Source organism: Coptis chinensis, chromosome 4, assembly GCF_015680905.1.
Source record: "Coptis chinensis isolate HL-2020 chromosome 4, ASM1568090v1, whole genome shotgun sequence".
Lineage (NCBI taxonomy): Eukaryota > Viridiplantae > Streptophyta > Magnoliopsida > Ranunculales > Ranunculaceae > Coptis > Coptis chinensis.
The window spans coordinates 27466996-27539084 of NC_141459.1; the positions used below are offsets into that span (position 1 = coordinate 27466996).

General features: G+C 38.4%; 2 protein-coding genes and 3 pseudogenes across 37 annotated transcripts; 2 read left to right on the forward strand and 3 right to left on the reverse strand.

The window, feature by feature from the left end:
• Positions 1-21304: 21304 nt before the first annotated feature.
• LOC147502986 (heat shock 70 kDa protein 10, mitochondrial pseudogene) lies at positions 21305-21781 on the reverse strand (annotated as a pseudogene).
• A 1978-nt stretch (positions 21782-23759) lies between these two features.
• LOC147502987 (histone H3.2-like) lies at positions 23760-24574 on the reverse strand (annotated as a pseudogene).
• An 827-nt stretch (positions 24575-25401) lies between these two features.
• LOC147502988 (putative LRR receptor-like serine/threonine-protein kinase At3g47570 pseudogene) lies at positions 25402-27384 on the forward strand (annotated as a pseudogene). The gene is made up of 2 exons (XR_015220928.1): positions 25402-26776; positions 26954-27384. The product of XR_015220928.1 is annotated as a putative LRR receptor-like serine/threonine-protein kinase At3g47570 pseudogene (transcript).
• Positions 27385-28232: 848 nt separating this feature from the next.
• LOC147502989 (uncharacterized) lies at positions 28233-42871 on the reverse strand. 35 transcript variants are annotated; one of them, XM_086607793.1, is made up of 10 exons: positions 42333-42851; positions 41977-42098; positions 41341-41509; positions 33522-36170; positions 31579-31726; positions 31218-31290; positions 30079-30282; positions 29898-29982; positions 29071-29365; positions 28233-28792 (listed from the first exon to the last, which is right to left on the reverse strand). In XM_086607793.1, the coding sequence occupies exons 6-9, from the start codon at positions 31234-31236 to the stop codon at positions 29263-29265; spliced, it is 411 nt and encodes a 136-aa protein (XP_086463919.1). In that variant the 5' UTR covers positions 31237-31290; positions 31579-31726; positions 33522-36170; positions 41341-41509; positions 41977-42098; positions 42333-42851; the 3' UTR covers positions 28233-28792; positions 29071-29262. The 35 variants fall into 35 exon arrangements, with proteins under 35 accessions (XP_086463919.1, XP_086463921.1, XP_086463923.1 ...); XM_086607795.1 differs by having other exon boundaries at positions 33510-36170; XM_086607797.1 differs by having other exon boundaries at positions 28233-28519; positions 28683-28792; positions 31579-36170.
• LOC147502990 (uncharacterized) lies at positions 37002-37778 on the forward strand. The gene has a single exon (XM_086604674.1). It carries the CDS (start codon positions 37002-37004, stop codon positions 37776-37778), a length of 777 nt encoding a protein of 258 aa, XP_086460800.1.
• Positions 42872-72089: the final 29218 nt, after the last annotated feature.

Genomic DNA, 72089 nt, shown 5'->3' on the forward strand with positions numbered 1-72089 from the left:
GGTGAGAAACTACAGGCTTTCACAAATGATTTTGTTGATTCAGAACCGGAAGTTCCTACTGTGGAACGTGTATAAGGCATTGAGAATGCCGAGAACCATGAGTTTGAAGTTCATGATGAGAATCCTATTGCTCATGATGAGATAGAACCTATTTGTATAGAAGATGCAGATGAAGTGCATGAACCACCACCTGAGCAAGCAGAAGTGCATCCTCCTGAGGCACCAGCAGATAGGGCAAGGAGGTCTAACAGAGAGAAACAAGTTTCAACCAAGTATCCACCACATACGTATGTTTTACTATCTAGTGGTGGAGAACCTATATACTATCAAGAGGCACTTGAAGGTACAGACAAAGAGAAGTGGTTAAAGGTCATGCATGACGAGATGGATTCTTTGTATAAGAATCACACTTATGAGTTAGTTGAGAAACCGCAAGGAAAAAATTTTCAAGAATAAGTGGATCTACAAGGTCAAGTATGAGGAGAACAATCCACACCCAAGGCACAAAGCTCGCCTTGTAGTGAAGGGATTTGGTCAAAGGAAAGGTGTTGACTTTGATGACATTTTCTCTCCTGTAGTGAAGATGACTTCTATCCGGGTGGTATTGGGTATGACTGCAAGAATGAACATAGAGGTTGAGCATCTAGATGTTAAAACAGCTTTTCTTCATGGAGACCTTGAAAAAGATGTCTACATAGACCAGCCAGAGGGGTTTGAGGTCAAAGGCAAGGAGCACCTAGTATGCAAGCTGATAAAGAGCTTGTATGGGTTAAAGCAAGCACCGAGACAGTGGTACATAAAGTTTGATTCCTTTATGGTGAAGCAAGGATACAAGAAGTCTGCTTCCGATCATTGTGTGTTTGTTCAAAATTTCCAGACGGGGGTTTCATAGTGCTCTTGATGTATGTGGATGATATGTTGATAGTTAGCCCAAACATCAACAAGATATCCAAGCTGAAGAAAGACTTGAGTAAGTCCTTTGAGATGAAGGATTTGGGTCAAGAAAAACAGATACTTGGGATGCGGATCACTCATGACAGAAAGAGTGAAAAGTTGTGGCTTTCTCAAGAAAGCTACATTGAGAAAATGTTGAAGAGATTCAACATGGATAAAGTGAAGCCAGTCAGTTGTCCGCTTGGTGGCCAATTCCGCATGACCAAAGAGATGTGTCCAAAGGGTGAGCATGAGCAGAGTCAGATGGAAAAGATTCCTTATGCATCCGTAGTGGGCAGCTTGATGTACACAATGGTGTGTACAAGACCGGATATTGCTTTCGCCGTTGATGTTGTAAGTCGATTTCTGTCAAATCTAGGTAAGGAGCATTGGGAAAGTGTTAAGTGGATATTGAGATATCTCAAGGGCACATCCAAATCGTGTTTGTGCTTTGGTGTAAGTAAGCCCTTACTTGAAGGCTACACTGATACAGACATGGCAGGTGATGTTAACTCAATGAAGTCCACCTCCGGTTGTCTGGTTACTTTTGCAGGGGGAGCAGTTTCTTGGAAATCTAAGTTGCAAAAGTGTGTTGCCCTCTCCACTACAAAATCCGAGTATATTATAGCCACTGAGTATTGCAAAGAGATGCTATGGATGAAGATGTTCTTTCACGAACTAGGGCTAAAATAGAAACAGTTTGTAGTTCTATGTGACAGTCAAAGCGCCATCCATTTGAGCAAGAATCCGAGTTTTCATTCTAGATCCAAGCACATACATTTGCGTTATCATTGGATTAGAGAAGTACTCGAAGACAAGCATTTGTGCATCGAGAAGATCCATACCGACAAGAATGGGTCGGATATGATGACCAAAGTCTTACCGAAAGGTAAGTTTGATGTTTGTTGTCCTACTGCTGGAATGGTAGCAGACTCCTCCTGTTGATTTGGAAATTGCATGGAGGTATCCCCCCTCACTGTTTGGGAAGGGGAGATTGTTGGAGTTATCCTTCAGATGAGAAGAAAAGAGGTTCAGTATGCATGGAGAAGCTTGAGCGTGCATGCGCTCCTATAAGTCTTGCTCAAGGCGCGCACGCGCCCATGCCTTAGACGACCTCCAGTGTATTTAGTGCGTGCGCGCTCCACTTTGACCTTGCACAAGGCGCGCCCGCGCCCATGTCTAAATTTAGAAGAATTCTATTTTTGTGGAACCGCGAGTTTGCAATATAGGTTGGGGTTTTTAGCATAACCTAACACATGCTGAGACACGAAAATACACAGCACATAGAGAGAAAACCCAATCTTCAAAGCAATCAAGATTGAGAGAGAACTTTTACAGAGAAACAACCTTGTAAAGAGAGAGGAGTGATCTAGTAAGGTGAGAGACTGAAAGGAGTGATTGTAATCTTCTGTCACAACCCGATTTTTCTAAACAATTAAAAAATGAATATTTGAAATATAAATATCTCAAACATCACTATATTCAATTGTCTAAAAACCCAGGCTATGACGGGGGGGGGGCCAAAACCGAAAACCCACATCATTTAAAATCTTAACCACAAATTCAATCTCCAAAATTCTCTTTATTACTTTATAAAAAAAATCTATCTTCCGTCCCAATAAAACATCAAACCACTCTAAGAATAATAAAACATCAAACCACTCTAAGAATAACAGGTCTTCAACATCGTATTTTCATGTCATATGAAAAGAAAACTACGTTATTACATACTTCCAAAAGATCGACCCTAATCAAAATAAACTTCGGACTGCTTTAGATCAAATCCAAATCACACGCTTGGTTCCCATCGCCTTCCACCTATGTTCCCAAGAACATACCCACGTTAAACAAAACAAAGCAAACATGGGTCGAAAAAATTGAATTTTGGTATGAGTAGACTAACCACATATAAACATTATCATACTTTAATTAGCCAAACAATCACTTTATATTTTCCCATAACTTAATCATTCTCAGCTTGGAAGACAGGTAGTTCCGTCATTTCAACCGGCATAGTTTCTTCCCAAGCAAAACTTCTATTATCTTAACTCATTCAAATCACTCGTTTTAATATCTAAAACATTGCATTAAAACTTACCGATATCCACTGCTGTATAAAGGTAGGACCGCATCCCTACACAAAAATATTATTAAGTCCTACCCTCCTGCAAAAGAAAGTTGGCAATTTTATATAATATGTGTAGATATCCTATAGGTATTCCAATGCAAGCCCAAATACACTCGCATAATCAAATCAATTTCTCTTATCAAATAATCAATTTCTTTTCTTATACACTCACCATTTAGTGCCTATATACCTTAGGTCATTCCCGTCACATTCAAGGAATACCCAACCCTACATTCCCGTACACTCAAGGAATACAACTAACCCGCAAGGCAAATACCTTAGTTCCTTTCTAGGGAAGTCCAAAGAATCTGGTCATTCATGGCACATTCAATGAATACCCGGGTCATTCATGACACATTCAATGAATACCCATAGATAACGCTAACGGGCCATTTATGGCACATTCAATAAATGCCCATCTAACCTATGACATCAACAGTCATAAAACTCAATTCCAAAACTTGAGGCGTAGAGAGTTCTAAAAGAGATGGTAAATTTGTTTACGCATTATTGAACCTTATTGTATATATCATTTCAGAGAACGTAGGAGTATCTTGTTTCATGTATATTTTAGTTTACGCGTTATTAATTTCATGGATGTATAAGTGTCATAACGTTGCATATCACAAAAACTGAAATATCACATAGCAGTTAATACACATACACACGTATATATAGAAAGGTTTTAGCCTAAAGCCAAGCATGCTAATAGCCCTAGACCTATCCTAATAGCCCAAATCATAATCTGAGTTAAAAAGTCAAATTGGGTCAACTGGTCAAAGTCAACTCTGGTCAAAGTCAAAATCAACATATCATAGTCAAAGTCAACACGTCATTGTCAAAGTCAAACTGTCGTTTTCATGTTCAACAGGTTCAGGGTCATAGCCGTGGTTCATGGCTAAGGTAAATGTGCATGGCTCATGGGCTCATGACTAAGGTAATGATTCGGACCCAACTGGCCAAGCCCAAACCTCATAACCCGAAAGTCTAAACATTGAAAGACCCAAAAAAATATCTATTTTAAGTCCTATGGAATGGCCCCAAGCAATATTAGAAACTGGCCCAAAAACTTCAGACTGAACTGGCCCAAAACACAACTGAGTTCGGCCCGAAAACAAATGGGAGAAGGCCCAAACAAAACAAATATTAGAACTGGCCCAACAATTTAGAACATAATCGGGCCCAATCAAAACAAAACAAACCGGCCCAACCAAACAAAATAGCCAGCCCAAAACAAAACCAACCAAGGCCCAAGGCCCAACTAAGATGAACAGTGTCATCTTCTCCAACAGCCACCACCAAAATCGGCCACCACCAATTCCGATCGATCACCCATTTTGACCCCACGGTTTTCCTCCTCATCACCAACCAAACAACATTAACAAAAGCCAAAAACCGAAAATCATACAATCAAAACTCTTCCTAAATCTAGATCTGAAAATTTCAGGCTGCCATTAATGGTGCCTCAAGCTCCACTCGACAGCACCATATACATCCCCACACTCACACTACCCCCAAACCTAAATTAACCAACCCATCACCAACAAAATAGTTTAAACTATTTTAAAAACGCATCAAAACAAATCCCCAGAATCACAGTAATAACATTTTTTTTTACAGGGGAGGAGGTTTGGGCTCGCGCCTCCCTTTACAGCCTCCCCAAGCTTCGACAGAATCCAACCCAGCGTCAATACCTCACACCCAACACTCCACCATAGCCACCAAACATCATTCCATCATAACCACCTTAGTGAGGGTTTAAAACCAAAACCAGGAGAGTTCAAACAAAACCACCATCGATCGCGCGGGTCATCCCCGATCCGACTGCCATTCTCGCGTCCTTGACGTTTCAATCAACACCCAAACTCCCCACTACCACCGACAGTTCAACCACCCCTTTCAATGTCAACAGAATATAGACACAGTATCACAGTATTACAGTTTGACAGTTCTATATCAAATCCGAGTTTCTCTAGAGTTTTAACAACTCGACAACACGACGTAGAATAAAAACAAGACAAAGAGCAGTACAAAAAAACATTAGACAATATACGCCGATATACGTAAACTATAAATCCGGTGAAATAGCAAAATAATTACTCACTTTTAGCGCGCTCCGACTATCAGCCAGCTACCAGGAAAAATCTTCATTTTCTATTGTCAGTAAAACTTCTCCCTTTTCTGTAAAACTCTCGCGGTGTTTTTGACCAACCCTATTCTGTTTTCTGTTCTGTTCAAAACAAAACCCCCGAAATAGGGAAGAAGGTTTATCCCATAAACCCACGTCTCCTATTTCCACTAACACTTATCTTATTTTATTTTATCTATTATCTATTATTATTATCTTTATTATTATTATTATTAGGAAAATAAAAGAATTAAAACACGGGGTGTTATATCTTCCTTCCCACTTTATAAAAGGATTAACTCTTGTGGAAGTAGGCACCATTGGCCGAACCACGGTATATGTTTGTGTTGTGGTATGCTTTTATTGCTTTACATTATTATCTGTTGTTAATAGTAGTTTAGCGAGTTGGGCATGTCAGTTTAGTTGTAGAGAATATTTAGATTGTTATCTGGACTTGTTATTGTTCAAATACAAGTTATCTGTGTAGTGGGGAATTGATATAAACCCCAACAGTTAGTACAAACTAATTGAAGTATTTATGGCCATGCATAAACCTAACAAGGAACGAGTTGTGTACGACTTGCAAAGTTGCAAGGCTTGAACTGCCAAATGACAATATTAGTCAACTTGAAATGTCTTGAAAGTATGATCCAAACTTGAAAAATCTGTTCAATATACATATGTGATAGTTATTCCCCATTGTGTCGAGTTTATGCACTCGAGCTAAAAGTATGACGTGCTAAGGGTTTCTCCTTTATAAGAGAACTAAACCATAGCTCGTTGCTATTAAAAACAATTAGTTCTTGTCTTCCAAAAGAACTCAAAGCCATTAAGCTTTTGAGTTTTAACTGCGTTAGTATAAGAGCTGGTTATTCCCCCTGAAGTGACCTGAAATATTCAAAAAGTTTGATACAAAGAACACGAGCAAATTATTTGTTTTGCTAAGTGCTGTCAAAATTTGATCAGCGCTTGCTGGTGAGGTCGTTGGTTCATCAAAGCTACATTGAACATTTGCACGTGTGGGGATCGATCTGTGCACGACCTGCAAGGTGGTACATGGTTCATATGCAACAGTTTGTAAACCACATGTTGATGTTAGAAACAGTTAGTTCTTGCCATCTTTTAGAACTTTCAAGTAATATTAATTAAGTTTGTGAGTTGGAACTGTGTCGACCTGAAATTCCGAACTCACAAAAAGATTAATAATAACAGGTGGAAATGAAAATGTTCTCATATACTTAAATACATGGATCTATCTCAGAGGGCGAGCAATTCGAGCTGGTGATTTCTCCCCAAGAAATCCTGAAAATTCAAAAGCAAAATTTTCCTATAGTGTGTGCGTTCTGGTCACATGGTCTAGAGAACTCCAAAAGGTGATCTTTGAGATCGATTTTCTGGTTTTGCAACCTGGAGTCAATATCCTGCTGTAACTTATAGTGCAACGAGTCACCAACCTTATAAAAGTAGGGATTGATGACTTAATGAACTGAGTGATAAAAAGAATCTGTTTTGTGTCGTACTAAATTTGCATTTCATCTAAAGTGATCATAATAGAATTGTTTTGTAATAATCTATCATCATGTCACGTCGATATATATATGGAGTTGTCTTGAGATGTTAAGAGGACATACGACCTTCAGAGTATCTCTTATTATTAAGATATAGTGTTGCTCTTAAAACTTAAAAGCAAAAAAAATTAAGCTTATCAAGAGCTTGAAGTATAGAAAGTGTGTGAACGAACTGATTTGGGCAAGCTAGATACAACGAAGTATGCACAAAACTCATTGTACCGTATGAAAACTAAAGTATCGCAGCACAAAGATGGGCCAATACTATCTTTGCACAAATGTCAAAACCATGTTAGTTGCTGGCTTAAACGCTTGCTGCAATTGTATGGTAGAGACGTAGAGTCATGGCAAAAGGTGCAATAGGAAAGGGGTTTTTTGTACTAACCCCCCCATTGTATGGTACTGTTTATGAAAAAACCCCAAAAATTACAATCATCACAAAAGGCCACCCATTCCGTCCTGAATTTGGTAGTTCACCATTCCACCGTTCAATGTTTATATAATACCAACATTACCCTTTGATTAACATGCATAATACCAAAGTTGATGGTCACATGTCAAAATCTAGCACGCTCATCTCTTAAAATTCGACGGTCATTATCCAAATCTCACAACTCTTTCTTCTTCAATAGACATCACAAACATATTGAATGGTGAATCTATCTTCTTCATTTGCTTATTTAGTGGGAAATATTTAAGAACAAATAAAGAAGAAATGAAAAAAGCATTGCCACTACTCGATTTCATAGTTGTAATTGAGAAACACCCTTTAATCTTTTCATGGTAGTGGTGGGGAAGTGTGGCAAACAAAATATAGATACTGTTGGGTTTAATTTAGTACCCAAACTCTTGGAAAAAACATCAATCCAATACCCATCTTTGCTCCAAACAAAACACTTTCATTGCTAAAATCATTGATGTCCCAAAATCGACTCCCACTTCTAAAGGTGCACCAGCTACTATTTGGCTATCTGAATCCACCATGACTGCTTCCTCTCTTTGCCACACTTCGTTCATATCCATCTATTTACGTTAATTGTAGATTCTTTTTCTCAATCCGTACCATCTTTTTTTACTGCTCGATGTGATGATGCCCATGGATTGTAGAGTTTCACTTAATTGAAGAGTTGGGTTTCATTTGCCAGAAAATTTGAAGGAATTATTGATTCCAAATTAACCAGTGTAGATGTTTATGGATTCCATTATCTCAATTTAGAAAATTGGGATTCTTCTATAGCAATCAATCTATTTGTTGCTACTGTATTAACTGGTTCGCGAAGGGGATTCGAGAAACATGAGTTCGGTGAGGAACATATTGCTAGTTGAATTGTTGCTTTGTTTGGTAAGGAATCATAGAACATTACTGACAGAGGAGCTAAAGTAAGAAGGACGATCATTTTTTTTATAAATGGCAAATACGGTATTATGTAAGAGCATCTCTAGGTGGTGGTAGTATATTCTTCAAATTTGGTGGTAATTTTTTGTATATTCTCGCAAATTTCGACCACAAATTTTTTTGAAGAATCGCACCATTATTACGACATTACCACTGTCGACATTAAATTCAAAAAAAACACGCCGCCAGTAAGACTAATGTAATGTCGCTCCAAATTGAAAAAGTTAAAAAAAAATAACTTGCGTGACATTAGTAGTGGCGCGCGCCAATACCACTGGCGCCTGGTGCTAGTCAAAGTCAAAAAAAAACTTGGGGCGACATTTGCAATGTCGCTCCGCATCCGCATCCAAATTGCCAAATTTGCGAATAAGAATCGCGAACAAGCGGTGATCGACCACCTCGACCACCTAGAGTTGGAATTCGGAAATTCCGACGCATTTCTTCAAATTTGAAGAATCGTCCCACCTAGAAATGCTCTAAATTCTAACAGTTTTTTATCCGAAATGATACAGGTTGGGGCTCTTTGTGATGATTGCAACTTTGGGGGGTTTCATAAATGCTACCATACAAGAGATTATGGGTGGTTAAGTAAAAAACCCCATAGGAAATTGAGTTTGCTTATCTGATTTGGCAACAATATAGTTGCTAACTTATTTTGAGTAATCAACTCGCGGCTTTTCATCCACACTTCGTGATCTTGGAAATTCAAAGTTCTCAATTGTTTATTGAAGAAATTGAAATTTGAGTAGATAAAATTTCTAAGGATTTCGATCCACAGATGGCGCCAATGTAAATGTTAGATTTTGTAATTTAGTTTTATAAGGATGACAATGAGCGTATATTATAGAATTGACTAAACTTGATTATATCAAGTTGCCTACGTATCGAGTTCTCTAGTGAATTTGAATCAAGTCAGACGTAGTTCATGTTTTGAATTGTAGTATATAATGAAAAAGACGGAGATTAGAGAAAATGCCTAGAATTCTCCCCCTTGTTTGGTAACCACATTGTCCTTTATAGCTATTGAATAAATGACATTAATTGTTATTAAGTGCTCCATTGATAAGGTGACCTTTGGTGCTTCATGAGTAACCACAAATAACGTAACTTTTGGCTCTTTGGTTGCATAGTTGCTATGATCCAGTAGTTCGATCATAAGATAATTGTATAGTTTATAGCTATTGAATAAATGACATTAATTGTTATTAAGTGCTCCATTGATGAGGTGACCTTTGGTGCTTCATGAGTAACCACAAATAACGTAACTTTTGGCTCTTGGGTTGCATAGTTGCTATGATCCAGTAGTGCGGTCATAAGATAACTTATCAATGACAATAACAGGTGTCACAATATATTGGTACAGCGCTTTCCTAATTTAATTATAAATGTGACTCGCAAAATCAAATACTTGGGTTAAGCTAAAGTTGCCTAGCTGTCCATTAGAACATAGTTATATATCCGTTACACTTCCCTCGTTGTTGCAAATGATTGCCATTGGCAGCCACTCACATGGGATTAATGGTTTACTGTAGTAGTAGCAGTGGTAGACCTTGAATCTACATAGATCATAGAAGTATATAGAACCCATTTGTAAAGGAGCGTTTTAGTTTCCTTCACATACAAGGGAGAAAGGAGAATGGAATTGGAATTGGATGTGGGAAAGAGTTTAGACTGAGTTCGTTGTTGAGCGAATTGCCTACGTATCTTCTCTTGATTCTGGGGGGAGAGAAAAATCAGGTCTCACGTAGTTCATATAAGTGGTATTTATAGGCATAAAGGGTTGTTGATCCATGAGACACATGCACTGACATGTACATATGTAGGGTGGAGATTATAAATGTGTGTTAGGTTGATTTTGGTAGGAATTGTGTGATGATTGGGAGTAGGTGCAGTAGTTCATATATCACGGTGATTGGAAGTACAGGTAAGGCTCTAGTAATGATTACATCTAAATAAGGGATGGTGTCCTTATTCGAAGCATTCTGCTTTAGGTCGTTCATTCGCCTTGAGGTATTCTTGAGCAAGCTGAAGTGTACCACCTACATGAAGCGAGCTGCTCACAAATCGATCTTGGAGGTCGATGACGTGAGTTCATTACGATCTCTGCTTATGCTTAACGCGTGCTTAATGTTCCTCAATGAGAATATTACTCCCTTACACAGCCCCCTCTCAGTAGATTGTATTGTACATTGAAGCGATCTGCTGAGAGAAAATGGCAGTACGTGCTGAGCATGAGTGGAAGAGCGGGCTGGTGTGAATGGAACTGACTGCCACACCGTAAGGGTCGAGTCATGTTGTATAACGACTTGAAGTGAGGTGGAGGTTGGCACGTGGTCGGCACATGACAGAATCATAGCAGTTGGCAGGGAAACGTGTTGTCGCATTTTCTGAAATCTTGAAAAGATAGGTCCTTGAGACACGTGTGCGGGCTAGGGCGTAGGTTATAATCATAACTTCTTGGGAACTGAACGGGCAGTTGCACAAAATCAAATTTGGGGGTATTGAAAAGCTATTTTCTGTTTTCTTCTTCAGCAAAACCGCAGGCAAAGGTTTCTCAGGTGAGTGCTTTTGCTATCGCTGCTTTTCCATTTTCAGTTTTTTTCTGCTTGGGCAAGTGTTGTGTGTCTAATAAGTAGGTCGGTGTCAGGCTTTGTTTCTTAGGTTTGGGTATTTGATAAGAAGAAAACACAAAAATGTCTGACTTTGACGATACACGATCGGAAGAGGTTCAGGAATTATCTTTAAGTTGTGGTGAATATGAGGAGGATATCGAAAAGTCGGTGAGTCTTGAAAGTCATTCTGAGTATGGTGAGGTTGAAGTTAGGGAAGATGAGGGTGGTATACGATCTGGCTCGGGGTGGTGGCTAGCTAGCACGTCCAGTCGCGATTTGGGTCGCCCTCAGGGGTTGCCCCTAGGGCCGGTGGATTGGCTTGCAGCGAGTGTGTTCCCCGAACTGAGGGTAGCTTACGGGATAAATATACCCGACCTGGAGATATACGAACCAGGCTCGAGTGAAAATGTGCGGAGTGAGGAATACAACCCGCCGAACGGTGGGGTAATAATCTGTGAAGGTTAGTTGAGAGCGCATATGCAAATACCATTCTCGAAGTTGGTTTGTGACTTTTTAGCTCATTGTTGGAAATCCCCTTGTCAGTTCGTTGGTAACACTTGGCGGCTGTTCAAGGTGTTCGATCTACTGAATGCGAGTGGTGAATACCACATAGGGGTATCTGATATTACTGAGCACTTCGTTGTAAGGCGATCTGGTAATTTTAATTTTAGCTTGCAAACTATGACGACGCGTTCCAGTGTGATGGATGGTGTAAGCAACGAGGCCTGAACAAAGAGGCCGTTACCGCTAGTTGGCAACTATTGTGCTAGCGGATGTAGGTTGCAACCTAGGATTTGCAATATCTCCGGTGGGTGGGAGTGTCTTGCTCATGTCGTTTTAATGGGTGAGTTATTGTTATATTAGTTGACCTGTGTTTTTATTCTGCTTGCAGAGTTCGTTGTAAAAACACGAACTAATCAGCAGGATATAGAGAGGTTCGCACGGTTAACTCGGGCCCAAAAACAAGCAAAAATGCCGGAAGTAGCTCATTTCTTTGTAGAAAAAGGAGATCTAACGATCAGGGAGAAAAGAAGAGCTCAAAAGAAAAGGGCTCGGGGTCAAGCTAATGAAGGGGTGATAGAGAAACGAACAAGCGATTTGGTCACCAGGGAAGATAGGAACCGGGGTCGCGGTGGTTCTAGACGACCCTCTGGAGGTGTTGGTGCTTCAGGGGCTGGTGGATCAGGCTGGCGACCTGAAAGGGGGTCGATTGACGCGCCTATGGAGCTGGAGATGGTGGTTTTCAACCCTCGTGCACGGAGCAGCTCGGTGAAGAGGAAAGCAGACGTGTCGGAGCAGGACGCTGCAAAGGCTGCCAAAGCAAAGAAGCATGCGTTTGGGGAGAGTTCCAGTACGGGGGGCGGTTTTGGTGGTAGTCGAGCTGACGATAAAGCCACTCGCAGTACTCTGTCGAGATTGGAACAGGTTATGGACTTGGCAACTTTTGGAGCTAGACCGAGCTCGTCCCCTAAGCTGCGAGAGCCTACCCCGCTGGCGAAGGTGAAGGGTCCCAGTAAGGCTAGTGGGAAGTCGACTATGACTGTTGATGACTTGGAGTCATAGATAGTGTACTTGGATGAGCAGGGGGTGCAGCGGACTGTGAAGCGAACTGATGTCAGCTTCAGGTCGAGTAAGGTATCGGCCTGCTTGCTTGAACATATAGCTCTGGATGGCAACCGTAAGGAGCTGGATGCCAAGGGGCTGGCTGATAACCTGAAGTGGATGGAGATAGCGCAATATCTGGTAAGTGAAACTGTCCAGATTTGGCTTGCTTGTTCGTTTATGAAAACTTCTGCGAACTGATTGATGTTGTATATGTCCGATGGCAGCTTGTGAGTGGATTTCAGAAGCTGAAGGAGATTGCCCAGTTCACTGAGTCAGATAGGGAGACTGTGGTGAAGTTGAAAGACGAAAGCTGAAGGGGGTTCAGGATGCGTATGGCATAGATCACCGTGAACTTGAAGTGGTGAAAAAGGAGTACCAAGAGCTTAAGTTGGCGAAGGCGGTTGAAGAACAAGCGACAATCGGCGGACGAACCGAAAGGCTGAAAACTACTGAGGATCTTTGAAGAGAACATTAACATTGCTACTGTAGAAATTGGTAGGTTGAATAACTACGCCATACACTGCAAGGGCATTGCTCAGGATGCTACTAAAGCTTATGACATTCTGGATGCTGACTTTGTTGAACTGGAAACCGATTATAAATCTTTGAAAGAGGAGCATGAATGCGGGGCTCTCCGTACCTCAGTGGTACAGGTACAGGGAGATGTAAGTGATACTCTTACTTCTTCGGTCGTTGCTCAAGAGGTTGTTGAATCTCGAACTGATACTATTATGTCAGATGTATTTATGAACTTAGATGTGGATGGTGTGTCAGTTGTGATTGAGGGGAGGGATGCCAAAGTTGAGGACTCGCTGGCGGCTGCAAATTTGGCTGTTATACCTGGGGCTGGCGAGTCGTGAAACTATATTGCTGATGTTGATGTTTGTAATTTGTGATACAATAGAGCTGGTTTCCCAGAGTAACCTAGGCAGTTCTATTGATGATGGAATGCATATTTTTGCTTGATTGCTTGTAGGTAGTATTATGTTTATAATGCTTATGGTGTGAAGTGGCTAAGGAGCCTGAGACTTAGCTTAAGGAAGCGTTTTGCTCGTAAATATCATTCTTCTTTGTGGGTTGACCACAAATAAAGATAGTATAGCCAGGTTAGTAACATTTTGATATGTGAGTTGCCCACATGCAAGAACCATATAGATTGTGAGTCCTGGTAGCTTAGGTGAGGGTGCCAGCTTGCTATGGCGTAAGGCTCGCTGAGAGCGTTCTTGTTGATCTGACCCTAAAGTTAAGGGTTTTCAACTGGGTGAATTGGAGAGGTGCTAAAGCCTGTTAGCTCAAGAGAGCGTGATGCTCACGAAGATCATGTTAGCTTATGAAAGCGTATTGCTCCCTGAGAGCGTTCTCACTGAGTTGATCCTAGAAATATAGGTCCTCAACTAGCGAGACTCGGAGAGGCTATGGAGCATGTAAGCTCAAGAGAGCGTGCTGCTCACGGAGAGCGTGTTAGCTTATGAAAGCGTGTTGCTCCTTGAGAGCATTCTCACTGAGTTAATCCTAGAAATATAGGTCCTCAACTAGCGAGACTCGGAGAGGCTATAGAGCCTGTAAGCTCAAGAGAGCGTGTTAGCTTATGAAAGCATACTACTCACTGAGAGCGTTCTCACTGAGTTGATCCTAGAAATATAGGTCCTCAACTAGCGAGACTCGAAGAGGCTATGGAGCCTGTAAGCTCAAGAGAGCATGCTGCTCACGGAGAGCGTGTTAGCTTATGAAAGTGTGTTGCTCCCTGAGAGCGTTCTCACTGAGTAGATCCTAGAAATATAGCTCATCAACTAGCGAGACTCGGAGAGGCTATGGAGCCTGTAAGCTCAAGAGAGCGTGGTAGCTTATGAAAGCGTACTGCTCACAAAGAGCGTTCTCACTGAGTTGATCCTAGAAATATAGGTCCTCAACTAGCGAGACTCGGAAAGGCTATGGAGCATGTAAGCTCAAGAGAGCGTGCTACTCACGGAGAGTGTGGTAGCTTATGAAAGCGTATTGCTCCCTGAGAATATTGAAACTTCAGAAAGTGTCGACAGTGCATTTGTACTGGTGGTGCTTGCGGTGCGAATTGCGTGACTTGGTGATGGAGTAGATTGTAATAACAAACATAAGTAAACTAAACTTGAATTTACAGTAAATGAAAACATGGGATATACAACAATGTGGTTTTATTGATAAAACTTCTTTAACAAGTAAGTGTTCCAAGGGTGTCTCAATAATTTTACTTCTTGGGTCTTGATCCAGTACACTCCATTGCCGAGGACTCGTTCCACTATGTACGGTCCTTCCCATGTTGGTGCTAGTTTGGAGTCATCTTGAATCTTTTTCAGAACTAGATTATAGGGTTGAAAAGATCGAGGGTATATTCGCTTGTTGTAGGACTTCTTCAGAATTTGTTGATAAGATGCCACTCTGATGGCGGCTAGGTCGTGCCGTTCTTCTAGCAAATCGACCTCTCGTGCTAGGACGGAGTCATTGTGTCTAGACTCGACTAGTTCTGATCAAGTTATAATGACTGTCAGCTCGGTGGGGATAACGACTTTTGTGTCATAGCATAGGGAGAATGGTGACTTCGCTGTCTTTTGAGCGGCGAAAGGTGCGATGAGCCCACAATATGTTTTCTAATTGATTTGGCCATTGGCTTTTATTCTTTTCAATCTTTGAGACTGGCGGGAAACAAACGACAGTGGAGACGATCGAACTCTGGTGCACTATATAGTGCCAGGCTTTGAATATAGCGAGCCACGTGTTGATCAGGACACGTGCTGCCATTGTACATCGGAAAACGTGGCTGAACGAAATCTTGAGGAGAGGGTTTACTGAGTACCTCAGTAGTGAACGGGGATGCGCGGTACGTCTTGAGTATTTTCTGAACGATCTGGGTTACGTCTTTTCTTACTGCACTCTAGCCGATCCTTTGCGACAGTTAGTTAATATGTTGATTAACTTTGTTGATGCCATTCTCAGCGACATTCCCAACTGGTTGTTGTTGTGCGCCTACTTGTGCACGTAAAGCAGGATTTTCCTGCCTGAGCAAGGAAATGCTCTCATTCGTTAAACCTAGCTGGTTTACGAGCCTTTGAACTTGAGCTTCGAGGCTTGCCATGCTTCGTGGGCTTGAGATTTTTGGTTTTTGGTTTTTGATTTGTGTGAAAGTGGTTTCTCAAGTAATCGAGACCACAGACGGCGCCAATGTAAAGGAGCGTTTTAGCTTCCTTCACATACAAGGGAGGAAGGAGAATGGAATTGGAATTGGATGTGGGAAAGAGTTTAGACCAAGTTCGTTCTTGAGTGAACTGCCTACGTATCTTCTCTTGATTCTAGGGGGAGAAAAGAATCAGGTTATAACAACCCCAATTTTTAAACAACATAAATTACATTATTTGAATTGAAAATAACTATTATATTATGAAGTCAAGCTTGTTCTAGAATTTGTTTGGTTGTTGTTGATTTTTCAAAATTGTTTTCACTTGAATTGTTTGTTAGAATTTGTGTGGGTATTTTAGAATCATTTTTGGACTTGAAAACATTATTAAAATGTACCCATTCATATAGGTATGGACCTTGGGTGTTTTTAGACCCATTTGAGGCCCATAGGTTAACTTAAACAGACTTAAAACATTGGATAAACAATACCTGCGAATTTCTTCTGTAAAAATCTCATTATTCAAAAACAAAACCCTAGCCTCCATTAAAAAGAATATTTTTGATTGAAAGAAATAAAAAGACGGAGAAAAAGAAGAAAAGGGATTGGAGAAAAGGAAGCATATATGGGTATTATTTTGCAAATTCAATTTCGGGTGAGTAGTCTAAACCTTATTTTTATATAATTGATTTATTACTATGGTTTAGATTAGTTGCGTATTTAATTCTCTATAATGATATAGAACTTTGAGATCGAAATTATTTGTTTAATCAGAGACTTTCGGTATATTGAGTTACTGACACCAAAAGTTTAGCTTTGATATATAGGTGTTGTTGTGTTCAGGAGTACTTGTATTCGGTAGTGAGTAAACCATGTGTTTATTGATTGATTGGTAATATTATATAGGCCTGCAGCTGTTTTGAATGATGTAAAGTCATTGGATTCATATTATAGAGTTTTGATTTTCAGAATTTCAGAACTGTTCTTAGTAATATAAGCATATAAAATTCGTTTTTGATCTTTTTGATATGAATCCAATGCCTGTCTACTGTAGACACGCATATATACAACTTTTGTGTTTTGTAAAATTTCATATCTAGTCGTTTTGCATATTGAAATTTAAGTTGAAGTCTGACGCAGAAACTGGGACTAAAACTGAGCAGTCTGCAGTAATAAAGTCATATAAAATAAAATATTTATTTTTTTGTGTTGATTCTAAAACCATTAGAATCTAGACTTATAGAGGTACAACCTCATACTTTGACCCGAGTTCATACTCGTGTTTAAGATTATGAAAACTGACTTCAATATATGAAAACTGTTTGTGCACATATTCTGGATATGTTGCATTGTAGGAAGTGTATAGGACATTATACTTCGTAGATTTGTGCGAAACGAAAACCTAATGAAACCTTAGAGAGTCGTTTATCCGACCCAATGAGCCTCACTTAATTTGGATGAGTGACAGAAAAGATATGACCTCGACAATTCTATGCATCAGAAATTCTATTCGTTAGAAAACAGTTTTCTCCATAGGGTTTGATCACAAATTGCATAACGCTAGGGGGAGAGTTAGAGTTTTTGTAAAACATGAAAAGGTGAGTTTTATAAATCTTCTTTCTTACTCAATTGGCCTCATCATATTCTGAGGTCTGTGGTGGTAGATATGATGTATGGAAGTTTGGTTGACAGAAAATAGTGCGTCAGAAATCAATTTCTACGCACTGTGTTCAAGTCCAGTTTTAAAATAGTTAGGGTGAGAGTTAGAATTTTTATAAAACATAAAAGAGTAAGATCTAGAAGTCTACTTTCTATTCCAATTGGCCTCATCGCATTTGAAGTCCTGTGTAATTAATTATGACGTTTGGAAGTTTCACTGGCAGAAAACAATGCATCAGAAATCAGTTTCTTTGTACTGTGTTCGAGCCTAGTTTTGACACATTTAGAATGATATTGGGTATTTTTGTAAAACATAAGGAAGTAAGTTCTGTGTGTCAGTTTTTCAACATAAAAAGCCTCGATGCGTTTGGATACCTGTGGAAAGAGTTGTGTCATTCGGAAGATAGTCCGTCAGAAATCTAGTTTGCTGAATATTAGGATTTTTACCGTTTTTTATCTAAGTTTTCTTCTAGATAGGCTGAGATTGGGACTTCGAGTTCTACATGAAAAAGTATATCTACATACCTTAGTTTCTAAATAATTAAGTTACATGTCATTTGGATGAATGTAGAAAAAACTATAGCATTGACTATGTGGCTGATAAGAACTATGAAGACTTGATTCCAATCTTGAAATATTTGGATATGTAGGCAACTTTGAATAAAAGTGCAGCCAATACACTATACTATATTATATATTAGTTATTAGTTATTAGTTATTGTGATAACTATATGTGTACAATGTTAGTACTTAATGGTGTACATAATTGTGGTGGTTTAAAATATATTCACGAGACATTTAACTAATACGTTATTCCTAATTGAACCTTTTGATATCTATGATTTATATAATTGATAATGAGGTAAGTTGATTAGTTATTGTGTTTGGAATCTTTAGTAATGATTCTATTGTTTGAGACGATGTTTGTTTTGTAATGAAAATATTATAATAAATGAGAACTCTTGAGTGTTAAAATCCGGTGTAAAAGTGTCCGGTGAAAATTTAATGTGTCGCCCACATCTTTAGATCTCTCCACGCCTCTTTGATGAAAAGAAAAAAAATAAAATGTTTATAACTAATAATGTCATGTGGAAAGCCGCCTTAGAGAGGAACTAATGCATTCGTCTTGCGGGTTGGCTGTATTCCTTGAATGTATAAGAATGTAGGTGGGTATTCCTTGAATATGGCGGGAATGACTTAAGGTATTCATTGAATGTGCCATGAATGACCTGTTAGTATTATAATGAGTATTCCTTGAATATGGCGAGAATGACCCAAGGTATTCATTGAATGTGTCATGAATGACCTATTAGTGTTATGATCGGTATTCTTTGAATGTGGCGGGAATGACCTAAGGTATTCATTGAATGTGTCATGAATGACCTGTTAGTATTATGATGGGTATTCCTTGAATGTGGTGGGAATGACCCAAGGTGTTCATTGAATGTACCATGAATGACCTGATATTTTGTTATGCCCAAAGGAGGCTTTGTGATTATTGTGTAGAAAGCCCACAGATGGCGGTGACTCACAAGTTACGAGTTTACAAGATGAAATATGTTTCCTGGAGGCGATATCCCCGCTTGGGACATATGTCTTGTAGTGGTACTCAGTGTGAGTGAGGCACACGGATATGTGTGATTTAGTAAATGTGTGTTGTGCAAATCGTGGAGTAGGAACTAAAAGTTGGGCTGTGTCTTTTAATAAATGAGTCAACGAGATAATTAATAAACAAAGTAAATTATTGATTTTACGTGTGACTGAGTTATTGCATATGAATATTTATGTATTATGATGTACATGATTTCTTATGAGAAATGTATACGTGGTTGTGTGAGTTAATACTCACGAGGGATTAATGTACTCCCTAGTTGTGATATATTTCCTCATTCTCATAAGTAGACGAGTGGTTTTTAAGAAAAATATTGACTTTAAGTATGAGCGAGTTGTTGGACATGATTAGTGATATATTATGATATGATGCATGTAATTTCTTACAAAGGAATATGAATATGACTAACGTGATATGATGGATATGGTGGTGTGATATGAATATTAGTTAATATTGGTGATATATTGTGATATAGTAGTGTGATATGAATGTTAGTTAATATTGGGGGATATATTATGATATAATGGATATGGTGGTGTAACATGAATATTAATATTGGCGATATATTATGCAAGATTATATATACTCATGATGGTTGCAGTGAGAGTGAAATGGATGTATATTATAAATGATTACGTTTGTGAAATCTAACTTTGTTTTGCAGGAGGGTAGGACTTATTAACTTTTTATGCAGAGACGTTGTCCTACCCTTATACAGAAGTGGATATCGGTAAGATTTAATTAAATTACAAAGTTATTATAATGAGTTAATAGAATGGATGTCTTGCTTGGGAAGAAATTATGCCGGTTGAAATGACAGAACTACATGTCTTCCAAGTTGAGAATGGTTAAGTTATGGGTACATATAAAGTGTTTGTTTGGATAATTAAAGTATGGAATTGTTTTTATGTTGTTAGTCTACTCATACCAGCAAATTCAATTTGTTGACCCATGTTTGCTTTCTTTTGCAACGTGGGTGTGTTCTTGGAAACATAAATGGTAGAATGCAGTGGATGGAGACGCTTGATTTGGGTTCGCTCTTGGGGTCTTACTGGTATAAGTTTTATGAAGTATAAAGTCTTGATTTGGAACAGATGTAATAAAGTTGTTTAGTAATTCTTGAATTCGTACATTAAGAGTTGTTCTTTTGGTTTTCTATTGATTTCAGTTTTTTTTATATCGTGTTTGATAACAGGGTATTGGGTTTTGTTTCATCCCGGGTTTCCAGATGATTGATTTTAAATATTGTCTGAAAATTTGGGGTGTGACACAGGTCTCACGTAGTTCATGTAGGTGGTATTTATAGGCATAAAGGGGTGTTGATCCATGAGACACGTGCACTGACATGTACATATGTAGGGTGGAGATTATGAATGTGTGTTAGGTTGGTTTTGGTAGGAATTGTGTGATAATTAATTGGGAGTGGGTGCAGTAGTTCATATATCATGGTGATTGGAAGTACAGGTAAGGCTCTAGTAATGATTATATCTGAATAAGGGATGATATCCTTATTCGAAGCGTTCTGCTTTAGGTCGTTCATTCGCCTTGAGGTATTTTTGAGCGAGCTGAAGTGTACCACTTACATGAAACGAGCTGCTCACGAATCGATCTTGGAGGTCGATGACATGAGTTCGTTACGATCTCTGCTTATGTTTAACGCGTGCTTAATATTCCTCAATGAGAATATTACTCCCTTACACCATTGTCAAGGTTGGCTTTCCATCTAAGGGATACTTAAAAACCATTCATACCGTTTGAGTTACGGGATGCTTCATGTGTCTTACCGGGTACCGTGTAGGACAGTTAGGTAATGACTTATTATTGACTTTGTAGACTAAAGACTCGAGGTTTAGGAGCAAAAGTAGTTCAAAGCATAGTACAAAATATCCCGATATATCCCGATATTTGGGGATATCTATCCATATTCCAGAAAAAGATATATAAATATCACGATATGTTCAGAGATATATACGACTGCAAATATCAGTGATATTTCAACGATATTTGTGATATTTGCGATATTTGGAGATATTTTGTGTATATAATAATTTTATTTAATATTTACCATTATATTTCAAATAAATATAAATAATGTATCATGATATATGAAGAAATATCCACAATATCCACGATATTTTTTGATATTTTGGATATATCCACGATACATATCCAGAAATTGAATATCGATAAATAGCCATATCCTGATATTTTGTACTACTAGCCATTTGGCCCGGCCTATGGCCGGACTTGCTACATAGATGGCTAATTACTCAAAAACCTAAAGTCCACTTGAATAAATAATATATGTATATTGATAGCTAATGATTCATTGCATACTTTGTTTGAAGGATTTATGTTTTTCTAATATTTTTTGAAGGGGATTGCAAGCTCTCAAACCTTGTGGCTGATACATCAGCAGTAGCGAAAGACAAATCGATATCAATTTCAAATCTAGATGAGAGTCCTACCTTAGCTTTCTCAACTGCTTGATGAAGCATTTGGACAGCTAACTTGGCGATTATATTGTAGCATCAATCCCATGAATGCATTTGATCTCACTCACCAAATACTCCACTATGACATTGTCAAAGTCTTCCCCACCCAAGAAAGGATCGTGTTTTCCTACAATGTTGAGATCACCATCGGAAATTCGTAGTATGGAGACATCAAAGTTCCTATCACTAAGATCACAGATTGCTATTAGACCCTCTTTGTTAATCAACCCATAAGATATTGCAGCAATAGGCTCATTAATAAGTAGTAGTAGATGTAGCCTTGCCATTAACCCAACATTCATTATTTCCTTATATTGAACATCAGTAGTTTCTCTTGGAAAAGCAAAGATGGCATTAGATACTGACTTTCCGTAGTACTTCTTTGCAGTCTGTTTTATGCCTTTCAGAATCATGGCTGCAATATTTGTTGGAAAATACTGCTTTCCATAGGCAACACACAAATCTCTATTAGGAGCCCTGACTATCTTATAGGAAACCATTTTCATTTCTTTCGACTATCTTATAGGAAACCATTTTCATTTCTTTTCGATCCGGACCCGGTGGGTCATCGTATTTTCTGCCTAAAAGGCGCCAAAATCCTAGTAATCGTGTTTGTTGGATCGGTCCCCTGCCAAACTCTTTTGCTTATGGTCCAATAATAAAATTCCCCTCATAGTTAGCTTTCGTCTCGCTAGTTCCAAAATTGATACCGAAATCAAGAACAACAGTTTTTGTAGCATCTTTCTTCAAAATCCCCAAAGGTCTCTTAGGTTGTCTATGCTAACCTCTTTGTCTTATAAAATTACATTTGAATATTTATTTCAAATACATTTTCAAAGAACAAAATCAACGTTTTGTTTGATGTTGACCGATCGATAGCCAAAAGAGTCGATTTCTTGAGAGGTCAATCTTCAGGAACACATTTTATAGTCTGTTTGATATGCAAATAAATTGGATTTCTAGTCCCAATTGATGTATGGATGAGTTTTTAGTATGTTCTATGTCCTTCGAAAAGTTATGAGTGTGTTTGTAACTTTTTTACAATTGCGTGCAAGCACAATTTAGTTTTTTTGAAACCGAAAAAGGAAGATGTGAGTATGTAACATATTGGTTCATGCTGAGTATCTATATTATACTTGAATATTTTTATTATTGTAGTATGCATTTTCTCAATACCTCTATTTGATGACAATCAAATCTACATTTATGTTTTATGATGCATGCACATATTACAACTTGTGCATTGTACGCTGCTGGATAATATTATACATAGGCTTTCTCGTTTACCAAGGTTGTCAGCCCAAAAAAGAAAAAAGGTTTACTCTGCTTCACTAATGAAGTTTGTTCCATATCTAAGAATGAAGACAGTCAACATTTCTACTTTTAAATAGTTCGTATGGACTTTCTTGATTCATAGTATCTGTGTATGAAAACCAGGACTCTCAAACCGCTATTGCAATTGGATCAAAGTCGTACAACACTCTTATGGGCGAGCTTGTTGCGCTCGAAACAACTTGGTTATATGGATCTTTACTTCTTGGAATGGGGAAATCTCTAAGAAAATGGATCAAAATTGTGCTTTTTGGCAAGAAAGCATCGAGATCGAATTCATGGTCAAAGCGTAAAATCAAAAGTGAAGTAGATTAAACAAAAAGTAACTTATCGGGGTTAAATAATTCAATTGTTGTTTGTTGGTTTCTCCACTTGTGGCTTTCAAAACCGATCCAATTATTTTTCGGATGACAATTTTTTTTCCGAATTCAAAAAGTTCGAAAAATCGGAAAATTTTCAAAAATTTCAGAATTCACAAAATATAGAAGTAAAATTATATAATTGGATTCTCTCCAGGATAACCATTTTTTATCCAATTAATATATTCATTTAGCAATTATTTTAAAATGTATTAATTCAATAAACAAATTAGACTTTTTAATGCATTCATTCAGTAAGTTTTTTCTTCATGTTAATACATTAATTCAATAAATAGAAAAATGGAAGAAATTAAGACATGTATTAGAATGACAATATTGATTTTTTGAAATTGTAAGAGAGACAATATTCTACTTCTCTAGAATTTTTATTTAGTTTGTAAACTATCTGCAGTTTTAATTTAGTAACTATATAAAATAGATAATTATATATTAAAATTTTAGAAATTAATTAATTCCGATCTAATTATTTTTTGAAAAATTCGAATATCAAAATTTCAGATATTGAAACACAAATATCTTGGCTAAATTCGAAAAAATATCAAATCGAATTTTGGAAAAATTGGGTTTTCGGAAAAAAGAGACACGCCCTAACCTTCACACAATCGCCCAGCCTACATATTTGCAATGTTTAGGGGGAGAGCTATCTTTTTTTCTCTTTTATCATACGGTTTTCTTGATTTCTTCGCCGCAAAGATACCTCAATAACTTTTCATACAATTGTAGTGGTATAGAAGTATATTTCCTTTTGACATATTTAATTCTCTCACAAATGGTTTACCCCACTACATAGAATTGAAAATTTGGACAAATAAAAATGAATGAAATGATAACAACAAAATAATAAAAAATTGAAATTGAGTGAAGATATTCTTGTAATTTCATTTAAAACCCCATCAGATAACCACACCCATTGAAGTTACAAAACAAACATAATTAAGCACGTTCGCCTCGAATCCTTCTAGCAAGTTGAATGTCCTTAGGCATTATAGTGACCCTCTTGGCATGAATTGCACAAAGATTAGTATCCTCAAACAAACCAACCAAATAAGCTTCTTTGCTTCTTGAAGTCGTGAAAAGAATGAACTCTGAAACCTCAAATCTGTTTTGAAATCTTGTGCTATTTCACGAACCAATCTTTGGAGCGGAGTTTTCGGATTAAAAGCTCGCTTTTTGATATTTCCGGATTTCTAATCACGGCGACAGCTCGGCCCTGAACGATGGGGTTTCTTGACTCCTCCAGATTCTTTGGGTGTCTTGATTTTTAAAGGCTCGCTTTGGTTGCTAATTGTTTTCTAGGTGCTTTTCCTCCCCGTTGATTTTCTTGCTGTTTGTTTTGTTCTTGCCATTGCAAATAAAATTAAGAGAGGGAAAATTGGGTTTTGATTTTTTTTGGTTTTGAGATATGAAAATTTTGGTGGATTTTGGGTTGGTATTTATAGAGGGTGTTTGGAATTGAAGTGGGTGGAAGATGGAATCGACACCGTTGTTTTGTTGTGTGCTATCGATGGTTGTGAATGATTTTGAATATTTTTGACGCGGATCGGTGACGTGGTAGGTGGGAGGGATCGTGACCTTTGTTGACCTTTGTTGTGTTTTGAGTCTTATCAAAGGCCGTTATAGATTTTGCGGGATTCACTTGGATCGGTGACATGGCCAGCGATGATTAAGTATATGTCCACTTAAATATTTTAGAAAAAGAGAAAGATAAGATTTAAGAATGGAGATAAGATTTAAGAGAGAGGTTTTTATCTACTTATCTATTTTGGGTTTTTATGTATTTTGGACTACGAACAATTGAAATTGCCAAAAAAAAAGGCGTAGAATTCATTTTTTTAGGTAAAATCTGATGTGTCAGTCTGAGAGAAAAAAGGGGAGCTGACGTGGGTCACTGGGAGCATTCTCAACTACTCAGTATTAATGGTCTTTGATGGTTCAAAGGGTTCTCTTCTTATATATGCAGCTTCAGTACATAATTGCTCGAAATCATCATATCAATAATATACTTATTCATATTCTGTACGTACTCCTTAAAGTTTCACTCTATCTCTTCAATGAATCAATGTGGAGTGGATTCAGTTTATCTCTCCTCCCTGCCGTACTTCTATGTTCTATATTTTCACATGTACCTAGATTATCTACAGCCAGATTTTTAGGAAATGAAACAGATCGACTTACCTTGCTAGCATTCAAATCCCAAATAATTCAAGACCCTTCCAATGTTATGAGCTTATGGAATGATTCTCACCATTTCTGTGAGTGGGAAGGAGTTGCATGCAGTCATACACATAAACGAGTGACAATCTTGAATCTTTCGTCCAAAAGTCTAATGGGTTCAATATCTCCCCACATAGGAAACCTCTCTTTCTTGAGGACCATAGACCTTCGAAACAACAGCTTAGGAGTTAGGAGGTGCAATTCCTCAAGAGCTTGGTTATTTGCGTAGACTGGAAGGTCTCTCTTTGAGTAGCAATTCATTGGTTGGAAACATTCCAGTTAGTGTCTCCCGATGTTCCAACCTCATAAGCGTCAATTTAAGCCGCAACAATCTTATTGGAAGGATACCTATGGAACTTGAGTCTCTCTCGAAGCTTGTCGATTTGGTACTTGATGTCAACAGGCTAAGTGGAGGAATCCCACCTTCCTTGGGGAACCTTCATCTCTTAAAACTCTTGAAATATCTGAAAATATTTTAAGTGGAAGTATTCCGGTTACTCTAGCCTACTTGAAAAGCCTGAAATTTCTTGGACTCGGTGAAAATAACTTTTATGGTAAGCTTCCTCCCTCTTCTCTTACTTCTTTAAAAAGCCTTCAATTTTTGGATGTTTCACACAACAACATATCTGGGAGTATCCTAAAGAACTGTAGAAGTTGCCTTACTTAAACCTTTTGAATCTATCATACAATAACCTTGATGGTGAGGTTCTAATTCAAGGAATCTTTCAAAATTCAAGTGCATTTTCGGTTTTCAGAAATCCCAGGATTTGTGGCGGTATTCCAAGACTTGGATTAAATAGATGCCGCATCCAAGAGACAGAGAAACAAGGAACTCACCTTGCTATGATAGTGGCACTTGGTGTAATAATCCCATCATTCATGATAGTCGTCTTACTGCTTATAATCTTCTCGAGCAAAAAGCATAAAGCAAAACTTCCTCCTGAACTATTTCCTGGAGTTCTTCAGAGGGTTTCTTACCATGAACTTAATAAAGCAACAGAAGGATTTTCTTCGGCTAATTTGATTGGTATAGGAAATCATGGCTCGGTTTACAAAGGAATCTTTAATCAAGAGGAGGATCCTGTTGCAGTGAAGGTACTCGGCCTCATGGAGCATGGAGCTTCCAAGAGTTTTATGGTCGAATGTGAAGCTCTAGGAGGACTTCGACATCGAAATCTACTCAAGATCTTAACTGTCTGCTCAAGTGTGAATTTCGAAGGCGATGAGTTTAAAGCTATAGTTTTCATATATTTATGCCTAATGGAAGTCTAGAAGGTTGGTTGCATCCAAGTTCAGACGGACAACATCTACCAGAAAGTTTGAACCTCTCCCGAAGACTAAATGTAGTTATTGATGTTGCTTCTGCTTTGGATTATCTTCACAATCATTGTGAAAAACCTATTGTTCATTGTGATCTGAAGGCCAGTAATGTTCTTCTCGATGATGACATGACTGCCCATGTAGGTGACTTTGGACTAGCAAAGTTTCTTTCCAAGGGCACTAGCAGTTCCAGCAAAAGCCAGACTGATTCAATTGCTGTTAGAGGAACTATTGGTTACATTCCTCCAGGTGTGTTTTTGATTTGTTGCCATAACTATTTTACGTAAATCATTTCAGAGTAAGGCTAGAAAAGAAAAACATTACATTGACACACAAATAAAAGCTCGCAAATATATGCATAATGCAGCCAAAATTACCGCCACGACTCAATATTGTTATCTTAACACGCATATGAACTACGTGCAGAGTATGGCATGGGTGCAGAGGTTTCTATACAAGGGGATTTGTTCAGTTATGGCATACTTTTGCTAGAGATGTTCACAGGCAAGAGACCAACTAATCCTATGTTCAAGGATGGACTCAACATTCGTGACTTTTCTAGGATGGCTTTACCGCAACGGGTGTTGGACATCATAGATCAGTCCTTACTGTCCGAGGTCACTCATAATGAAGCTGCATATTCAATGAATAGAATCAAAGAATGCCTGACTTCCGTGATTAAAATCGGCATAGCATATTCAGAGGAACAAGTGATTAAGAGAATGGACATCAAAGATGCTCTGAAGGAATTGTATTCTATCAAAGAACGTTTATCCAGTGAAGTCCTATCTTTAATATATAGAAAAATGTGGAGGTTGAGTAACAGTATTTTGGTGTACGTCTCAGGGGCAATTTGATAATTTACAAAAAAAAATCTTTTTGAGATGTAAAATAATAATTTAACGTTTACAATTTTTTTTAAAACTCAGTAGAGCCCACGTGGGTACCATGTGCACAGTGGCTACTAATAATAACAAGTTCATGGCACGTGCTCCGCACGATTTGTGATTAAAGTTATTTTCCTGTTTTGTATAAGGTAGTAACTATTAAGTACTGACCAACGCATTAATACACTTAGTAACTATTAAGTACTGTTTTGTATCCCAAATTTTGGCTTCAGTTTACTTGTCAGTCCAATATTATTAAAGCAACGCCAACCGTAGATTACAAATTATAGGCGTTCATGCACAAAATTGTTAAATTGTTTACACTATTAATTAATAAGTCAAACACTATTAATAAGTCGTCCTGTAGTGAGAATTGGCTATTTCAAAATGGATTAAAGAATTGTTAAATTGTTTACATACTCGTGTTCATGAATCCTATAGGTTTTGTGTTCAAAACTTCAAATTATACCAAAAGCAAAAAAATTCCAAAGAAAAAACCACCGGAAAAATTTAGACCTAGTTATGGATAGTAAAAAAAACACACATCACCATATCAATCAATCAATAATGTTTGTGATAACGGATAACCTAGCATTGAGTATTAATTAACTCTTTAGCTTGTAAAGAAAAACCTAATATATGAATCACATATCGAAGTAAAATGTTTCTTATTAAATAAATGGAGTTGTAGGGTAACAACTATCTACTTCTCAAACTTTTCTTTAACCACTGGTAAATCACAAATGTTCTCTGAAATGGTTGTAAGAAACACGCCTCCCTACATGCAATTCATTTCTTACATTAAAAATTGCACCCAATTTGAAGTTTGTGACCATAGATTATCATTGAGAGAGGATGATTTCAAAAGTTAAGAGGAAAAAAAATATTATGTCATTCTGCCATAAATCTATTTTTTCAAAAAGTCCTATTCACACAATTGAGAAATGACTTTCAAGTACATCCATCATAAAGCACTTCCGCAAGAATCATATGCAGAGTCTAATGTTTTAATCTCTGGGGTTGAACTCTCATATCATCATATTGTTACTCACAATAGTACCATTTTGTTATTCCAACTCATATTGCACCCATAATAGTCTGAGCTCTGCAATCAAGTGAGACCTGAAAACCATCAATTAAAAGGAAAGAAGCATCGAGGCATTTGCCTAAGCATTTGCTCAGTGTCACTTTCACCCAGAAAAATATAATACAGCTAGTAGTCGCACAAATTCCAATGGAGTGTGGTGTATACTTGTATAGAAAATGACCTCTGAATTTGGACTTTTGGACTTGCATCCTCTGCAGTCACTGGAAGTGCAAAACGGCATGGCCAATCCATTCAATATTTACTTGAATTTCTTGTCTCATTGATACCACCCTACAATGTCCGACATTCAAAGAATATAAAAGAGATTTCAGAAATATTTTAAGTACATAATTTAGCTTCAAAGCTAATTAGGAAAAATCGTCAATGAGAAGAAAGTCTCGATGAGACTAATTTTGGGGGAGTAAATATGGAAGATGGTGGTAAATACGTTAAGTGCATCCTAAATTTGTTGATCAACTTATTATTTGGAAAGGGTCATGACATGTAGAAGGTAATGAATGATGTATATGACATCACACCTAATAAGAAACTCAATAAGCAGCACTTACCTTGTCCCTTTATCAAGCAGGATACCCATGTAAGTTTTAGAAGACAACATGCATCCCAAGAAGATCTTTGTTCAACTGTACCACCAAAGCTTCCATAGAAATCGCTGGACACCTTAACGAACTCCTCACTATAATAGCTTACATAAAGTGAACTCACATTCTTCTTGGCAAGCATATCCTATGGGAAACCAACTACAACCCACATTCTAGGTCCAAGTTTGTATATCTCCTTGTAAAATGTTTCTGCACGGCGAAAGAGAAGTTTTTAAATTTCCAGACGGTATACTCAAACGGCCTGGCAAAATGAAAAGGATGTTAAGGTTGGTGCAAATTCAATTGGCTATGTAAGGCAAACAAAATATCAACATTCTTTCTTTAGCGGCAGTCTCAAATACAATAGTGGGAGCTTTACAGAATTCATTCTTAATTAGTAAACCCTCCAAGTTTAGTGCAGTCTACTTGAAGAAAATGCAATGAACTCACATCCAGTCTAATATCAATTAATAATACACTTGAGAATGAGTTTCGACAAACCTATTAGTCTAGTCATAACTGAGAACCAATACCTTAAGATTTGTTTTTAAGAAGAAAGGCAGCCATAGTTCAATCGCTTACAATCTGACTATTGAGTTTATCTTATATCTCAACTCTATAGGAAACTAAAACTAAAACTAAATAAAGGTGTCCGGTAGTAAATATGGATAAAGAGAAGCTATGATGGAAAAAATACATCGTTGATAGAATGAAGTTTTGTAGAGAGCTAAAGCAACTCAGCTACCATAAAAATTCAGGAAAAAATTTATAGCACTACCAAGAACGCAATGTACCTCTTATTCATGATGACAATCTCTCGTAAGTTCACTCCAATTCTTTTAGTAATATTGCCAATTCTCTTCAGCATACAAATTACATCTGTTGTTGGAGTTTGAAAATTTGTGATAAATTAAATCAATCCATAACTGACAAAATTATTAGAGAGGTGTTCGGAGTATTAATAACTTAAATTACCTGTAAGGTGAGTTTTGCTCCTAACTTTAGTTGGAATGGTGTCAAACTCAAAGAAGTTGAATTTGTGTCTTGGGATGTCAAGCCCGTCTTCATCGGTTTTCTTGATCACAGTTTCTGGTGTAAGATAAATCTTGTAATCACGCTGCAGAGGCCGATATTCTGTTGCTAATGACACGTCAAACCTCTCCATGGTGCAAATATTTCCTTCCTTCAAAATGTTGTTATTCAATACACTTCCGAATTCTAAAAAATATTTATCTAGTAAAACTCCATATGGACATGAGTACCCTATCCGTGATGAAGATTTCGACGAATATATTAGCTGCTCGTAACCGGAAAAAATAAAGTAGTGATGCAATACAAACTTAAAAATACCAATAAGTATGAAGCTTGAATAGTGCTTAGCTTGAAATCCCAGAGCAGAAATTACATACCCAGGAGCTATTTTCTATCTTTAAAATTAGTGGAGTCCCACAATCTTGTAATTCCTCCCCTTACTTTCCATCGGTCCGTTCCGTAGGCTATCAAGGAAAACTTGGGTAGGAAACAAAAAATTATCACAATGCACCTATATGGCCAACATCTATTGGAGTGAGAAAAGAAGCAGTGCAAATGAGGAAAAGAAAAATAATCGGAAGCTAGCGCAGTAAAAATTACTGGGTGCTTCTTCATGGCGATTATTCCAAACCTACATAAGAAATTTCAAGTAGGATCCAGAGTGATACATTTAGTTTATCCATTTAAGTGAGAAAAGCGTAAGTCAGTTCATGATAAATTGTAAGTTTAGTAACACATCTATACAATAGACGTACTTCGAATATCAATAGTTCAAAACCCTCTAAGTTTATGGAGTTTGCTAACACAACAAAACTATCAAATCATAGAGCAATTAAAACTTTGTATTCAGTTATTGTGAATTCAGACAAATGAGCAATTAAAAATCTGAATTCAGACAAATGCTCATAGAACTTTGTACACTGTATACGGAAAGTTTGCTTACTAATTTAAAATTGTAGCAAGCAATTACAGACAACTTACTAATGAAAAAGTTCGTTAAAGTAAATTCACAGTTTCATCAAAGGTTACAAATTACAGTGGATAGTAACCAAAACCGAAATTAGGCTATGAAGATTGCTTACCAATAACTAACTTTGCCATTTAACTCCAAAGCTTTGTCGTTTCCAAGAATTGAAGTCTCCGTTGTCAATCTATCTGATCATTGTAAATCCCATTGAGAGAAACAATTTATTGCCGTGAATAGGAAAATAAAAAATCACAATTATGAATAACTACTATCTTCAATACTTTATACCTTCACCATATGTTCCATAACAAAATTACCCAGCTAAAACCAAACAAAATTGCGAGAGATATCCACAATCAAAAAATATAAACGCTAAAGGTACCCAAATTATTCCAATTTGCAGCTGAGATTGTTGTTTAATAAAATAAAACAAATTCAAAGTAGATAAGCAACTATATTAAAAGTAAAAGAAATACCTTGGCTTTGCGAAGGTTTTACTGAATTGTATGTCAATGGTGAGAGCGTAATAGTACCCATTGAAAGATGGAGAAGTGGAGTTTTGTGCAAGACGGAGCAATAAAGTTTCGAAGAAGGTGGAGTGCTTGAAACGTACAAAAGAAAACCCTGAAGCAAACAAAGTTTTAACAACAGGAAGCTGAAGAGGCATGATCAACCGAAAAAAATAACCCAGCCAATGATGTTAAGAAAAACGAAATGAACCATAGCTTAATCTCAAGAGACATCCTACTGGGGAATATTCATTTATAGACATCAGCAAAAGTGGGACGTTAATATCAATTTCAAAGGGTTTTCCACAATGGTTAGTCGGTAGATAGTAAAAAAATAAACAATAGGTTCAAATAAGAAGAAGATTGATTGGCGTTAATTTGGGAACCCAATTTCATAGAGTGCTAAAAAGCACTTTGGGTCTTTGAAAAATATATCATTCCAATTGACAAACAGCTCAAGGAGAGAAAGAGAAGGCATATTCTTATTAGTGGGATCCTTTAGTAAAAGAGGGTGAATGTCAAACTAAGCACGAGGGTTAAAATAGAGAAAATAACATGAATAACAAAAAGCAAACTAACAAATGCAACAAATCAATTAAACTGAGACTGTAGGCATGACAGGGCACAACATAAAAAACAGTTACCTACAATGACTTCAACTATTCAACCCCATGGACATCGAAATAGAACTGAAATTCAATGAGAAAATAACACAAAGGACATGCTAACAAATCCATAGCAATTGTTAGCAGTTTCGTAGGGTAGGAAAACTTTATGAAGTGCATTTGGATTCAGCTAACTATTTATAAGGCTACACTAACAAATAAATATTTCGCGAGTGTCTAAGAAGTTGGGTTGCGAGTTTTATTTTGTGAGGGCATCTCCAATAGGGGGTGTAAACCGTATAGAGTGGAAATTTTACACCTCAAATATCAAAAAACTCTCTCCAATGGGGGTGCTAAACCGTAGGTAATAGTGTATTAGCTAATAGAGAGGGTGGGGTATTCCCCCTCTCGCTATTAGTTAATAAAAAGCCCGGACGTCACTTAAAATAACGTCTGTTTAACTTAAAAACTCGGACGTCACTTCAACACACGTTTGAAGCTTTATTTTTTAACTCGGACGTCACTCCAAGTGACGTCCCAGTTTAAATTAAAGAGGGACGTCACTTGGAGTGACGTCCGAGTTTAAAATCTATTTTTTTTACACTCTTCCATTGGAGAGTATAGAGTGTGGATATTTATGAGTTATACAATACTATACAATTAGAGGTGTAAAATCCTAATGGCACCTACGTGGAGCCTAGGTGGAGGTGTAATTTTACACCCCCCATTGGAGATGCCCTGACAAAGCATTGTAACTAAACTTTATCAAAGCTGTTTCAAAATGCCATATATCAAACACGATTTTAAGCATACTTTGGTACAAAACATTGTAGCTAAACTTTATCAAAGTTGTTTAAAAACGCCTATAGACCATACACAATTATTAGCATCAAAGTAACCAAGTCTGAAAGTTGTCAGGAGGAACTAACACAAACAAAGAAACAAACCAAGATAGGGGAATATGAGTGCAACTGCGAGGCTGTTAAAATTAGAACACACAGCGTCTCTGCTAAGCATTAAGAATCATGCTAGCCAGGTCTTATTTCATAGAACCTAAATCATTAGAATGTCTATAAGAGACATTGAAATAATTTATCAAAAAAGAATTTCAATATAATATGGGAATATGGATACCATACACTGAGCATTTAAAAAATTGACCGTCTTTCGGTTTTGGTTTATCGATGTGGTAACAAGAAAAACCAAGTTAGAACGAATTTTTTGGTGGAACAAAAGAATAATCAACAACAACTAATTTAACAGCAACAACAATAGCAAAAAGAAGAAAATAACCAATCTGGTTACATGTAGCTGTCGGTAATTGATTTTTGCTTATCTGGATTGAGTTGTTTGGAGCTGTTGAGCAGACAAAATAGCTAACTACGAATGATTATTTTCCATACGGAATTTTGTTGGTTCGTTGGGTTTTGGTTTTTTGATCGGGAGAGGAGTGGATGTTTGTTGATCTGTTTTTGTAGATCGTTGGTTTTTTGGTTTTGAGAAGATTTGTGATTTGTCGATTTGGTTTGGATAAGGTAAAGAAAAGGCGGTGGAAGTTGGCGAGGTCAGCTCGGCTTTGAGCAGCGAGTAGAAAGGAGGTGTTGCAGTGGGATTGGAGGAAAAGCCCGGACGGACGCCGGATAGGCTTACGAGGATAAAAGTGCGTTGCACGGCTAGCTCGCCCACGCCTCTATATGATGGCGGCTCAAGCTACATCGGCCAACTCGGGTGCGCTCTATTAAAGGTGTTTAGATATATTTGTCAATTGTTATGCATAACAAAATGTGAAACGTCCAAAATACCCTTTCTGTTCTAAAGCAAACTCTTCTTGTTGTTGCCTCAAATCTCAATCAGCAATCCAACCCGAACACTAATCAGTAATAAGACTACAAATAAGAATATCATTTACAACATCAGAAATTGCTTACAACAACACGAACCACACCAAAATTTTGGAAGGAACCAAAGATGGTTTAAACTTATATCATTTCTGGTTACGTCACCAGCTTCAATGCAAAGGTTTACTGGGGTGAGCAGTTACATTCGCATGTTATACACGTAGGTTTAGGGAATTCTTTGTCAGTTGCAAATGACATAATGACTATGTATTCAAAGTGTGGACGCCGTGAGATCTAGTCCAATCGTATTTGACGGGATGCTAAGAGGGGATACTTTGTCAATCTTGAATTCTTTCTTTAAATTGCTAAATGAAGATTGTTCCCCATTCCGCAGGTTTTGTTTACATCAGTTAGTATACTCAAAGATTTGGGAAAGACCTACCACCTACTGCGTACTTTTCACAACGTTTAAGGTTCTTCCATAAGCCAATGTTTAATTATATAAACTGTGCTGCCGATCACTCGGCTTCTTTAGCTACGGACCATGAAATGGAATTTTTTGTTCCTCCTCTTACTTTAGTGCTTATGTCTATTGTTAAGGAGGACAAAAATGAAACTGTGTACTTAAGATTTTGATTGTTATGAATGCAGGTAGAGGTCATGCCATAACCTCAAATCTATTAAAAAAAAAAAATTATTATATAAACCGAAAAGCACACACAAACTGCAGCAGACCCCAGAACAACAATGATTCGAACCCACAAGGAGGCAATGATGGCTTTCAGCTAGCACAAATGCATACCATGCTTGGAACCACAATATTGATACCTAAGACTGCACCAACAGAGACTTGGCTGATGGTGTGAAGTTTCTGCGAGACTCTTAGCCATGTCTACCACACATAAGAAAAGAAACCATGAATTCATAAATGCATTCAAATAAGATGTATCATTATGTTAGACTTCTTTTCAAACTAATTAGAACAAAAGTTGTCATGTCAAGACGCATGATCTAAATCTATGATGCATTCTGTGATAAATATGGTATATCTGGTTCCAACATTAAGAAGTCACTAAGTCTACACTCAACCTAATCAGTACTAGCTGGTCCGAAGTTGATGAGTGATTAACTCTAGCAGGCCAGAAGAAAGGTTTGTCAAAACCCTACATGAAATATTGATGAATCCTGATATGCTTCAAGGGCATCATGGCATGTATGTTGACAAGGAATATAGTTCTACCTTTCACACAGTTACCACCTTTTCTAATTCCAAGGATCTAATGACATAAAGATAGGTCTAACTTTTAGAGTTGTACTTCAATGTTATATCAATTCAATGACGAGATAATTTGATTCAAGAAATTAGTAGAAAGTGTTTGTGGGCCTTTGCAGACGATGCGAAAGAGAAGTGAAGAAATAACAAACAAAGTAGAACATGCTTATCAGAAAATTATTAGCAAAGTTCATTTAGGTCTTAGTTACTGGCAATTTACTTCACGGCTACTTTTCACGAGTTTTTTAGTTGCTATATCAATTCGGGCACTGGTCAGTTCCAACACAACATTATCCACTAAAACTTGGGAAGTTATTATAACAGTTTGTGAAGTTTGAGCTGTACATCTATATGCATGTCTTTATACTTGGCATATAGATAGGCTGTTAAATTGCCAATTTCTCCGTAAGCTCCAACTTAGGTGAAGTCTCCGTAAGCTCGAACTTAGGTGAAGGGTCAATTATATTATTATTATTTTTTTGATAAATGCTCATATATTTCAACATAGGCGATGCAGTGTATCACTACAATGTCTGAACACATAAATACTCCCTATTCCTACACCACATCTAACTGTTCTCATTACCTGTCTCTAGTTTGATTAATTTTTTATAGCAAGATGGAAGACCTGTGTAGCTAAGACTTTCAGGTTTTCATATAGATAGTGGTAAGCTTAAACAGTCAAGGAAACTCAAACTGTAGTTTAAGTGAAACAAACACGTAGAGATGATTTTAGCAGAAATATTTTGCATGCCGCAAGAGTCAAAACCAGATATGAACCAGAAGCAAAGGCCAGCACCCCCACGACCACTGTAAATGTGTTGATCCCTAAAAGTTTAACCACTGCAATGGATCCACAAAATCAAAGAGAAAGCCGTCAGACATGAAATCGATTTCAAGAGTGGGAAAGTGATATATAAATAATCAAAGAAACATGCCTAAAATTATAAATAATGGAGAAAGTTCACCACCATAATAAGAGGATTGTGTTCCGTATAGATTAAATTAGGATCTCTGACAAAGCAATAATGATCACCCTTATACATAAATTTATTGATTTCAGCAGTAATTGAAAATATCCACATGAAGCCATCGATGAAATAGTGATGGCATATTACAGAGCAAACTAGCTGACAACCTCGAAACTTGGTCTGCACCAAACACTGGCTGGAGTCTAAACTGGCTCACATTTACGTTGATACACTCGAAAGACACTAACCAAGTTAGTATATTCTATGTATGCAATACGAATGTTTCATTTTCTTTTGGGTCATAACTTACAGATTAATATCTCTACTCAGAACGTGGAGTTATTATTTTGATGGTTTATCTATAACCAAATACGTAAGATGGTAACTTAATACTTGATAGAGTGTTAGAAATGGTCAATTACCAAATACAAAAACTGAAAGCTTTCTTGATATTCTCAACCGTACCTATGAGATTATTGTGGTAATTAAAAATATTAAAGTAGGAATTACAATAGTATTAGTATTGCTATTAATAGTTTCTAATGTCAGTTACATTTCTAGACTAGTATATAAGGAAGGCATGTACTTGAAGTGAAAGTCAGTTTTCTATGAAACAAGTTTGAGTGTTTAATTTCTAAATACCTCTTCGTTCCTTTCATTTGGTATCTAAAGCTAGGTTCCCCATCTCAATTTTTCAGTAGGCATGGCGTCTAGTGTAGTCCCACAAATACCCAAGTTATCAAAAGATAACTATGAGAGTTGGTCAGTCCAAATGAGAGCCTTGTTTGACTCTCAAGAGCTGTGGGAGCTTATAGTTAATGGGTTTGCAACACCCACTCTGGAGGAGGAAACAACCTATACACCTGAGCAAAAGAATGCTCTTAAAGAGCATAGGAAGAAAGACAGTAAGGCTTTGTTCCTACTCTATCAAGGGTTGGACGAGTTTACCTTCGAGAAGGTTGCCGAAGCAACATCGAGTAAGGAAGCATGGGACACTCTCGCTACCATTTACAAAGGAGTTGACCGGGTGAAGCGAGTCCGCTTTCAAACTCTCCGTGGCGAGTTTGAAGCGTTGCATATGAAGGAAGGTGAGACAGTAAATGGTTACTTCTCACGGTTGCTTGTGATAGTGAACGGCATAAAGAGAAATGGTGAGAAGAATATGGACGATATTCTTCGTGTCATCGAAAAGATACTCCGCTCTCTTAATTCAAAATTTGAGCATGTGGTCGCAGCCATTGAGGAGTCTAAGGACTTGGAGAAGATATCTGTCGACGAATTGATGGGTTCTCTTCAAGTACATGAGCAACGCATTCAGAAGAATGCAAGTTCCACTGTATTGGAACATGCACTAGAGTCAAAGATGACTCTACATGAACCAGGAGAACGTGGTACTAATCGAGGAGGCTACCACAACTCAAACCGAGGTCGTGGTAGAGGCAGGGGTTGTGGAACCCAACCACGACACTGGCAAAATTAGTCAGAAAATCAGAGTTTTAGAGGTCATGGTAGAGGCAGCCGAGGACGATCCACACTTGGAGAAACAAGTCCCAGAAATATCCAGTGCTACATTTGCAAAAAAATATGGGCACTATAGTTTTGATTGTTGGCATAAAGCTGAGGATGAAGCCAACCTTGCTGAAGCAACATATGATGACGTGAGTAATAAATATGATGATTTGACTAATGAACATACTCTTCTTCTCGCTCGTGAGGATTCAGGTGCGCAACATGAAGCTTGGTTCCTTGACACGGGTGCAAGTAACCCACATGTGTGGGAAAAATACATCTATTTGTGGAACTTGTAGAAGGTGTTCGTGGCAGTGTGACTTTGGGAGATTCTACAAAATTACCCATCGAAGGAATGGGGAAGATCAAGATCTATCAAAAGGATGGTACACCTGAGTATGTTTCTGATGTGTATTATATACCTACCATGAAAAGTAACATTCTAAGTGTCGGACAACTTCTAGAAAAGGGGTATGTTGTACACATGGAGGATAATCATCTTGCTTTGGCAGATGCGCGTGGCATGCTTATAGCTGGTGTCAAGATGGCAAGGAACCGCATGTTCCCATTGCACCACAACACAAAGTTCGAGCAATGCTATCTAAGTCTCACGGAGAATGAGTCATGGAAGTGGTATCTTCGCTTTGGCCATCTAAACTTCAATGGTCTGAAGTTGTTATCAGCAGCTGGTATGGTGCATGGTCTGCCAAAAATTGAGTCACCAAGCCATATTTGTGAATGTTGCATAGTCGGCAAGCAAACACGACTCCCTTTTCCTAGTGGGCAGTCAAGGCGTGCGGAGCAACCATTGCAACTTGTTCACACCGACATATGTGGTCCACTAGATCCCATATCTCTTGGAGGTAATCGTTATTTCATTATCTTCATTGATGACTTCAGCTAAAAAACTATGGGTTTATTTTCTTAAGGAAAAGTCTACTGCGTTCACTATTTTTAAGCACTTTAAAGCACTTGTCAAGGCAGAAAGTGGGAGTAAGATTGTCATACTTCGATCAGATAGAGGTGGTGAGTACACCTCAAATGCTTTTCAAGAATATTGCAGGGAACAAGGCATTCAACATCATCTCACTACTGCTTACACGCCACAGCAAAATGGCGTCGCAGAAAGAAAGAACCGAACCATTCTCAACATGACAAAAACCATGTTCAAGGAGAAAAGATTGCCAAAAGATTTTTGGGCAGAAGCAGTAGATTGTTCGGCTTATTTGCTTAATCGGTGCCCGACAAAAAGTGTGAGAAATAAGACACCTCAAGAGGCGTGGAGCGGCTACACACCTAAGGATATATATTTGGGTGTATTGCATATGCCCAAGTACCCGTTGCCAAAAGAAAAATGCTTGATGACCGTGGTGAAAAATGCATTTTCATTGGCTATAGTGAAGATCGAAGGCGAATAAACTCTACAACCCACTAACCAATAAACTGGTGATGAGTAGAGATGTTACCTTCAATGAAGGAGTTGGAGTTGGAGTGGTGAAGATAACTCCAAAGTGCATCCTACGGTGGAGGAACTTGGAGAATCCTCTCGGGTGGTTACTCAACCAGGAACACCCTCACCTCATCCACCTACCACACCACCTACATCACATAGTACCTCACAGTTCACTAGCCATAAAAGCAAAGTGAGATCATCCACGCCCATCAAAAATTCAAAATGCGAAATCTGGATGAGATATATGAGAAGACAAAAGATGTGGATAACAATCTATTTTGCCTATATACTGATCATGAGCCTATCAACTTCCAAGAAGCTATGAAAGAAGATTGTTGGTAGTATGCAATGGAAGAGGAAATGCATGCAATCAAGAAGAACAACACCTGGGAGTTGACAACACTCCCGCAAAACCACAAAGCGATAGATGTTAAATGGGTGTACAAGATCAAACGCACACCAGATGGAGATGTTGACCGGTACAAGGCGAGGCTTGTTGCTAAAGGATACAGCCAAAAGTATGGTATCGATTATGAGGAAGTTTTTGCACCAATTGCTCGACTTGATACAGTGAGATTATTGATGTCACTAGCTGCTCACCATGGTTGGAAAATATATCAATTTGATGTCAAATCAGCATTTCTCAATGGCATTCTTGAGGAAGTGTATGTGAAACAATCAGAAGGTTTCTTAGTTGAAGGAAAGGAGCACAAAGTGTACTATTTGAAGAAAGCATTGTATGGCTTAAAGCAGGCACTGAGGGCTTGGAATGCGCGTATCGACAATTATCTTCAACAGAATGGGTTTGCCAAATGCCCATACGAGCATTCTATATATGTTAAAAGGAAAGAAAGCCAATTTCTAATAATTTGTTTTATGTTGATGATCTGCTATACATGGGGAATAGTGTTGAACCATTTGTAGAATTCAAGAGGTTGATGTTTAAGGAGTTTGAGATGACGGACAACGGGTTGATGTCCTTCTTTCTTGGAATTGAAGTAAAACAACAACAAGATGGAATTTTCTTATTGCAAAGGAAGTACTTGAAGGAGTTCTTGGAGAAATTCAGAATGGATGATTGCAATCCGGTGAGCACCCCAATGGCCCCAGGCTTAAAGTTGTCAAGAGAAGGAGAAGGAGATTTTGTGGACTCGACTCTTTACAAGAGTCTTGTTGGTAGCTTACGGTTCTTGACAATCACAAGGCCTGACATCGTCTATGGAGTTGGACTACTGAGTAGATACATGGAGACACCAAAGGAGTCTCACTGGCTTGCTGCCAAGAGGATTCAAAGGTATCTCAAAGGCACGATGAATTTTGGTCTCTTTTATCCTTATGGTGAAAATGTGGAATTAGTTGGTTACTCTGATAGTGATTGGGTTGGTGATCAAGATGAGAGGAAAAGTACCACAGGCTATGTATTTTATCTAGGGTCAACAACATTTTCTTGGACTGCCAAGAAACAAGATATTGTGGCTTTGTTTTCGTGTGAAGCAAAATATGTGGCAGCTTCATCGACTGTGTGTGAAGCATTTTGGCTCCGAAATATTTTAAATGAATTGAGTCATCCACAAGAAAGATGAAGAACCAACAATGATATATGTCGATAACATATCAGCTATAAAAATCGCCAAGAATCCAATGCAACATGGGAGGAGCAAACATATTGAAACTCGGTTTCACTTTATTAGGGACCACGTGAAGCATAAAAAAGTGGAGATGAACTATTGCCATACCACGGAGCAAGTAGCTAACATTTTCACCAAACCGTTGTCAGTTGAATCTTTCAGGCGACTAAGAGATATGCTTGGCATACGAAGTTTTTGATTTGAGGGAGCACGTTAGGAATGGTCAATTACCAAATACAAAAACTGAAAGCTCTCTTGATATTCTCAACCGTACCTATGAGATTATTGTGGTAATTAAAAATATTAAAGTAGGAGGTTACAATAGTATTAGTATTGCTATTAATAGTTTCTAATGTCAGTTACATTTCTAGACTAGTATATAAGGAAGGCATGTACTTGAAGGGAAAGCCAGTTTTCTATGAAAAAAGTTTGAGTGTTTAGTTTCTAAATACCTCTCCCTTCCTTTCATAGAGATCTTAATAGAACATCTGGTTTCTATTGTCGGAAATTATAATTTCTGTGGACTGCCTCAAAAACCCACGTAAACTGCCTCACAGCATCAGCTGTTCCTTGAAACCAATGGTGTCCTGCTTCCCCTGGTGTTTGATTTGCAGAAAGAACCTATTTGGAAAAAAAATAGAAAATAAAAGATTATATTTCCACTTTACCTAGTAACAAGGAAACTCATCCTCCAAGAGAAAGTATTCATATATTTAATTTAGGACAACACGCCATCTTTTCATTTCTATTATTGTTTAGGTACTCTCTTGATACATATATATCTCAAACATATTGTATCCCCGGTTCATTGATAGTAGACTGTCTATTTTAAGGCATAAACTAAATTTGTAGGTGTAACTTGGTAAATTGTAGAACGAGCAAAATCAAGATACTCGCTAATAAAGTGTCCAGTGGCCTCTTGGTGAAGTCAAGGTCTTCGGTTGGATTCCCACCTTCATCCAGGAGAAGGGGATTTAAGGGGTTAGGGAATAACGTTCTAGCTATCCAAAACAGAAAAAAAGTCTATTTTAAGGCAATACTTTAGCAAAATTAATATACCACTACAGATCAATCTCCAAAATTCACACCATTTCCAAAGTTATAAGTGCGCGCAATGTGGCAGTTGAGGGAAGCAGAGTTGAACTGGGCCAGGATGAATATCTTGTTTATGCCACTGTTGATGCAGTTGCTCATCGGTACATCGATAAGCCTGTAGCAACCTCCAATCATCATAACATAAGAGTTTAACCACACAAATCAAACAACAGTCATCAGAAATTATTCTAAATTTTATTTCTTCAATCATCAGATTTAAAAGTAAAGAAACTTATAAAATAATACCACAAAGTATAATAATTCAAATAAACAATGAAAAAGAGATCCCACATCAATTATCAAAAAAATCAAAACACAGTACTATCATTTATTTTTAACATATACTTACCAAAGGTTCTTGATTCACCATTCGTCCTTCTGACATCACATTCAGCTTTCAAACATTTATAAACTCTACTCCTCACAGGAGATGTCCTAAAAGTAGAATGGTAAATGTGTACAAAGTACGAATATGGAAGCACGCCAAGACGTGGCTACTTATTTTCGGGTTGAAAATCTAGTTGGCTTGGGCTGCAGATACACTTCAGTCGTTCGGGCTTTGTATGGAAAAAGGCTATATTAAAAGTGGCAATAACAAGTAAAACATGTATAAGCCTTGTTAAGTTGCTAGCACTCTTGCCGTTAGCTCAAAATCCCAATCAGCATGAACAACAAAATAAGACCTTCCTAATTTAATTAGGAAATGACTCGCAGAATCGAATACTTGGGTTCAGCATGAAGTTGCCCACGTGTCCCTTAGAACGTAGTTATACATCCGTTACACTTCCATCTTTACTGCAAATGACTGCAACTCACATGGAATTAATGGTAGTGTGGTTTAAATGTTGTATTTCGTTTAACCTTATTGATGTAGGCAAATTAGGGGAAAAAGGATTGTTTGATTGGGTTTGACCGAGTTCATGTGGACGAATTGCCTACGTATCAAGTTCTCTCTAGTGGGGGTGACTTGAATCAGGTCAGACGTAGTTCCTCATCCTCTTTATATAGGCAAGGTGCCCGCACCTCTTGCACTCCCACGTCATGTTAGATCTAGGTCTTCAGGTCACTCGCCTGCCATGATGGCGAGTTATGGACATTTACTGTGATGCGCACCTGAAGCTTCGGTCTTGATGTCAGTCATAAAGTCATACGTTATTAGCCGTTATGGGATAGGAGAGTGAGTGCTGAGGAGATCGCTACTGAGCGAGATCGCCAACTCTACTCGAGTCACTTTGAAGCGAGCTCGCAGGACGAGTACATTAGGTCGGTTGGTGGTGATATTGCTTTGAGTGTGAGTTGCATAGGTCGCTTGCCTGAGTCAAGTCACTATAGAGTGAGCTCAGAGGACGAAGATATTAGGTCGGTTGGTAGTGCTGTATATGTTGGACACGTGTGTGATATTCATTGGATGTGAATATTATTCCCTCACACAGCCCCATCTCAGTAGGTCGCTTTTTTGCAGGATAGCGACTTTCTGAGAGAGAACGATAGCACATATTTTAGCACATGTGAGGATGCGAACAACTGTGGACATAAATAGCAACTGCCTCATTTTGCGGAATTTGAAAAGACGCTACATAAGGGTACGTGTCAGTCTATAGTTTTAGTGTAATCATGACGTGCCTTGGGAACTTAAGGGTTTTTTCTTGAACAAAACTGCATCTGGAGAACTGGAGAGCCACAGTTTTGTCATTTTTCGGAACTTGTGAATGGTTTAGAGTATCCAGGTTAGTCTTTCCGCCATTTTTGTTTTCTTTTTTTTCTTTGAAGGTTCTTGTTTGTAGTCTTGTTTAGGTCGTTGTGTTGTAAGAAAAGAGCGAGAGAGAAAGTGAAACATGTCTGACTTAGATGACACTCGTTCTAACGAAGTAATAGAGGAGTTGTTAGGGTTTGAAAGTGAGGACGATGTGGTAAAATCTAATTCTGTAATTGATGTAGCGAGTAGTTCTAGTCGTGAAGAGGTTTTTGTTTCAAGTGGGTTGCCCTCTAGAATCGTAGATAAGCGTGCTGTTAAAAGCTTTTTAGATTTAAGGGAAGCTTATGGTATAACAGTTAATGACCTGGAAATAAACAAACTGGGGGAGGATGCGGATGTTTTTATCAATGCATTCGTTCCACTGGGTTACGGGATCGTTATATGTGAGGGGCAGTTGCGAGCTGGTATGAGGATACCGTTCTCAAAACTTACATGTGAATTTTTGAATTTTTGTGGGAAAGCGCTCTGCTAGTTCCTTAGCAATACTTGGTGTTTACTTAAGGTTTTTGACATGCTGAATGAGAGCGGGGAGTACCGCATAGAGGTCGTTGATGTTATTGAGCACTTTGCTGTGAAGCGATCTCGTGCTAATAATTTTAGCTTGCAAACGCCAACGAGAAAGTCGAGCGTTTTAGATGGTGTAAGCAACGAGTCTTAGGAGAGAAGGTCGTTGTTGTTGATTGGAAATTATTGCGCTAGTGGGTTTGGATTGAATACTAGGGTTTGCAATTTTGCTGGTATGTATCTTTATGTTGCTATTTGTTGCTCATATGTTTTGGTAGTTGGTTTTGAATTTGATTCATCTCTTTGATGTTTTGCAGAGGCCGCTATCTCAAAGGGGAGGACACGTGGAGTGATTAAGAAGTTCGTCGTCTTAGTCGTTCTGAGAAGCAAGAGATACTTCCTAAAGTAGCTCACTACTTCGTTGAAAGGGGAGGACGTGAGATCAGGGCGAAGAAAAAGAGTCAGAAGAAAAGAGTGCGTGCTCGGGCTGATCGCGAATCTTCAACTAAATCTATAATAGATAGGGGAAACAGCGGTCTTGTCACTAGGGAAGAGAGGAACAAGAGTCGAGGTGGGGGGTCGTTGTGACGACCTGATGGGGGACGATATGAGGCTGTCCCCAGGGGGAGGGTGCCTGAGGGTTGCCCAGACGAAGTGGGAGGACATCTCGTTCGTTCCTCGTGATCGCAGCAAATTGCTAAAGAGGAAGGCCGATGGGTCTGACATGAGGGCTGTGAAGGTCGCTAAGGCGGCTGAGCATGTTCTTGGGACCAGTTTGATGCTGGTGGTGGTGACTGAATTGGTGGAAAAGGCAGCTCGGTTGTCTAGGTTAAGAGCATAGGTTGACTTCAATGTCCTTAGTTTTGGGGGCACTGAGACTGGGCAACGTGCATCTATTGGGGACACTGCTGGTGGTAAGGGGAAAGAGAAATTGGCTAGTAGGGAGGTTGGTAAGGGTCTTTCTGTTAAGGGTAAAGATGACCTAAAACGCAACCTGGTGTATGTAGATGAGGGTACTGGGAAGGAACGGCTTGTTAAGAGGTCGGAATGCATTTACAAGTCTGCACCTATAACGGCCTATTTGTTGGAGGGGATGATATATACTAGATGGAGACAGGAGGAACCTTGATTCTAAGGACCTGGCAGAGAATCTGAGGGCGCTTGACCTGGCTCACTGTTTGGTAAGTGCTACACTTGTCTTTGTTTGATTGATATAGCACTTTGGCCTACTCCTATGTTTCAGTGTGTAATTGTATGGTGATGCGATCTTATTGGTGTAGCTTATAGCTGGTTACCATAAGTTAAAGATGGCTGCTCAATTTGCTGAGATAGAGAAAGGTGAGGTCGAAGCATTGAAAAATGAGCTGGTTAGTGTTCGGGAGGTGCAGGAGTCTGAGAAGAAAGAGTTAGACGCTCTGAAAGCACAGGTCGTTTCATTGACTTTGGAAAGGACGATGGCGGCTAATGAGTTGAGCGAGCTGAAAGGAAAGATGGCCACGGTTAACGACTTCGCCCAGAAATGTAAGGGGGTCGCTTTACAGGCAAAGGAGGTGTACGACGATATGTGTCATGAATTGGAAGAGGTGGAGTAGAAGTATGAGCAACTAAAAGAAGAGCATGAATGTGGGGCTTCGGGTGGACGAGAGAACGACTCACCAGAAGATGCAATTAATGCTCTTGGTGTGGTACATGATGTTGTCTCTTCTTCCTCTGTTAATCTACCTCTCGCTAGTGGCGAACTGGAAATGAACAATACTGTCGGTCCTGCTGTGACCTCCATAGAACTAGTCTCCTCTCCCGTGTTGGACCCTCTGCAAGTTGATGCCTTTGATCATTTGTTTAAGAAAATTGTATGAGTAACCTTCCTTTGATTGGCCTTGAGCCTGAAACATTAGAGTTGGTTTCCCGAGGTGACCTGGGCAGTTCGCCTTTATTATTGTTGCATGGCTTTGGCCAGATACATTAAGATCTGATAACCTGGGGCGACCTAGGTAGTTCGCCTTTATTATCTACTTTATTAGCTATTTGAGATCTGTACGAACTAGTTTCCACGTAAGTGGCAATTTGGTAGTTTTTAAGGAACTAGTTTCCTGAGTATGTTCAGGCAGTTCGTATTTCGCACTTATGAAATGCATGTTTACGTTGAAGTATTAGCTTACTTTTGTCTGAATGCTTGTTTCATGTTGTTTTGAAATCTCAATAGGAATTTTGACCTGGAGATGTATGTCATGTCGTCTAGGAAGACTTAGGATGCATTGAAGTATTTGGGCTTGATTTAGCATACTGATATGAAGAGCGTTTTGACTCTAGAGAGTGTTTAGGGCCCGAGTGAGCGTGTTTACTCTTACAAAGCATTCTGCACTCAGTTAACCCTAGAAGTGTAGGTATCCAACCAGTGAGAAGTGTGTGAGCTATGTATCCCTGGGCTCGAGTAAGCGTTTAATTATGTAGAATGTTTAAGCTCCAGAAAGCATTTCAGTTCAGATAATTGTTTGGCTCTTAGAGAGCGTTCTGCACTTAGTTAACCCTAGAAGTGTAGGTATGCAACTAGTGAGAAGTGTGTTAGTTATGTAGCCCTAAGCTCGAGTGAGTGTTTTAACATAGAGAATGTTTGAGCTCTGGAGAGCGTTTTAGTTCAAGTTAGCATTTTGGCTGCTCTAGAGAGCGTTCTGAACTAAGTTGATCCTAGAATTGTAGGTCCTCAACTCGTGAGAAGTATTGGAGCTATGTAACCCTTGAGCTCAAGTGAGCGTTTTAGTTCAAGTTAGCATTTTGGCTGCTTTAGAGAGCGTTCTGCACTAAGTTGATCCTAGAATTGTAGGTCCTCAACTCGTGAGAAGTATTGGAGCTATGTAGCCCTTGAGCTCAAGTGAGCGTTTTAGCATAAAGAAAGTTTGAGCTCTGGAGAGCGTTTTAGTTCAAGTTAGTGTTTTGCTCTTAGAGAGCGAGTTATACGTCTATTTAATAACATTGAGAGACTGCAGTACCTTGATGCAAAAATAAAAACATTGTGTAGGGGAGTTTTCGAGTATCCCCTGATCTTCCTCTATGCCTTGTGATCTAGAAGCTTTGACTGTGTAGAGAAGGGATGAGATAATTGTGAGTTCAGGGTTGAACTGCCTGGCGGCTACCTACATATCTCCTTGTTTATTTAGGAGAATCAAACCCTATTTTGTGTAGTTCCTAAAAGCGAATTCCTATGGTTTATATAGGAAGAGCTTTGAGAGTCCTAGGGTTAGGGTGAACCTCACCGCTTGTGAGTTCCCTTCCATCTTTGGACTCTGCCTTCCTATTAGGAATCCTCTTCTTATGGAAGTCTAAATCTATACCATATCTTGTTAGAGGAAGGTTTCCTTGTTGATCATAATGTCACATCGTATATGGGAAGGTTATATCTAAAAGGTAACTCCTAAGATATGTCATTACGATTCCTTCCTTATCATCAGAGATCGTCATATTCAGTTTCCTTCTGTTCAGGAACTATTTATATCAGTTCCTAACGACTTGGAGAACTGTTATACTTAGAGGCACATGTCCACTAAACATTCGTGTTAAGCACGAGATTATTATTCACAGAACTGGTTTGATGGTCCTCGTCTCATTTTGGACATCTATAGTTTTAGGTTATTTCCCATACACGTGTCATCTATCCTATGATGGGAAATCCCCCTTACAGATGCCCCCTCTCGTGACATCTAACATGTGGGCACTTGAAGTGACACTGTTTTTGGCATGATAATCTTTTTGCTGAACAGTTGCTGGAACTAATTACGTACCCAACTAATTAAGGCTCTGAAAAGACGGCTCGAATAGACACGTCATTTCCCAAAAAAAGATAATGATGGCAGTTCCATCCCGAAAAGACGCACCGCTTGGGCTAATCGTAACCGTCCATCTTATCTATATATAAAGAATATGGTGAGAGAACTCTCATTATCTTTTCTTCTACTTTTTTTTGCATACCGAACCTTTTTATCTCCCGTTAGGGTTTAACCAAAACTTGAAACCTTTCCGATCATGAATCCTAACTGGTCACTTGTAAACTTTGGAGATCTTTCCTCCCTGGAATTGATCCGAGAGAAATTTCACATCCTTGATGATATCGGCCTGGAGTGGGGGAGGTTGTCAGATGAGTTGGCCTATAAAGAAGTAGCACTCATCACAATCGGCCAACTTAGGGCTGGACTTACTTTACCCCTCCACCCGCTGTTGAGAGAGTGTCTTATTCACTTCAATCTTGCATTTGGTCAAGCAACACCCCTATTCTACATAATTGTCATGTACTCTTCCCTACTGGCAAAGAGGCATGGATTTGTTCTAAATCGTTGGGTGTTCGGGTACTTTTATGAAGTCCGACGTATTCGAGACTAATCCTACTACTACCTCATGACCAGAGACAAAAACTCTTGAATCGTTTTTTTTAGGGGAAGTAGAGTGACGAAGGCTGGGCTGATCACCACTTTCGTGTGTTAGGTGATGTGTGGGACGTTCGTCCTTCTGATGCTGATGGTGAGCCAATGGGAATTCCTGTTCCCAGAAAACACACCCATGCTCCAACCAGTAAGTCTACTTACTCAAGAACTTTGTAATTTAATATAAGAGTCTTTCGCCTGAATTTCTTTGCTATTATTTCTTAGATGACTCTTCCCCCTGGAATCAACTATCTGCTACTAATGTTGCTATGGTAGACTTCATCAAGAAGATCCCCAAGTAATAGAGGATGCCTTGGGTGATAGTTCATGATCCCACCCATCTTTTTGAATATTTCAACATGTCTGCTGAAGAACTGCTGGCTCTGTCTCCTGGCTTTTCCCCTTTTGGGATAAATACTGTGAATTCTGGGTGCACCGTACTTCCCCCTCCTGTGGATCAGGATGCTAGACTTCTTCCTCCTCTAGTTTAGGACGAATCCTCTTTGATTACTAGAAGGAGAGGAAACTGCAAGGAGAAGAGTTCTGTGGCCGCCTCTAGTGATCTTTGCGACATCGGACTCGGCCAGAGCTGCACCGATGATGATTGTTGTGATCATCGGGCGGGAGGTCCTGAGCTGCCTCATGAACTGCTGACGGCTAGTAATTTTAAAAGAGAAGTGTGTGCATCCAACCGTCATAAACTGAAGAGAGCTGCTCCTGCTCCTGCTTCTGATGTTGCCCTATCTGACAAGAAAATGAAATTTCATCCCTCATAGTGAATGATGAAACACCATTCAAGGTTCCTGATAGTATTTCCCATCCTGGTAAGTCTTTTGAGAAAGTAATTGTACCCCTACCAATTCTAGATCCTCCCACAGGTTCTGAACAAACTAGGAGCAATGTCCCTCTACCTGTTGACCCCTCCCTCCCTGATAATCGCAAGGGGAAGGGTATTGCTAAAACAACTGCTGTAATTATCGCTCTCCTTCCTCCTCGATTCAGTGATAGGAGGAGGGTGAGTGACGACATTTCCTTTTCGTCACAATCTCCAGATTCCCTTGAAAGGGAGATGATCGTGGAGATGAGGCGTTGGGGACAAATTGATGAACTACCTATTACCAGCAAGCATTTTGTTAATGATGTTGATATCACGCTTGGAGTTCTGGAAGCTGCGCGACTTCCTATTGACAAAGCTGAAGCCAACATGGATGGGAGCCTGGACCTATCCTTTCACCGATCTGCTGTTCACCTTGCCAAGGTAAGCCTTTCCCTCTCTGTTCAATGTTCTATTTCTCTCATTGTGTTACTTACACACTCTATATCTTTTCCAGTTAGTGAATAACTTTTTAGCCATGAAAGAGCCCATTTTTGCGGCCCCAGCCGGTACATCCACTGATGAGATGGCTACTGGTGAGCTGATCTGGGCGAAAGAGGTTGCTGAGAAAAAAGCTGAGGAGCTGCAGATCTAGGTTGACCAGCTTTTGGCCAAAGAGAAGAAATCTGATATTGGTTTAAAAAACATGAGAGATATGATCTCCAACCTTCGGGGCTTTCTGGAAAAAGCCCAAAACGGAGTTGCTAATACTGCCACTTGGAAAGTGAAGTTCTTGGAACTGCGCGCCTTCTTCACCACCCTACAAGCAAAGCATGACCAGGTCCAAGGGGAACTTCACCGTAGGAACACCGAGATGAGGACCCTTGGCCAAGCCATTGCTTATGCAAATGACGTCATGTCAGGTTATGAGAGGGCTCTAAAAGAGAAACGTTTTCACTATGATAAGAAGGCTGGTGACCTCTTGGTGGAGACCTCTGAGTTCTATTCTCAAGTGGTGAAGGAGGTGAAGAAGAGGTCAGCTGAAAATGCCATTCACTTTGCTCTGAGAGTGCTTGATGTTTTTGAAGAGTCATTATTCAGGTCAGTGTTCTATTCAACCTTCAACTATTCCAGCTAATCCAATCACACAGTCTGTTTTTGAGAGTGAAACAAGAGTTCTTGATGATGTTGCAGCAACAAGCACTGATGGCGAACCAAAGTTTGATTATACCCCTGCTTCATAAGCCTTTCAGTTGATGATTCACATAAATAATTATTTTTGAGCAATTATTCTATGGGTCTGTAATATTGAGCTATGTAGCTTACATACTATTTTACTTACTGAGCTCTGTAGCTCTTCTAGTTTATGCATGCATACTACTTACTTACTAAACTCTGCAGCTCTTCTAGTTTATGCATACATTTATAGCATTTTATGTTATATGACATATATTACTATGCATACTCTACCCCTGATGCCCCAAAGTTCATTTGGAACAACAATATGTGACCCTAGTAGGCTAAACAGATTAAAATAAGGCATAACCAGAATCTGATCAGGATATCATGGAAGCCATTCAAGTTAACTGTAATTAGGAGTTCGATCGCAATAAAGACATGTCTTTGCGAAAGTAACTTGGTGCCATGAGCACGACACTGTGTTTAATAACGACAAGTCCTATTTATTTTAAAAAATGAATAGGTTATCGCCATAACAGCAGTGGGGGAGTCTTCCTTAGCACTATCTGATCTCTACACTTTGTGGCAATAAGATTGATTCTCGTTTCCGTTTGGTGTAGATTCAAGTCCTTACTCACGTCTTCATGTGTCTAATTCGAGAAAGGATTCGAACCAACCTAAATACTAGGACAGCGTACAACTTTATTGTGCTCTAAGTAAGGAACTAGTGAGTAAGATTCAATTTTAGATTACCAACTAGGTTTAGTTATGTCATGTAAATCCTAACGAACATTTAAACACGCGGAATACAAAAGACGCTAAAAACTAAGATGTTTCCTAAGATATTCAAAGAGAAAGAAGGGGTGGAGAATCATGATGCTCATGTAAGGTCATATTATCCTATCTTAGTATCGGATTATCACCATCTCTAAGCTATTTAGGGTTCATTACCAAACCCGAACCGGCTTGAGCGTCGATCCCTAGTGAAATGGACTCATCTCTAAGTCCATTTCCCTAGCTTAAGAAGTTGAACTGGGGTTTCATCTCTGAAATCCCATCTCAACTCCTGGACTTATAGAACCTAATCCTGTCAAATCTGGAAATAAGAAGCTAACTAAGACCCATTGGTAGCCAGCCTGCATAGAAAGAAAGGGAGACGCCGAAGTCTTCCTTTACTGCCGGGCCTCAAGTTTGGCCGGACACTACCATTTTGGGGCAGTGTGTTAGATGCATCCTTAAGTCTAGGCAATGAATCCTACTACTAAGAAATCTATACGAACCCTAACGTGAGCATCATTAAACCTCCATCTTGGAAGGTTTTAGCTCATGATCCTTGAGATTCAGATGAAAATTACAAAATAGATATGTAAAAGAGAGAGAGAGAGAGAAAAAGATAAACAAAATATAACAACCTGTTTTTTAACTAAGGAAGAAAGAAATTTTATTTCAAGACTAGAAAGTGATGTCCACCATTAACATATTACAAGCTTTTCTCTAAAACCCAAAACTAAAAACAAACTAAAAATTAAAGACTAAGTGTTAAAATAGAACAAGAGTCAAGGGAGTTAATGTAGTGCATCCCCCCTTGTTTGTTTTCTTCTCTATTTGAGAGAAATCACATTTTCTCCCAAGTGAAACAAAAAATCCCATTTACTTCCTTCTAACCCACTCAATCCAAAAACTTGACACCTTGCTTTATTTTGATTATTAGCACCTAATCTCATTAATTACATGCAAGGTGTCACTTTGGCACCAATTATTTGCATCTTTGTCTTGACTTGCATGATGACTCATCAACTCTCGCGGACCCGCATGGTGGGTTCATGTGCTGTGTCTAGTGGCGGTCTGGTCTTTTGGCATTTTTGCAACTTCTTGCCACTACGTAGAGTTTGCCGCACTAATCGTCTGAGCAGCTCACTTGTCGCATTTGGAGCCCTGGTTCAAGAGATATGAGCTTCGGCAGTTTGATGCTTCTGTCCACGTAATCCTGTTTCTAACTAGATTCTGTACTGTTTGAGTCTTTGGGCTTTAGTCCGGATTTGTTGGGCTTCACATGGGCTTGATCAGAAGGCTTATGTATACTCCCTATTACGTGCTTAAATGCTGGCTATATCATCATTTTTACATTAGTTGCTCCATCCTGCAAAAAGCACGAAGATGCAATTATTTCATGATTATTAAGCACAAAATTGACCGAAATGTTACGTCTCTACGGGGTTTTATAATACAGTTTTGGGTGCTTATCACACCACTCCTAAAAAACATTTTGCTTGTCCTCAAGCAAAGAAGAGATATTAAAACAGATAAGTCACCAAAACTTTGCATTCTAAACTAAGTCTCGTTTCGTAGAGTGCGGTTGCATTAATCGTATGCAACAACGCCTTAAACCACTAGGAATTCCCTAGTGGACGAGTTATAGCCTCGTGAGAGTTTTCCAGAGAAGATACTCACAAACTTCATTTATACTACAACGACTCAGTAACAAAAGCTTGTTTCCAAAATTAATCTCAGATATCTATATATCTCCTTAGTGGGGAATGAGGATTAATTCCTTTGAAACTCAAGTTAATATGCATACAATAATTAAAACATCTACATATGAACATGCATACAGTGATTTTTACATTGAAATGCACTAGCAGGGCTCGTTTCTGGATCCTTTGGAGAGCATACCTAAATGGGTTCTCACAGGTATGTGTCGAAACAGAAATTCACTCAAAATTTTACCACTCAAGTGTTGTTGACTGTAGTGTGCAGTGAGCACACGTTTCCTCACATACTCGATGACAGTCAGAGGAGCCGAGGTCGATTAATCACACCTACTACTTATTATCATACCATCCTACTCCTAATTGAACTAGAGGTCTTTATTAGGTATTATGGGGCTTAGGTGGTAGTGTAGAAGAAAATAGAAATGGATAATAAAAAATGATAAGTATGAGATAATAGGGTCTTCAAGATATTTACACTCGAGAAATCCGTGTTTTCTTTTCCTGCTTCTACTTGAGTTTTCCTACTTTGCTCTTAAACCTTGTACTTATTTCACACTCTAATTTTTTTTTTTTTTTTTTTAAGGCTTAAGAACATGATTCTATTTTCCTTTCCTGAAGCAAGTAACTAACTTTTATTTGGGACAAGTGTTTCTCTTTACTTTTCTACATTTCATCTTATTTCTCATACTCATCATTTAGGTAGGTTCTTTTATTTGGTTTAATAGATGGGTAAGGAATTTTTGTTGAAAGTGAAAGGTTTGATGAAAGGTTCAGTGGAGTGAGTAACGGTAAAATTTGTAATAGGTAAGAATTTTTAGCTATGTCGATCCAAAGAAGGCCTAAATTCTCGCCTAGGGTTTGGATGATGATCAAGTAAGTCGACACGTGATTTTCTCTATTAGGAAAAACTACTCCTCTGTGTCATTTCCCACAAATCACTCATATCGAGGCTTTTGGTTAGATTCTCACAGGATTGATATTTTAAGTAGACTAACCGTGGGTTCCAGAAACTTACTGCTATGTACAATTAATGATACTCAGTGCATGAATACTCATGAAAAGATGTAAAAACTATTGCATACATATTATCTTAAGTTTCTTACAAATGAATCCTAATTCGAATGCTAACGTGATATTTCTAGACAATTTTCATCATTGAAAAGGAAACAAAACTTTGTCACTAACTACTTTTACTAACAAGAAAATAAAAACTATATATAACCTACAGGTTGCCTAATTTTTGCCACAGGATTACATCAGTCCCAAATAGAGTGATACTTAGTATTCGAAATAAAAATAGATAAAGAAAGGAATTACCTAAGTCCGTGAGCAAAATTAGGGCTGGATTGCTAGAACAGAAAGTTGTGGTAACATAATATAATACACAGAAATAAACAACGAAAAACAATAGCACACTATATACAACTATATACAATTAGCTATATGTACAATTCCCTACTTAAGTTTACCATCCTGGATGTGGTAATGGTCTGTCGTCTTCTTTAGTGAAATGCATTTCCTTGGCATCACGCCAAAATATAATGTATTCCCAAATGGTGGCCCATTCTTGTTCACCGGATTCGTTCAAATGTTTCAACATTTTATCATCGTTTGGGTAACAACGAACATGCCTCAAGTATCATGCAGGACGTTTCCATTGCCTAAACCTTAATGAACGAATTATCTTGTTTGCTGGGCACATAGAATCTACCTTGACCCAGTCATGAAAAGTAGCTGAAAACTGTGGAAAATGTGTCTTCATAATTCGGCAAGTGGTTACAGGTAAAAGTATATACTGATCCTGAAAAGTGCGAGCTCGTTTCAGATTGGAGATAACACAGTTTAAGATATCAAAGAATGTATGGCCTTGAGCAAGTGCATTGAAGACTACACATGCAGCATCATTGGCGGTCGAAAAGTGCCAATCTCCCATGATGTTCAGAAGGACAAACAACATCGTATTTCCCACGTTCATGGTCATGCTGGCTAAAGGAATGGTGATGTTTACCCATTTGCCAAGTTTAGTTCCTTCATCTTTAATTTCGAGACCGTCACCATATGCTGCTCGAAAAACAGGCCATGAAAAGGAACGAGTAGAGTTGTGATAAATGTATGGCCATGTTGCTGCCAGCTCGTGATATAGAAGATCCAAAGTCAGGGCAAGTGTTGGCTCCGAAAAGACATGGTTTGTGCCACTAACTTGGATTGTGAACCTGTCTAAGAAAAAGCCATGAGCAGCATTGAATGTTGGTGTATCTTCCATATTAGCATAAAAGTAAGCCGCCAAACTCGGAGAATAAGTTTGGTCAGGGCGAATAACAAGGGAAGACCACCCGATGTTAGTAATGCAATCATGGAAGTGAAGGCCACAAGCTTCGAATCCATCATAGCCTGAAAAGATTGCTCAGGAATGAGTTTCGGAGGTGCCATGCTTGATGAAGATGCTACGTGTGACGAAGAAGCCATTTGTGATGGAGTAGAGCGATGGGTAATGCGAAGATTCCTGACAGACTATCAATCAGTGTACGTGAGGAAATGTCCAAAATGAAGTAGCCGCATTGCGAATACCAACGTGAGAGTCCAATCAGAAAGAAATCAAGTATGTCGCCCACGCTTAATGGATAAAGATGGTTCTGAAGAAAAAAAATACAATAAAGTTTGATTAGATGGATGACAGAGTATGGAAGAAGATAGACTCTTCCTATAATCAAATTTAAAATACATGCTAAAATTTGATTATTGGATACAACAACGTGAATTCTGATAATTCTAGTAGGTCTAGTTTATAAAAGAGGACAGAAAGATAACAACAGTATTAATTAAAGGAGCACATGACGAAACACTTAATAATAATAATTTTATTTTATTTATTTTATGGAAAGTTGAGTTTTGTAAAAACAGAATGCAACCCCCCGCCCCGCGCCCCCCCTCCCACCTTTTTTATTATTATTATTTTAGACCTCATGGATCAGGATGATGATGAGGATGGTGATAGGAATGTAGATCGTGGACAACACTGTTCAGTTCATCAAGTTGTTGGCTAAGATGGAGTTGAAGGGCCCCCTAGTTGCCAGATAGCGTAGTTTGATTCTCTATTAGAAGAGTGTTATTTTCCAATGACTGAGAGTGAGTTTCCAAGATTGCCTCCTGGTCAGCATCATGCATTGCTTGACGTTCTTGGAATTCTGTAAGGCTTTTGATGATGATTTCCTGACATGCGTGTAGTTCTTTCATGCCTTTATGAAGAAATTGAATGTCTTCCATGGGATTAAAAATGTTCTGCAAGGTATTTGCACTAAAGAAATGTTCAGAGTTTGAGCTTTGGTCGTCCTGTTCATCTGTCGAAGTATCTGGAATCCAAAACGCAATGGAGCAGTCTGTGTGAAGCATAGTAATGGTCGCTCTTTGAAAAGGTATCTCTGGAGGAATTATTGGATAGCCCCAACGCGTCATGATTTTTGTGACTAAAGTAGGCAGAGGTGCTAACCTTTTAGTTTTCCTGGTGATCGCATTCCAAAGGTGTTGGATTATGCAAAAATCATCTCTTTGATTCTGCAGAATCCATAGTAGGTGAATTTGAGGTTTTATCACTTCAGATTGGTGTGATGTACCTACCACATTGTGTCCCAACCAATGGCGCACAACTCGTTGATTCTGTTTCAAAGAGCGTTGCAGAACAATGTGATGTATATTTCCGACTTCGCCATGAGATACGGTGGCACGTAGTAAAGATTTGAAGGAATCAAATGTTAACTCTGGGAGGTGGAACTCCTGTGTATTCATTGGAATTTGAAATATGTCGGAGATAATTTCCCTAGTCAATTCAAATCGTTGTCCATAGGCATTGAAATAGAATTTTCTATTTTCAGGTCTGCTAAATTGGTAGAACATCAAAACCAATTCTCTGGAATAATCAGCTGCTGAATGATATAGAAGAGGCAACCATCCTCGACGTACAATTTCTGTGTCAAAATAAGGAGAAAATCGGCCATCATCAAAAAGTTTCAGGTAGTCTTTTTCGGGCACTATCTTTCTTGGTTGATCCATTTGAAAGTGTAAGTGATGGAGGGATAGTGGAGAATCCGTGAAGTGAAAATGGCTGAAACGAAAAGATTTATAGCCAATATAAGATCTTGTACGAATCAGGATGCCAAGCGCAGTTAGATCCAGAATTAATATGTGAAAACACAAGTGAACCTTGTGGTGTTGATACACGCAATTATGTACATCAACTATGGGTATCCATAGTATGTCTTTTCATGTTAGATGTCCAACAACAATTAATGAGGTATTAAAATGATAGAAAGTATGGAGGAAGGTTTCACAGAGCAGTTAGACCTACACATAATTTCAGAATTAATGATCATACCTCAATAAAGGAAGCTGGATATAATTATCGAGTTGTGTGCGCAACAATTTTTTAGGTGTACGGTATAATGTGCGCGATTTTCCATGAATGATAAAAACCCAAAACTGTAGTTTTAACCCCTTTAACAATATTGATTTAGACCAATTATGTGATTAATAAGTAAGAGTTAGTACTATTATCGTGCTTTTGTGTATTCCAGGCATTGGAGTCGAATATGTGTATAAATGCGTCCCTTTTGCGAGATAAAGGAGCAAGGGTGGGTTGGTTGCTAAGAAGTTCTATGATAAAAGGCCAAGATTCACGAAGAAAAAGCCTTTTTAAAGCCCGGACAAAGCTGAAAAGTCAAAATCATCGCGGGCAGAAACAGCGCATAAAAGTCAGCAGAATTTCCGAAGGCCATATCTTTGGACTCAAACCTCGAAATTGGGCCTACCTTATGTCAAAACTACCGGCTTGGAAAGAGCTTTCCAATGGTCCAAGCCTTGACCCAATCAGAGGAGCAGAAATGGGTGAAAAGTCTGTGGAAGTCAAATCTAACTGAAAAGGCCTCTGTGGACTGAAGAAATGGGGTTTTGGGCTCAATTTTCCGGCCCAAAATATGGCTCCTCAGCCCATGCACGAAAAAGTGGATCTGGTCTCCTCCATTTGTATGGAGAAGACTTAACTCTTAAGATTACCTAGATCTAGATTAGAAAATTAGGTTAGACTCCATTAATTAGTTAGAATAACATGTTTTAGATCTAGTTTTTACCTTCAATTAATTAGTGTTAGAAAAAAGTAGATTATTATTTAGAATTACAATTAGTTTTAGAATGCAAGTATTAGTTTTCATTTCAATTTAGTTATTGATTAAATTCTTGTTTAGTTTTAGTTGTTTTAAATTCATAAATTAGGTTGTCTTCATTTTGATTCTTAGACTATTGTTAAAATTAGATTTATAAAGTTTAAATTAGTTATTAAATTATGACTTGTTATTATTGTTCTTGTGTTGGGAATGATAGTTTAATGATATTAGGCTAAAACCTCTATTAGAGGAGGTTAAGGAAGCCATGTGAGGATGATTGCTTGTTAGAATAGTTGTTATTTAGAATAGAAATTTCACATCTCATTACTCTTACCATTGTTCCTTGTGTTTGATTAATTGAATTCATTTATGTCTTGCTAGATTAAGAGTGGAACGATTCTGTACTCTATATATTGCATGAATATATATGTGAGAGTAGGAAATAAAATTTTTGATACCGTAAGAATGAGGTTAGAGTAATCTAGTTGAGTTTTTTACGGGTTATCAATGAACACAATTAGTTTAGATCGAATTATTTTCGTGAGTTATTGATTTTCCTTCTTTGTTATGGATTTGATAATAATTTTATTTAGTGTTTATGATAAAGTGAAAATATGATTAATACACACAAATATTAAATAGGGGACTTCTCCATTTAATACGTAACCCGTACAAATGTTTTGAGAATTATTTAACACACCATAGTAATTTACAAAACGACAAAAGGTAAAGAGAGATGTAGGTTACATAAATCTAGACATTCTGAAGGATGTTATGCATGATTAACAGTATCACAATGATAAATACTGCTATCAGTGCGACTGTGAATGCCCCATCACGTTGCTCTTTATTTAATTTCTCGATCGAATCCATTACATTGAAGAAGATGAAAATATATGAATATTTAGTTATGGAGAGTAAGAGAATGGAATGAGTGAAGTTAGATGAGAAATGACGGATTTTATAGTCGAAAATCTGACCGTTTTTCTATATCTGACCGTTTGATTTCAGACCGTTTGGTTTCTGACTGTTGGGCCTGGGGAATCAAAGTGATGGGTTCAGTATTTAAATCAGTCTGTTAGGCCTAACGAGTAGGCCCAATGCATAAAGGAACAAACTAATGATTTATATTAGGAAGACAATAATCTAATAACATAATGAATTTCTCATTTAATCCATCTTGAGATACAAAATTATGAGAAATCATATGATATACCATTTTACATTACTAGAAAAATAAAAATGCACTGCATAAGGGAAATAAATGATAGAGACATTTTAGACTAAGAGAAACAAGATGCTACTGTGAGTCCTCAGAGTTAGCTGATGAAGAACCAGGGTTCCGACGACGACGAGGATTGCGAACTCCTGAGGGAGCTGACTGGTCATGTCTGTTGCCTAAGGACTAAATTATCATGTCCTGAAATTGCTGCTGATTAGCTAGCATCATGCGCTGTAAACTGCCCTGGGGATTACGCATCTCCTGCTGAAATTCACTCATGGAAGTATACATCTCTTCTTGGCGAAAAAACATGTTGCGCATACCAGTGTTCATTACTCTCAAGGCTTCCTTGGGGGTGTTGATTCGCCGCATGGTATCCTCATTAAAATAGTTGGGCGGTGAAGGAGGAGGAGGAGGCACATTATCACGCTCAATATCATCTCTCGCTATAGGTTCCCAGTGATCCATCGAAAGACCTTCTTTGAATTAATGGCCTAGCGGACTGGAACCCTAAATTAATCATAAGCTGAGTAACAAGTACAGCAAGAGGAGCTGACCTGTTTGAAGCAGTCGTAAGAACATGGCCCAGAAAATGGACCATACAGAATGTATCCTTCTTCTCCTAAAGTATCCACAGCAGATGCAAGAATGTCTTGTTGACGGATGTATTCGATGTACCGATGACGTTGTAGGCCAACCATTGCGTGACTGCCAGTTGGTTCCGTCGGAGGGAATGTTGGTAAACGCATCTCGAGCTATCATTGTATTCTCCCTTGAGAAGTGTGTCAAACATCAACTCCATTGTATTCGGATACTCTGAAAACAGCAGGATCGGACTATCGGAGTTGATTGGAATATTCGCAGTAGTCGATATCAACTCCAACGTGAGTTCATGTTCCATCCCATCCGCCGTGATCCAAAATTCATTCCCTCGAAAACCTCCATTGTTATAGAACTTCAACACCAATTCTTCGGAGTAATGAGCTAGAATTCGATGCAAAAGGTATTCCCACTCCCTACTAGCAATTTCCTCATCGAAAAAGGGATGAAACATGCCGAACTTATAGAGATTTGTAAAATTTCTCTCAACTGTGATTCTCCGATTTCCAGCCATAAAGTGATCGAGATGAGTTTCTGAGGGTCTATATTGGTTGCGCGAAGTGAGGGGATGGTTTTGTTCGAATAGGATCGGAGTTGGTGAGGTTCGTACCGCGTGCGCGAGTCAAATTTAGACTAGCAGTACCGCATTCGCGAGGATTTCTATGGGGGAGCAAGATCCGGATTTTGGGGGGGAAGAAAAGTGAGAAGCTGACGCGTGGGTCACCTCGTGTGATGGGTTTTGTGACTGGACACTTGATCTGGGTCGGTTCTAATTTTTTTGGCCCAAGCCCAATTGAATTCTGGAAATTCCCCTTATGTCTCGAAATGTTCCAAAATTTCAAATGCGGAATTTCGATTCGTTTTAACTCCAAATTGAACGAATGAGATGTCAAAACAATCGGCATTAAAAATGTCATCCAATGGAATATAGCTAAGGCACATTCAAACCTTTTTTATATTTATTTTTATTTTTGGGGGGTTGAATTTTGTAAAAACAGAACGCAACCTTTTTATTATTATTATTTTTTTTAATTTTTTATTTTATGTACAAATTTACAAGGGGTGATGAACGTGTCAACAACACCGGACTTCAAGAAGAAAACCATTACAGTAAAACTCAGGCAACTGTCATGTCGGCTCAAGGCAAACCCAATCCAAATCGGTGTGGCTTAACCTTTATGTTTTGGGGGCCTAGGGTTCAGGACGGTACCATCCCTGACCAATGTGCAATGGTCTAATAATAATATTATCCTTAGTACATATGGTATAGCCTCAAACCGCCTCGAACTGTCATCAAATAGAAAACTATTTGGGGTTGGCCTGGTGAAATCCATTGTCCGTGCGAATGAGGGACTATCCGATGTTGCACCTCACAACTCTCTTTGTGCACAATGCTTAGTGCAAAGGTGAAAATAAACAACACGAGTATATACATGTTAAGTCTTTTAACATCAGATCCTCAAGACGAATGTGAGTCTTTTAACGTCAGATCCTCAAGATGAATGTGAGTCTTTTAACATCAGATCATCAAGACAAATCCCAACCTGTGGGAGCAACGGGACAACGACAAAGTTTATCCTACTGAGCTGGTGTCAGACAATAATATACCTTATACCGGCTCATATCGGATAGTAGTTCAAGACCTGGACAGAAAGGTGTTTGACAATTCATACACCACCCCATCCTTCGTGTACGTCACTTTCAAGCAAAAGTACTACGACCATTACCTATTCAAGATGGGTAAGATTTACACCATATGATGAGCTGGAGTTCGCGAGGAAGAGAATAGAAAAGGGAAGAGAAGGAAGGCTGGGAAATTTTTGGTACCTATTGTTTACCAGAAGGCACGTTTGCTCGATTAACAGAAGATATTTATACTCAGTTCTGAAATAAAGTTTTTGTGGACTAAGGTTCTGGCGCTTGCAACCACACACTCTAGGAGATTTGAGAAAAGAAAATAGAAGAGGGCCCGGCTACCCTAATGGTGTACTTTCCCTGTTTTAAACACCTAGAAAGAAATACACCAGCGAATCTTTAGTCTTTGTAGACTAGATCTTTGAGAAGAGTCTTTTCGACATCTGGAGAACGCAACTCATGATAATGTTTAAGGCATTGGCCATTTACTTGAAATTCGCTGTCATCATTTAAATTTTTCAAAGAGATAGCCCCATAAGGGGTGACAGCAGAGACAGTGAAAGGACCAGACCATCGAGTTTTTAATTTTCCTGAAAAAATGTGTAATCTCGAGTTGTACAGAAAAACTTTTTGACCAATTTTGAATTCTTTTCTTAATATGTGCTTGTCATGTAGTCTTTTCATGTTGGCTTTATAGGAATTCGAGAGATCATAGGCATCACTCCGAATCTCCTCAAGCTCATTTAACTGCAATTTTCGCTTCTCGCCTGCCGCATCGGTATTATAATTTAGGCTTTTGATGGCCCATAGAGCACGATGCTTAAGTTCAACCAGAAGATGACAAGGTTTACCAAAAATGAGGCAGTAAAGGGACATGCCTATAGGTGTCTTAAAAGCCGTTCTATATGCCCACAAGGCATCAGATAATTGAAGAGACCAGTCTTTTCTAGATGGATTAACTATCTTTTCTAAAATTGATTTAATCTCTCTATTAGAGACATCTACTTGGCCACTAGTCTGAGGATGATATGGAGTTGCCATTTTGTGAGTGACTCCATATTTCTTTACTAATGATTCAAAAATTTATTACAGAAATGTTTTCCCCTATCACTAATTATAGCTTTGGGAACACCAAGTCAAGAGAAAATATTTTCATTTTCGAACAAAACGACCATTTTATGATCATTAGCACGACATGCCAATGCCTCAATCAATTCTGACACGTAGTCAACAGCTACCAGTATGTATGGGAAGTCATGACTATTTGGAAAGGGACCCATAAAGTCGATGCCCCATACATCAAAAATTTCTACAATTAAATTTTGATTTAAGGGCATCATATTGCGTTGAGTAATGCGTCCTAGCTGCTGGCAGCGGTTGCATGCTTTGCAATGCTCATGTGTGTCTTTAAATAGCGTTGGCCAATAAAATCCACATTGTAAGACCTTGGTCGCAGTTTTCTTACCACTAAAATGACCACCACAAGATTGTTCATGGCAAAAGGATAACACGTCATTATGTTCCCAGTCAGGAATGCAACGACGTATCAGTTGGTCGGAACAATACTTGAAGAGGTAGGGATCATCCCAGAAATAAAATTTCATAGTGGATAAGAACTTTTTCTGGTCCGTTCGAGTCCAAGATGAAGAGACCTCCTCGGTAACTAGGTAGTTTACTAAATCAATATACCAAGGAGATGAAAAAACGAAGTACAAGTGTTCATCTGGAAATGAATCGCGGATTGGTTCAGCATCCTTATTGACATCATTGACGAGTCGTGATAAATGGTCTGCTACCACGTTCTCGCAACTCTTTTTATCTCTAATTTCTAGAGTAAACTTTTACAAAAGGAGGATCCATCGGATCAACCTCTGTTTGGCATCTTTCTTTGCTAATAGATAACGCAGTGCTGCATGGTCAGTATAGACTATTGTGGAAGAACCAACTAGGTAAGGACGAAATTTATCTAGGGCATATACAACTGTGAGAAATTCTTTTTCAGTGGTGGTATAGTTACGTTGAGCGTCATTAAGAGTTTTACTAGCATAGTAAATGACAATTGGCTTGTTCTCTCGGCGTTGCCCTAGGACAGCTCCAATTACATAGTCACTTGTGTCACACATTAATTCAAAATGTTTAGACCAATCAGGTGGTTGAATTATCGGAGCTGTAGTCAGGGTGGACTTTAAGGTCTCAAAAGCTTGTTTGCAATCGAAAGTGAAGTCAAATACGGCATATTTAAGTAACAGATTTGTTAAAGGTCGGGCAACCTTTGAGAAATCTTGAATAAATCTCCTATAGAACCCTGCGTGTCCTAAAAATGCACGTATCTCTCGAATTGAAGTTGGTATAGTCAAGGAAGCAACTTTTTCAATCTTTGCTTTATCGACTTCGATTCCATCCTCCGAAACAATATGACCTAGAACTATTCCTTTTGTAACCATAAAATGGCATTTTTCCCAATTAAGAACGAGATTTTTCTCTTCACAACGTACTAAAACATTTTCAAGATTTGGTAAACAGTTATCAAAAGAATTTCCATATAATGAGAAATTGTCCATGAAGACTTCCATAAAACGTTCAACCATATCACTAAAAATGTGAAGCATACAGCGTTGGAATGTACCTGGTGCATTGTAAAGGCCAAAAGGCATTCGTTTATATGCAAATATACCAAAAGGGCAGGTGAACGTTGTTTTTTCTTGGTCAGCAAGATCTATGACGATTTGAAAATATCCTGAATAGCCATCAAGAAAATAGTAAAATGTATGACCCGCTAACCGTTCAAGCATCTGGTCAATGAAGGGAAGTGGAAAATGATCCTTACGAGTGACTACATTAAGTTTTCGATAGTTAATGCATATACGCCACTTCACTGGAATGCGAGCAGAGATGCAGTCATCTTTATCATTTCGCATAACTGTAATGCCAGACTTCTTGGGAACCACGTGTACGGGACTTACCCAAACACTATCGAAGATGGGGTAAATAATACTATCATCAAGTAATCTTAAAATTTCTTCCCATACCATATCCTTCATGGTGGGATTTAGACGATGTTGCGGTTCAGTTGATGTCTTGGCATTTTCTTCAAGATGTATGTGATGGGTGCACACATTAGGGTCAATGCCTTTAATGTCATCGAGAGACCATCCAATAACAGAACGGTGTTCTTGAATAACCTTAATTAAACGTGATTCCTGATCGGTAGTCAATTGTGATGATATGATAATTGGGTGACTACCATCTGGATCTAGATGTACGTACTTTAAATATGAAGGAATAGGCTTTAAGTCAAGGGTGGGAGGAGTGGGTATTAAAGATTCTTGAGGAAAGTCATCTTCTAGAGAGAAAACAGATTGATGTTCATCTAAGTTGCTTGATAGGACGGTAGTAGAGTCAATTGGTGGTATTAACTCTAAAAACTCGTGTACCTCCTATGAATAATCATCAACATCAAATTTAGAACCACCAAAAGAATGGAATTGGTGTACTTCATCTTTAGGAAAAGAGTTTGTGAAATATTCTTGTACAATAGTGTCAATCATATTATTCTCACCATCAATGTCTTTCTTTGGAATTTGTTTCATCAACTTGAACACATTAACCTCGACCGAAAGATTTCCGAAGGACATGGTCATGGACCCATCCCTACAATTTATGAGAGCATTAGCAGTTGCGAGGAACGGACGCCCTAATATGATAGGAATGGAGTCACAGGCAACTTCTGTATCTAAAATGACAAAATCGACGGGATAAAAGAAATCTTGAACTTTTACAAGGACGTTTTCCACAATGCCTTTTGGATACTTAATGGATCGATCGGCTAATTGTAGAGTCATCGTGGTAGGTTTAAGCTCATGTAGACCTAGTTGTTTGAATAAGTAATAAGGAAGTAAGTTCACACTAGCTCTTAGGTCTAGTAGTGCCGTAGCCATATATTTATCACCTAATGTGCATGAAACTGTTGGTCTACCAAGGTCCATATATTTTACTATACCATTGTATTCAGTGATGGATGGAAACTGTTCAGTAAGGAAGGCCTGTTGAGGCACATTTGTTCTTCCTTTTGTGGTGCACATGTCTTTCAAAAAATTTGTATGTTTTGGTAATTGCTTTAGGGCATCAAGAAAGGGTAAGTTTATTATCAAATTCTTAAAAGTTTCTCTAATTTCATCAAAGTTTTCATCAGGTTTATTCTTTGCCAACCGGGCAAGAAATGGTGTTTTAGGGCGGAATTTGGCATAAGGGTCCACTTTCTCGTTTCCCAATATTCTAGATGGTGACATTGTTGAACTTGGTGTTTCCATCGTAGGTTCATTCTCTAAAACAGATTCATTGGAACCTCCAGTATCTTTTGTTTGATCATTCGGCATACGGATTTTATTGTCAACGGTTTTTCCAAATCGAAGAGTAGTGATTGCATTCACCTCACCTTGGGTTGGAGCATTTGTACCAGGTGTATTGGTGAGTTCAAAGGCAGTGTTTGCTGGCTTAGGGTTTGGAACTGCTTGGCCAGGAAACACGCCTTTCTGACTTTTTTCTTGCGCTAATTGTTGAAGTGATTGTTGGATAGACGTTAGGATTTGTGATTGTTGGTTCATGTAAGCGAAGAAAGTCTCGCTTGTCCTATTAGTGGCGAGAGGCATAGGTTATACAACAGGGACTAGTTCACAATTATTGCTGAGAAGTTGTTGATTATAGCCAGAATTTGGATTGGTTGGAACAAGCAGACTGCGATTGTTTTGATAGTTAGCATTAGAATTATTTTGAAATTGATTTTGACTTTGTTGGTATTGCTGATTATTTCCTTGGCGGTATGGAATAATATTGTTGATTGGGCATACAGGGGCATTGGCAAAACCTGAAGGAGCCATTTGTTGGTTATTTGGGCGCCAAGCGAAATTCAGATGTTGTCTCCAAGGTGCATTAGGAATGTTGAATACACATGCCTTCTCCTGTGTTTGGGTAGGGGGAGTATGTAACAAGGGACAATAAGCATCGGGATGGTTTGGACTAAGACATAGAACACATGGGGAAGTGTTAACGTTTATCGCCTGTTGTGGAAGTTGATCGTTTCCTTGAACTCCAAGAGCATTTACTTTTTTAGTGAGGGATTCTATCAGTTTTTTCAACTCAAGATCGGGTTTTACCTCAAAAAGAGACGTAGCTTTTGCAACAACATCCTTAGATGACCTAGAAGAATCAGTGTTACCCCAATGTGTACCTTTTTTCGCTTGTTTTTCAAGAAAAGTATATACTTCAGTAGCTCCTTTATCCATGAAGCAACCACCGTTCATTATATCAAGCGTTTCTTTTTGATAATCCGAAAGCCCATTAAAGAATGAATGAACAAGGACAGCTTTGTCTAGTTGGTGATGAGGACATTCTAAAAGAAGATCAGTAAAATGACTCCATGCTTCCGTAAAGGATTCATGAGGATTTTGACGAAAGAATTGAATCTTCTGAAGAATTTCAGTAGTTTTCTTCTGAGTATAAAATTGAAGCATGAAAGCTTGAACAAGTTTATTCCATGTGTCTATGGATTGTGGTTGTTGTCCTGCTAGCCAAATTGACGCTTTATCCGCTAAAGTGAATGGAAACAGCCACAGCAAGAGTTGTTCCTTAGAGACGGCTGGATTGTGAAATATTGTGGCCACTTGTTGAAGCCTACGAATGTGATTGTATGGTTTTTCATGATCCAAACCATGATACACAGGTAACAAACTAAAAACGTTTGGCGGAATTTGAAAATCACCGACAATGTCCTCGAGTTTGATGCAGGAAGAAGGTCATTCCTGTAATGCTGTATAGAAGTCCGAAAGGGGCTTTTCAACTGGTGGATTTTCATAAGCCATAATGAATGACGGGAATGGTGACAAGGAATCTGGTTGATTTGGATTAATAGATGAAGAGCTTTGTGGAGGTGAGAACTTACGCATATGCTTATCGTATTTTCTCCTACGATAAGTATGTTCAAATTCTTTAGTAGAACCAGACCGTAATCTCATGCATGCATAAAATTAGGTCTATTTTACAGAATGAACTTATTATTACTTGATCTTTATGATTATCTTTAAACATTAAAGTTTAACAACGTAGGCCTAAGCTGCTACTAACGTAGCAGTAAAGCTAAGAATACATGTGCATAAACCAACAGTCAGGTCACAAAAAAGATATGAGGGAGGATTTCTGTGCAAACACGGTTCTAATTAAATAACATCAATCTTTCATGTTTCCTAGACATCGTTGGAATATGATTAAGATTTATGGAATTAAAATTTATGCAAGGTCTTAATTAATTGTATTTTATTTATTATTTATTATTTATTTTTATTATTATTTTTTTTAAATACTTATGCAAGGGGCAAGGGTTAAAGTAAAATCATGCCATCATGGAAATATAACTCTTACGTATATAATTGAAGTCTAATCATGCAATTATAACTGACTCATACATTATTAGCTTAGATACCGTAGCATGTGAGGATACTCTACTCATATGTATAGTAATACTTATAGGCAGGGTTGTATCATTAATAAATACGTCGATACGTACAGGCATATACAAATTAGTAATACGTATATGTATGCTAATTTTTAAATATATATTACGTAGACGTATATCTACAGTAACAGGTAAATTAGAATTACTCATACGTATTTAGATATAGTAGCATGTGAAAATATTATACGTACGAATATATATACTACTAAGCAAATACGTAAACTAGACATGCAACGTATTATACATAAATTAAAATATGACTACTGTATTGCAAAATAATTCGATTTCATCAATACTCATTGAGATTGCGAATGTCATATAGAGAGCAGCTTTACCCTGCAAGGTTTAGAAACAACTTACCCAACTCGGATTTTAACCCTCGTTGGAATACTCTCCTCTTTCATGACAAAATTGACTTATTAAACAAGACATTTTATTTATACGTAGATAAATAATAAACATGCAACAACAATCACCTATCCTATTAGATAGAGATAACCATGCAAAACATTACAATTTGTATGTATATATACATTAATATGCAATTCGTAACCACTTAACCGCATATATATATTCACAGGGGTATTGACATGATTCATGCATATTATTAACCTAATACGCAAGAGATAGTCCATTAATTATGACATAGTAACTATCTATGTACATGTGAATCATGCAAAGCTATTTTAAAAATTGGAACCTGCAGCGTCCCGCAAAGCCTCCAAGAAATGAAACTTTCGTTTCAACTCGTAAACATCCCGAACACCAAGAGGAATTTTCAGTAATTGGTTCAAGATCAGAAACTTAGGCCCTTCACTGGAATGAACTAGACCAGTAGATGTTGCTGATGAAAATCGAGTAGGTGAAAGTTACCACCACTCGCGCACGCGAGGGATGATGGCAAACGCGAGTTCAATACCGCGCACGCGCAACTATTTAGTACAAATGGCTCAAATTTTCACAGTAGTCTAACATCAGTATATAGATGATTTTCCAGGTCCTAACTTTTGGTTCCTGCAAGTGCCACGAAAAATCCGATATTGGTCAGGTCCAAAACGCGGGAAAAAAATTCAAAACAAAAAACGTAGAAAACCAGGAAATTGAAATGAACGAAAGGATGAGAGTGGGGGGGTTTCCCCTTGGAGCAATTCCAGTTTGCAAGCATAGGTCCTTGGTTCTTTAGAATGGCAGCGGCGTCGTTTGATGTCTACACTTTGTGGCAATAAGATTGATTCTCCTTTCCGTTTGGTGTAGATTCAAGTCCTTACTCACGTCTTCGTGTGTCTAATTCGAGAAAAGATTCGAACCAACCTAAATACTAGGACAGCATACAACTTTATTGTGCTCTAAGTAGGGAACTAGTGAGTAAGATTCAATTTTAGATTATCAACTAGGTTTAGTTATGTCATGTAAATCCTAATGAACGTTTAAAGATGCGGAATACAAAAGACGGTAAAAACTAAGATATTTCGTAAGATATTCAAAGAGAAAGAAGGGGTGGAGAATCATGTTGCTCATGCAAGGTCATATTATCCTATCTTAGTATCGGATTATCACCATCTCTAAGCTGTTTGGGGTTTATTATCAAACCCGAACCGGCTTGAGCTTCGATCCCTAGCGAAATGGAGTCATCTCTAAGTCCATTTCCCTAGCTTAAGAAGTTGAAATGGGGTTTCATCTCTAAAATCCCATCTTAACTCCTAGACTCATAGAACTTAATCTTGTCAAATCTAGAAACAAGAAGCTAACTAAGACCAACGCGCGCGGCTAGCCTAGGCATAGAAAGGGAGGCGCACGCGAGTCTTCCTTCACTACCATTTTGGCATAGTGTGTTAGATGCATCCTTAAGTCTAGGCAATGAATCCTACTACTAAGAAATCTATACGAACCCTCACGTGAGCATCATTAACCCTCCACCTTGGAGGGTTTTAGCTCATGATCCTTGGGATTAAGATGAAAATTACAAAATAGATATGTAAGAGAGAGAGAGAGAGAGAGAGAGAGAGAGAGAGAGAGAGAGAAGAAGAAGATAAACAAGATATAACAACCTGTTTTTTAACTAAGGAAGAAATAAAATTTATTTCAAGACTAGAAAGTGATGTCCACCATTAACATATTACAAGCTTTTCTCTAAATCCCAAAACTAAAAACAAACTAAAAATTAAAGACTAAGTATTAAAATGGAACAAGAGTCAAGGGAGTTAATGTAGTGCATTCTCACTTGTTTGTTTTCTTCTCTATTTGAGAGAAATCCCATTTTCTCCCACGTGAAACAAAAAATCTCATTTACTTCCTTCTTACCCACACAATCCAAAAACTTGACACCTTGTTTCCTTTTGATTATTAACACCTAATCTCATTAATTACATACAAGGTGTCACTTTGGCACCAATTATTTGCATGTTTGTCTTGACTTGCATGATGACTCATTAACTCTCCCAGGCCCACATGGTGGTTCCATGTGCTGTGTCCAGTGGCGGTCCGGTCTTTTGGCATTTTTGCAACTTCCTGCCACTGCATAGAGTTTGCCGTACTGATCGTCTGAGCAGCTAACTTGTCGCATTCGGAGTCCTAGTTCAAGAGATATGAGCTTCAGCAGTTTGATGCTTTTGTGCACGTAATCCCATTTCTGACTGGATTATGTACTGTTTGAGTCTTTGGGCTTTAGTTCGGATTTGTTAGGCTTCACATGGGCTTGATCGGAAGGCTTATGTATACTCCCTATTCTGTGCTTAAATGCTGGCTTTATCATCATTTTTATATTAGTTGCTCCATCCTGCAAAAAGCACGAAGATGTGATTATTCCATGATTATTAAGCACAAAATTGACCGAAATGTTACGTCTCTATGGGGTTTTATAATACAGTTTTGGGTGTTTATCACTATCATGCCAATATAGTTTCAGGCCAATGATTGCTGATAAGCGCATAAATGTTACACATGTACGCCCATATTTATGTTATATTTTCTAGTTAATTAATATAAGTTCCTTTGATTAGTCTATTTTCTTGGTTTTACATAAATCAACTCAAATACGAAGAAACAGGCTGAGACTGAGGCCTTTACGGAGTTGTGAGATTCTCATGTCTTGATTACAGAGATACTACACAAAATGAGATATGAAATAACATGTGTATGACATTATAAAGCTACTGCAAAAAGTTGAGGTACTGTTGTCAAGAGGTCAGAGCGCTCCTGCGCTTGAAGAAGCCTATGTCAGAGCACGCCCACGCTCCCTTCTAATTTCGTAGAATAACAGTGTTTTCCATAACCTTTGCAGTTTTGCGCTAACTGCTTGGATTGCAATTTGAGAAGTTCTAAAAGGATTCAAACACGAAAGGAAAGGTTTCCAAAGGGGATTCCAAGGCTTGTACGCCCTAATGAACCTCTATATAAACAAAGGAAGGGGGAGCTCTCAAGAATCCAGAACAGAAGAACCAGAAAAGAGAGAAAGAGAAGAAGATGAGAGAGAGCTCAAAAGTAGAGTAGAGAGAACTAGAGAGAGACTCAACCCACGGTATAAACAGGTGATATCTTGAGTGAGGTTGAGGTTTGGAGCAACACCGGAGCGAGTCAAAGAGGAAGGCAGAAGCTTGGAGCAAGGAAGAAACAAACTCATTGTGAAAATGAGTTTATCTATCTCTTACTTTAGCTTTTATCTTATTATGATTATGTGTAGCTAAATTCCAAGCTAGGGCTTAGAGGAAGCCCTAGACTTGCGTAGGTTTATACTGTTTAATTGATTCATTGTTCTCAGAACTTAAAGATTCATTGATTGTTTTCATATTGATATTAGTGGTTTACCTTCATTGATTATATCTTGCATGTTAT

Excerpts from the sequence above, each read along its gene's own strand:
- LOC147502989 (XM_086607792.1), bottom strand. Across the intron at positions 29,983-30,078 it reads GAGCAAAACTCACCTTACAG|ATGTAATTTGTATGCTGAAG; the intron begins GTAATTTAAGTT and ends CTCCAACAACAG. Across the intron at positions 29,366-29,897 it reads ATTGTCATCATGAATAAGAG|GCCGTTTGAGTATACCGTCT; the intron begins GTACATTGCGTT and ends TCATTTTGCCAG.
- LOC147502990 (XM_086604674.1), top strand. The coding sequence starts at position 37,002 with ATGGCGTCTAGTGTAGTCCCACAAATACCCAAGTTATCAAAAGATAAC.